Consider the following 72,089-nt stretch of genomic DNA (forward strand, 5'->3'; position numbering starts at 1 on the left):
TTTCCATGACTCACCAGCCTCACAATGTGATTTGAATCAGCCTAGCATAATTATTTTTTTAAAACACTCATTTTTCTTTGTTTCCACAGATGTCCTTTCCAAGGCTGCTTTCATTTCTCTCAATTCCTGTTTTTTGCTATTTCATCATGAGTACAATTGCAGGCCTCTTTCTAGGATATCCAAAGGTATCTGCATCAGAATATGTCTCCTTTTCTGAAGAGGCTCTATAATTTTCATTGTAAATAATGAAAGCCCAAGATTGTTTTCAGTGAAAATTAGATTTTTTTCTTTTAATCGAAAATTACCTCAGCCTATAAAAATTACTTTAATCAAAATCACAGTGTTTCACTGAAAATGTCTTGATGTAACCTATTTGAAAAGTAAACATAGGCATGAAGACAATGCTTTTTCTTTTAACAGCACTGGTTTACCATTTATAGCCTCTTGAAATTCTTTACACTCCAAATTTACTCAATGTGAAATTAGTGTCAATTATGCTAATCTTTTTAATCCACATTCTTAATATTGACAATACTCTAATCTTTCAGACACTCAATTGTTTTCACATTTTATCTTCCTCCCAGCTTGATAAGCAGTGAATCTCTTTCCACACTTTCTTTACTTTTGGTCTTTCCCCTATAAAGCACATACTCTTAACACAATTTCATTCTAGTCCTCCTTCTGTCTAATAAATGCATTTCTACTGTAGCCAGCTCTTGTTATCCCTTTGCTTTACTCTCATCTGATTCTCAGAGGAAAATGGAAAGTCTTCCTACAGGTTTTCAAAGCAAAACCAGACAACTTTCCCAGTTATTCCATATTCTGGTAGAATTCCATATTTCTGATACCAAAATAAGGTTAGGAATCTACCATAACATATTACTGGAACAAGGAAAAACAAAAATGCCACAGAAAGATAGTTCATAATTTTTAATTTTAAAAAGTAATTTTAGATGTTTTAGAAAGTTTTGCCATTTGCTTTTGAGAACTTGGAAAGGTTTCAGAAGTCTTAGTAAAAAAAGCTGGTTTTCACTTCCTCAGAAGTTTTCTCTTGTCAGTGGCACTTTCTGCTCAGCCCCAGCCCCTGGCTGTTTGCTTTTTTACCTCCCCTGATGCTTCTGTGTACCTGTCACAGGCTGTATCCGTGTCCTTTAGTCCTTCTGAAGCTGCAGTCACAGATCTGTGCAAGAAATTTGTCTTTCAATGGATTTACAATCTGCCATTTTAATCAGTTCTTCCTAGACATTATATGCCTTTAATCCAGTTTCATTCATAGCTACTGGTAGCTTTGATATTTTAATCAAATGTTTTTGTCCATTGCATTTTGCTTTTATTATCTGAGACTGAAGAATGCTGTTCTCTCTGTTAATAGTGGACTTCTTCAACACCTCTTTGGGCAACCTTAGCAGATCCTGGGACAGCATTTTGAAACTGTGTGCTCTCATATAATCAATGATAAAAAATTAAAATTAAATCTTGCAAAAATTTCTAATTAAAAATAAGTGTAAATGAATACAACTTTGTTTCTGGAGATGCACCATTTAAATAAGTGTTTTTCCTATCAGAAGCATATAGCATATTGTTTACTGCTTTGGAGAAATGGTACCAGTATGTGGCAGATAATAAACATTTACCTTAATGGCAAAACATTTACCTTAATGGCAAAATCTCTTTTGCATAAGTTTCATACATTTATTTTTCTCTTTTGCCAGGACACCCTGACAAAATTTAACCTTTGTCAAGCTTTGAAGAGGATGTGTCTAATTTCTGTCTCACAATACTTCCTAGCTCACTATAAATACAATGTCATTATGAGCAGCATTGTGTACTGAATCTGTAATGTCTTGCAGGATAATTGTTTCAACTCATTGAATAAATGAAAATCACATGGGATCCATTCCAAACCTGATTTTTTTTTCATCATTTAACTTGCTCAGTGTCTTGATTTTTTGCCCTTTTCCATGCACAGATATTTGATTATTTACTCCATAAAACCTTAAAAAAAAAAGGAAGGAAAGCTCCCCATCATGCCAGATCAAACATTTGTAAATATTGAATAAGTGGATAACAAAGCATGCTAGACAAGACCATGATCATATAATGTGACAGTACTGTTTAATAAATCCTTTCAAGAAGTGTTTGCTTCATTGTCTTTGATTGTTGCTGACTGGTTACTTCAAGTTTCTTACTGTTTCTGAGAACAGAAAGTCCATGGGGAGCCACACTGACTTCTGTATCGTTGGAATTGATTTGTCCTTTTGTGCTGCTGCAGAAGATGGTGACTGTTTTCATTCTTCCACAGAAATATTTTGCTAAGCATCTCTAACAGAAGGAAAGCATCTCTAATGCACTTCATGGGGTTTTTTACTCATTACAGGCAGGACTACAGGTAGGCAGGGAGCCCTGTGTGACTTCCAACCTAGCAGTGCTGGAGTCTTTATCACAGGTAACAGATCTTCCAGACACTGGGCAGAGAAATCAGAAATTCAATATGAACTATGCCCATAACACCAAGCCAGACCATCCCCACACTGATTAAGGTGTGTGTCAGTGCCCTTTATCCAGTGCTTAGGAAAGGCAGCTCTCTCCTCTCTCACTGTTGTCTTCTTCTGCTCCTTTTTTGCTCAAATATATGTGGCACTGGAATATTTCAGATAATTTTCCTAGTCTGGTTCAATACACACTGTCAAAGAAGGATTGGAGGGCCTGAGGTACAAACTGTGCTTCTGTGTGCTTTTGAAACAGTTTGGCTGTGCTCTGCTCTTGAATCATGATAAACTGTAAAATTTCAGGTCAGTCCTTAAAGAATTAGTAAATGAGAGAACAAGTGCTACGTGCAGGAGGAGTGAAAGAGGCTCCTCATGAAATATGAGGACAGAGATTGCACATCTGTACTGTATATTGTGCTAGTTGTTAGTATATTTATATATCTTTTAAAAAACAACCCAGATTTCTGAGAATAGTCAGCTTTAGAGAAACTGATGACTGAAGCAGAGAAAGCATTAGCTTTCTCATTAAATGCTAGTTACTGATAACACTTGACTGACCTATATACCTCCTAAACAAGAAAAATGCATTTCTAGAGCACCTGGGGAAATGACACATGGCTAAATTTTCTTTAGATTTTAGAAATTATGTTAATCATTTTATGCCTACAAGTTTCATAATGTGGTTTGAGCTGAGCAGCTGTTGCTGACGCTGCTTGTCTCATGCAATGCAGCAGAGTTGCATGAGTATGAGAAAGAGAATGAGAGCTTCAGGATCCAGCCACAGCACAGCAGAATATTAATGAGCTAGCTAGCATCCTGTTTGGTGCGCATGGGAAGTGAATAAACCCCCAAAAAGATCTGAAATATTGAAGGAGCCCATGGTGTGATACGGAGCCCGTGGTGTGGTACAGAGCCCAGCGCTGAGGGAGAAGGAGCCTTAATCTGTACGGCCTTCCCACAGCTGCTGCACTCCCAACTCCCATGTGCACTCCATGGGGAGACTTCAGAAGGGATGGATGGATGGATGGATGGATGGATGGATGGATGGATGGATGGATGGATGGATGGATGGGCGGATGAATGGGTGGATGGATGGATGGGTGGGTGGGTGGATGGATGGATGGATGGATGGATGGATGGATGGATGGATGGATGGATGCAGGGTTCTGTGCTCACCAGAAGCTCTTTTGGCACCTTCCCTCCTGCTCTTTGAGCCGACTCTGGCCAGGAATACCTGCTGCTTTCCTTCCCAGAGCATGGACTCAGAGCCAGGCAGGGAACTGCAGGGCAATGGGGCACAGCTCTGTTCCCCATTGTGGGAAGGAGGGTAAAACCTGCAAGAAGAAGGCAGAAAGGAATTTTACCAGATCACATCTGAAACCGGAATTCTACCTGTATTGCAAAGAAACCCCGAGTCAGTTCTGGCTGCACACCTGACAGCAGCATTTTGAAGTCTTCTGTAACCTACAGTAAGGGTTCTGTGCATTTGTGTCTATACCTCAAGTGCTGGAATAGACATGTTTATGCAATTCAATAGTCAAAAATATTTTTTAACAACCACCAGGGAATTTGGACAGGCAGCAACTTTAAATACTTGCCTTTGTCACGGAATCACAGAATATTCTGAGATGGAAGAGACCCATAAGGATCATTGATTCCAACTCCTGGCCCTGCACAGGACACCCCAAGAGTCACATCCTGTGCCTGAGAGCATTGTCCAAAAGCTTCTTGAACTCTGCCAGGCTTGGTGCTGTGACCACTGCCCTGGGGAGCTGTTCCAGTGCCCAACAACCCTATGGGAGAATAACCTTTCCCTATATCCAACCTAACCAGCTTATGCTGTTTTTTGGGTTAAATATGGTTAGATGCCACAAAGTAGGTGGCAGTGCCTTAACTGTATGCATTTTGTACAGGCCACAAGGGCCTCTTCCATCCTTTTCAAGGGGAGTGCTGATCTTCTTTGCTTTCATACAACACTCAAAAAAGGTCATAATTCAGAATTACCAAACATCCATAATTCATAAGACCAGACATCCAAGTGAATAAACCTTGTCCTGCTTCTACCACCTACTTCAAACCTGCCATATGACTGACTCCTTGAGGTTTGAGTGGATGAGCACACATCCTATGCCTTCACTTCTGCAATCAAAAGTCCTACTGAAAGGCACAGAGAAACCTGGATTATGAAAAATGGCATATAATCAGTAGCATGTAACATCAGTCTGACTGACATGTGCCCACTGTCACTGCTCTTCCTGATCTTCCTTGTCTTCTGGGGATGCAGAAGACAAGTTCTGTTTTCAGCCATCTCTTGATGTCAGCCCAACACCCTTCAAAAGCACCACAAGCATATTCACAGCAACACTACTAAATACAGACAGCAGAGGAATGATTTGGAAGCAGCAGTATTTCCCTGTTAGATTCTTGTGTCTCAGATAATGAGATGCATGATGCCTGCCTCATGCTGATAGCTGGGCTATTGCTTGCTTTTTATAAGAAATGATTTGCTGGTGAAAAGCCAATCAGCAAAATGCTGAATGTATTACTATGTAATTTCATGTGAAAAGAGATAGAAACAGCCTGTATCCTTGGATAATAACTAAATATTGATTTTCTAGTAGTTGTTTTATCTTCCCCCAAATCATCATTTATTAATGGAGACAGTTCAGCCTCTGGTTTAAATAGGATTTGCTGAAGTTTAAGTCTCTGTTTCTCTTACACTGCAGCTCTAGGTAAGCAAATGGTTAGTAGATCTTTTCATCAGTGGGCACAAGGCAAAGGCATTCCAGACTCTTATGGTGAAGGTCATAAGCTCTGTTTTTTGAGAGAGACAGCAAAAAATAATGACAAGATTCAGATGCAAAGAAACCCAAGAAACACTAGTCCTTCATGCAATGTACATTTAAACCTTGAAATCTTTGCCCATGGAGTATTAAGTGCTTGAATAAGCATAAAAAGCAAGACAGGTTTGCTTGGACAAGTTGGCATTGAAATACAAGAATTTTGTAGCATTTAAGGATTTATTTAATATAAATTACCAATGTGCAGTGTGTGTAGCTCTGTAGAAAACGATATACTGGGGTGAGTTGTCATGATATGCCTGCTCTGTCACTATTCTCTCCCCATCAATTATTCACTTCTTCTGGCCCTCTGGGGTTAGACAGACCTTTGATTCAATCTTGTCTACTCATTTTGATGCTCTAAAAAATAAACTCCTACATTCTGTAAGTAATTTTCAGTTTGACCTTCTATACACAAAAGGTACAACCTCTGATACAGGAAAGACAATTGATGAAGAAAGAGCTTGTCTTATTACCTTGCTTGTGTCCCAGCTGGTGAATAAAAATAAGTTACATTGAGTCCACATTCAGAGTTCACATTTCTGAGTCAGCTATGAGGGAAAGTGAATGAATTTGAGCATAGGGCACCAAGAAGAAAAGAATAGTAAAGCAGAGAATCTAGGTTCATCTGTCTCCTACAAATCAATCAACCAATAAGTAAATTTCTTTTTTTTAACTCTCTTGGCTGTTTCAAACTGAAATTGGAGATTTTTGTCTCCCACATTTTAAGGAGAGGCAGGATGCACTATTATTTCACTTCTTAGAACATTTAAAATTGCTGCCTTCCATGGCAAAGAAGAAAATCATGAAAGAAAATTAAGTGCTCTTGTTAGTACAATACACTTAAATTAAAATCCTAAAATGTTCCTTACTAATGAAAAACATCAAGAAATCTCTCCTAGCTACATTAAAATGTAAAAATTTTATTGGGAACAGGTTTTTCTCATAAGAACAGACAAGAGGCTTTGGTTTTCTGTATCCATTTTACTACTTTGACAATCTTAACATTAACCCTGCTCAGCTTACTTTCTCATCTGATGCAGTAGAAGAACCTCAGGGCTGCCAAGGCTTGAAGACTACAGAAATTAGCATCTGCATATACAAGATTATAAGTTATCATGAAAACTCAACAAAAATGTTGTGAAATCATGTCACAATATGGAAACTAGCTCCCAGAATGATGCTTTTCATTGTGGTAACTTTTGCAATGGACACCTCTCCAGCTTCTTCCCAAATCTGTCTGGAGAATGGCTTTAAGTGGATGTCCAGCCAATTACGCAGGAGTTTTGCCTTGTTCCAGTTATATGTTATGGTAGTCTCCTAACTCCTGACTCTCTCTTAGTGCCTCACTAAGAGAACCAAAAAATGTTAACCTTTGGGCATGATGGATGTTTGCGATGATTCTGTGACTAGTCTGAATCAGACAGATGGAGCACTGTCATTCCTATGTGATTTGTCTCTCTGGAAGATCACAGGGTCACGGAATGGGGAAGGTTGGAAGGGGCCACAGTGGGCAGGGCCATCCCAGAGCACAAGGCACAGGATTGTGTCCAGAGGGTTCCTGTGTATCTCCAGTCAGGGAGACTCCACAACCTCTCTGGGCAACCTGTTACAGAGCACGATCACCTGCACAGTGAAGAAGTTCTTCCTCATGTTCTGGTAGAACTTCCTGTGCATCAGGCTCTGCCCAGTGTGCCTTGTCCTGCTGTTCAGCACCACTGAGCAGAGCCTGGATCTCTGATATTCTCCCTTCAGATACTGATAGACAAGATGAGGTCCTCTCTTAGTCTTCTCGACACTGAACAGGCCCAGCTCCCTCAGCCCTTCCTCACAAAAGAGGAAGGTGATGCTCCAGTCCCTTCATCATCTTTGTTCCCCTCTAATGGACCCACTCCAGGGCTTTACTGTCTCCCTGGAACTAGACACCACTCCAGATATGCCTCACCAGGGCTGAGCAGAGGGGCAGGATCACCTCCTTTGCCGTGCTGGCAATGACTTTCCAAATTCCTTTCCAGGACACCACTGACCTTCTTGCCCACAAGGGCACATTGCTGCTCCATTGTCCCCAGAGCTGCTGCCCAGAGGCTGGCCCCCAGCCCGTACTGATGCAGGGGATTACCCTTGCCCAGGTGAAGGACCCTGCATGTGTCCTGGTTGTACTTCAGATGTTTCTTCTCTCCCCATCTCTCCACACTCTCAAGGTCCTTCTGAAGGGCCGCATGGCACTCACAGTAGTGATAAACCCCACAAATGTTGAGGCAGAAGGGATGCCATCCTGGAAGACATGCTTTCTTCTCCTTTTTGGCACATTTAAATGCCAAGCCTTATTTTTATTTGTCTTATTTTTACAGGAATGTGTAGTGTAAAACACACTCATTGGGCTAACTTCTGCTCCTCTGCACCATTACAGAGCCAGAATAATCTCAGGAGAATTAAATGAAAGCACTATATTTCCCAAAAGAAGCGTGTGCACAAGCACTCACAAATCAACCAGGCTATAGTTTTACAGAAAATGGTTACAACAAAAGGAAGAATTCAATTTCAGCAAATGTTTTGATCATGTCTGCACATGGAATAATGAAGGAAACCCAAACAATACAGTCTGCTTCTTACTAGAGTCAATAATGCTATTAAATTACAAAGAGAAGAATTCACACCTACAGGTGTTTTTTCATGCTTTTTTGTTTACTGGTAAACTCTGGTTTTCATCTGGTAAACTCTTACTGATCTTGTACTGCTGTTGACTCATAGTCAATATGCTTGTCTGAAAAAATATCTCCATGTCTCTATTTCACTTGAGCCTGTACCTCTTGTAGTTTCCACAGGATCCTATGGTTCTGAAGCTGGCTGCTTACTTTCTGCCAGTTCCACTGATGAAGTGCCCCAGGTCATGGAAAACAAGCAGCACTTCATGAACATCTTTGCTGCTGTTCTTTCTTTCAGAGAAAGAAGGAAAAAAAAATCCAAGAAAAAAAGCTTTACCTAAGTTTGACTATTTTCTCTCTGTTTCTATGGGAACAAGAACAGATGAAGGAGCAACTGCCGGCCATCAGCTGGATTGCTGAAACTCAAGCCAAAGGAAACTGGCTGCTGATGAGGAGCTTCAGGCTTCATTTGGACTGTCCACTGGGTTGCTAAATTTGCAATTTTGCAGTGTGGAGAAACAGGGAACTGCATCAGGTTTAAAACCAGTGAAAACAGTTTTTCCCTGGGATCTCTTCAAATCTTGTGACTTCTAGGACAAACTCAGAATAAAATATTTATTTTTACTAAAAGAAAGAACACAAAGACTAGTAAACCTTCTTGCTCAATTAAATGCCCTTTAATTAAATGGTTAAATGCCCTTGAATGTTTTTTTTAAATTTTCATAACACTACTTAAAAAGGATGGAGATCAATAGATATCATCATTATCACAGATTGTCAACTCAAACACTTAACTGAGTGAAAAGGGTACTAAGAGATATGGGGTTAACAGGCCTGAGAAAAGGCTCTTTTCATTACCCATCCCTGACCACAGCTCTAATCCCTGACTCTGTTACCATTTCACACAGCTGTTCTTTTATAAAATCTGATCTCCTGGCTCTAAGACCTCAACTTCTCTTTTCTATCCCCATACCACGTCATTTCGATCTCGCTTGCAATAAAATCCCCCATCTTCCCGTTATCCCATTTTCAGGCATCTCTGTTTCAATCTCCTACCCAAGAGCTTCCAGCCACGGGTTACTCACCAGCCTCTCTTCCCCTGTGCCCATTGCTGCTGGCAACAGCTGTGGCCACAGCCCTGGCTGCTCTCACTTGCAGAGCCCCTTTCTCCTGTGCCCTCCCTCCTGCCTCAGGAGGGGTTTCAGATGGAGAACACAAGTTCCATTTACCAATAATCCATCCAAACAAAGCTCTAAAGAGATAAAAGTAGGGCATATGAAAAAATTCGTCATAGTGCTAACGTAGTGCTTTTCCTTTAATTGCCTCTATCAGAAATTGAGCGTGTGGAAGGGAGAGTTCTTCAGGCTGGTGCCACGATGGGATATAAATGGTCTGAGTACTGCTATGTGCAGTGGAGCTACACTGACCTAATTTATGGCAGCTGAGAATCTGGTCACCAGCTTACATGCCTACTGTTCTGTTTATGCTTTGCTTTGGAAAACACTGGATGGAAGCATTTAGCTACATTTTGTGGTGGCAAAAAAAAAGTGCATAATGCAAATTTCTGCATGAAAAAGACTTTTCCTTCTTTTCCAGTGGCTCACTCCATCATTTTCAGTTATATTTGCCAACATCTGACTTTTTCTTCTCCTTTTAAAATATTGTTCTACTCCAATCAAGCATTGCTCGCGGGAGGGAAAAAGGAGAAGAAAAAGGATGGACAAGTCTCAGTGTTAGGCAGCTAATAACTTTGTATTCAACATAGCAAGTAACTGAGGGTAAAATAACATAAGACATCAGGCTCGTCTTTAGGTTTTTTCCCCATTAAAAAGAATATTTTGGTCTGGTATAATTTTACAGAGTTCAGTAGAGCTCCTAAGTATGGATTTACAAAGCAACCATGACCTCAAGTAGCACGCTGCTCGTCTGAATAAAATGCCTGCCAGTGTACACTAGGACTGAAGCACTCCTGAGTTGCTAGGTGCCACAGTGTTCAGATCCTGCAGGGTCTGTATTAAGTGCTTCCAAGATTATAAACAATGAGAACACATCTGTGCCTTAATAGCCTACATCTCCCTTTAGCCATTCTGCAGCCACATTATAAAAAGTATACTAGGAACACTGCCTAGGACCATACTTTTGTAATGAACTGTTTCAAAAATCAATTAAGCTGTGTGTGTTAATGGAAAATGAAAATCCAGTGAATTGTTGAACTCTAATAGGCAATTCTCCCTGTGTAGATTTTGTCCTTCTCTAAAGCTGGATGCAGAAACTAGGCTGCTTTTTTGTGTTCAGGGTTGGCTTTCACCTCTTTCCATCTGAAAAGTGCCTAGTGAGAAACTGAAATCTGCATCAGGCAAAGGTTCTCAGCAGACTCTGAGAGGATAAGACTCTAAATATGGGTGTATATTACTTTCAGACATAAAAAACTCATAAACTTCAATTTCAAATGCTGAGGTAGGTAGGTAGGTAGGTAGGTAGGTAGGTAGGTCGGTAGGTAGGTAGGTAGGTAGGTAGGTAGGTCGGTAGGTAGGTAGGTAGGTAGGTAGGTAGGTAGGTAGGATGAGAGTGGTCCTGGTTACACACTCAAGCCACCAAAATTATTGCTGAATGTTAAAACCTGACCTCCTGATGGCCAGGAGGGAGGTATCCAGCAGTGATCAGTGAAGTGCCCCAGGAAATGGAGCAGACCAAAAAACCTGGCTACATGAGGGGCCCTCCCACCTTTTCAGGAGGCTTATTGTGGTAAGATTCCAAATAGGGACTATAGACAAATACATGGTTTCTAAAACTCCCATGGAGATAGAGAAAGTAGCACCCATTTTTTTCCAAGTAAAACTGGTAAAAGCCACTCTACATTGACATCCTAAGGTGTAGGCTGCAATGTAAGGAAAGAAGTGTGGCAAGATGTGCAAAGTACATCCTTTCCCCTGGCTTTGCTAGGTGTTAGTCTTAGGGAGACCTGCAGATGGACAAAGCTGTGAGTGAGCCAGGGCTTCACCAAGGACAGTAGAGTGTCTGCAAGCTTTCCACCCTGAGAGTGTCCCAGCCTGTGTCTGAGAGAATGTATGCTTAATTAGGGCTGCAAATTACCCAGGTCAAATGAAGGCCTCCTACTTGGCCACCTCCAGTCAGAGTGGTAGGACAGGTCCAATGAAATTTCAGTCGGGTGCTGCCAAGCATTCTCGGCAGGTTCTGTGATTTAGGGGCATGTACATCTAAAGGCATGACATGGTTTCTTGGGAGATTTTCAAAGGAATAAAATGGAGTTGGAAGCATAAATTCAAAAGCAACTGTCACCAAAATCTGCTTTTCTCTGTCTTTCAGCTCTTTTTGTAACACAAAGTTGAACAGTAAGCACATCAGCTGGCAGGAGTTCAGCTATAGACACCAACACCAAGAATCACTACAGTACAAAGATTAGAAGTGCACTTCAGTCTGGTAAAAGCAGTCTTAATAGTTAACCTCTTTCATCTGTTTTTCATCTCAGCAGCTGTGATCCTGGTTAGGTTTAACTTCTGTAGAAAACCATTCATGCAGTTTCTAATCTGAAATCACGAGCGGAGAAACAAAAAATGTCATCAGTGCTCTGACATTCCTCATTTTACTTGTTCTTCTTTGATGAGTCAGCATTTCCTTTGTTTCAAACAGGAAGGCTTGCTGTGATAGAGCTGTAGTTCTATTTGCACTATTGGCTCTTTCCCACTGTTTGAATGTCACTTGTTTAGGATTTCTGAAGACATAAGGCTGTAAACAGACCATGAAGGATTGTCACTTTTAGATCCCAAGAGGAAAATCTCTTCTGTAGCAAACTGGGTGGGAAGATGGGCAAGCAAATGTGAAAGGGGAGATATTCAGGGATGCTGTACAGTTGTGCCAGAATCACACAATGGCCTGTGTATTTTGTTTACCAGGATCCTCCCTTTTCAGCAGCAGAACCTGCACTATGAGCACCTGTTTCCAGCAGAAGAGACAAGGACAAAATGAGTAAGTAAAATGTCTTCTTGAGCCAAAGTTCAGTATTTTTCAAGTCACATGAGTGCCTCATCCCGCCATCTTGTCCTGTCAAGCAGCCACGCAGGATTTTCTGCTGCTTTACTAATGCTAAATTACTGGGCTTTGCATAGTTATTTGATGAATCATTAGTTTGGAGCTTTATTCAGAAATCAAGATTTAAGCATTATGCAGCCACATACTCTAATTTCCTTCATAACAGTTCCAAGCTTTCCATATATATACAATCTCACAGAGAGAGAGAGAGAGAAATTTTCTGGTATCACCCGTATTATGTCTCAGAGAAGTAGCAAACTGAGCAACAAAAATGATGAATTGGATTTTTTTTATGGACTGGAACAGCTATATTCTACCACAGGAAAGTCAGAGAAGCTAGAAATTAGCTGTATCATACATATGCAACAGATGCTTCTGACATTATGAAGTGTTCCAGGACTTTGTCAAGAACAGATAAATAATAAACACAAAGTAGAAGTTGCTACATGCTCTTATAGCCCAAGATGGAAGAAGAGATCAGGAGAGATACTACATAGTAGTTTATCAAGAGTAAGACAAAATACCATTGGGGTTTACAGCTAACTTAAGAGTCAGAAAGGCAGCTTCTTCTGAGGTTTAAAATCAGAATTCATGGCACAGGCACAAGTACTAAGGGGGGAAGCATGATGAATGGCATAGATAAATCAGAAAGCATACTTTCAGGGAATATTGCAAGCTTAGGCTTTTGAAGAGCAATTATGGAGAGCATGATTTTTCATTTCAATTTATGTCCTGGTAATCAGTTATACACTGAGCTGGATATAAGCCCTTTTGCTGCCCCATTAGAAGAAAACAAGCAAATAAAATAAGGATTCTGAATGCAATGAGTCCTCTTCCTCTCTTTTCTCTACCTTTGATTCCAGTTATCTGAGATAACCATGGAATTTTAACTTGGAAGAAAGCAAACTTGCTATGCACAGTGAGAATGACTTTATTATAGCTTCACCCTTGCATAATTTTTAGTTCTACTTGTCCTTGCAATCATTCCTCTGGCTTAATATGCCTCGTGAGAGATCTCAGCACTGAAAACCATAGTGTATCCCTAATGCTAAATTTTCACCTGTCACCTACAGAAGCAGGAATTAAACTGGAAGAGGTGTCTTGATTCCTGCACATCATACTGGCCTGAACAAGTTCTGTGTGGTTCTGTGCATCTTCCTCATGCTGTGGTGACAGAGGAGAGGTTTGCTGCTGCACACCCCCATCCCACCACGGCTGCACCACCCACCTCTGTCTTAAAGTATTTATATTTTGCAAAACCACCCATCAGCCAGTGTTAGTGTCAGTACAAGAACATTAACACTTCTTATCTGTAAAACATTTTTCCCCATGGATCTCCCTGCCAGTTCAGTTCTGGAATGAGTACTACAGCCGATGGAGGCACAGAGAAGAAATGCACTACCAAAGTGCCAGTCTACCACCACTAACTCCACATATTAATGTGAAGTGGCCATCAGCTTTTGGTGCCTCAGGCCACGTCAATGTTCCAGAGAGTGGGAGGTACAAGAGCAAGTTTGAATCAGGGCTAAGGATGAGCTCCCTGAGGGGAATTGCCACAGCAACCCTGTCATCACTCACTGCCCTCAGTCTCCCTGTGACAGGGAGAGTTCCCTGTGCTCAGTCCAAGGGCACCTGTGAAACACTTTCTGTCAGCTCTGTTTGAGAGCTTCTCTGGAAGCTGGGCTATGCTGAACTGGAGAGGCAGCAGACATGTGGCACTTGCACACTTACAACCTGTGGAGCTGTCTACTTTACAGTGCAGCCAGGATGAAGGATGCTGCCAAATGCAATGTGCTGCTTTGTCCTCACAGCAGCATAAACCGAGATTCAAAGTACTGAAAAACTGAAAAATATTTTCCCAGCTCAGCTCAGGATTCTGGGAGCAATCCTCAGAATCCCCTGAGAAAGGGTGTCTCAGCTGCAGCTCCAGGCCTCAGGTTTGATTTGGGGAGCAGCTGTAGCCATGCCCTGCTGAGATGGGCTTGCTCCAAGCCAGAGTGCAACAAGAGCAAGGCTGGCTGTTTCACCAGCTTGGCTACCTTAAATAGATTTCTAAGTCACAGTACTGCCAACAAACTTTAAAATCCAGCTGGCTACAAATAGCTGATTTTGAAGGATGCTAATAAATAGGAGAATTGTCCTAAATTTCTCTTTTGCTGTGCAAACTTGAAGGGATAGAAATTTTTTGACCTAATAAATTTTTAAGCATAGATTCTGCTGTCGAAGATATCATCCATAGCAGAGTTAGTAGATTATGAGGGTTGTGAAACATGCAAATAGAAGTCTGTTTCATATAAACTCCAGTTTATATGTGCAATTCAGCTGCAGGTCCAAGAGGCAAACTACAGCCTTTTCTGCTATGCAGATCAGCAAAACAAAAATTATAATCATGTTTTAGAGCTACACTGTGCCTCCATCCATCCATCAGATACCTAATTCCACTGACTTCAAGTTTTAGAGTTTGAAGCTCTCTTCCTTCCACAGGAGCTCAATGAAGTCTGAGAGGGAAAGATTTTAATGCAAGCACCAATTTTTTCATATATCCCATCTGAAATGAGCTTATGAGGAGCTTGTATGCATTATTCATCCCATATCCTGGCTAGAATTAATAAAACATCCATTGCTCCTGATACCTTATCAGTACAGAGCTGTTCAGCTGTATGGCATTTAGGTGGAGTAATGTACACATCCGGGTTTACTGGCTCAAGAACATGATGTGAGTTCTAAGGCTCAAACAATCACAGGAATTTCTTCTGAAAGTTCCTCAGTTTCCCTGGGCAACGCTGTCCCTCGTACATATGTCTTCATTTGGCCTGGTTTCATTTCTACACGTTTCTCTCACTGCCCTGACTAAAGGAAGAACAAAAGTCTATAAATCAATGACATCTTCACCAGCCTCATTTTTGCTCTCTCTTTCTTTCTTCTTGAAGCAGCAGCTCATCCAGTAAATTTCTTACCATCCTGTGACTTTCTTACTTCTCCAGCTTTACCAGCCTCAAAGTTCTTCACTACACTTGTACTAATGTCCTTTAAAATGACAGCCAATTGGAAATTTGAAAATCACTACTGATTGCATAAATAAGCATTTGTAGTGCAGTATACCGGTCTTTAGCAAAACCAATCTTGCATGGATTTACATACATCTCGTAGCTTTTCAGGGCAAAGAACCTGTAATTAGGCACAAAGTAGTTTCCCCTATTGTGGAGTGGCATTTATAATGACAGTATTAGGTAAATAACTCAGGTATCCAAAGGCAAAATTCATCCCTTAAGGTCATGATCTGGATTAAAGTAAGAAAATCCTGGAGAGAGTTTAGAAACTATGAAGCAAGGAAATGGATTATACTAATCAGTGAATTCAGTGAATTTTTTGTGATCTGACTGATGAAATGCAGGTAGTATTTTCCATTCTGTTATTTCTCTTAGTGTCATCTAACTTATTGGTATGTTGACAAGGTATGTATATCCACTGCACATTGTACAGAAGCAGGGTTATACAGACAGACAACTACTTTCTACAGTATTCTACAGAATAACTTTTGCACAGCTCTCTTGTACAATTTATATATAAATAGATATGCATATAAAACCTATTTTCTGTCAGGGTTTACTCCTGCTTATGGCCTCAAATCTATTTTTTTATCAGATTAACAATCTGAGAAAATCTTTCTGTTCAGTCATAGGCAGCAGCCCTGAGTGGAGATCACAATTCTCAGTGAAGGCTATTTACTCACAGGGCCCAGTGAGAGGGTTCAGCACTGTCCCCAAAACAGTGAGGTTTACCAAAACCTCATCTTCACTGGCTTCCCATAAAACCCTAGCAAGCTCACTCGGGATTGCTTCTCCACTTGTAGCCCCTGGCTGTGCCCTGTGCAGGCAATGTGACTTTAGCAATGTCCAGAAGCAGCAGAGCGCGGTGCTCCCCTCCGAGGCAAACGCACGACAGCCTCAGCAAAGTGCACGAGTGCAGCTCTTCTGCCTCCAGGCTGGGGCTGCCTGGTGTCCAGCCGGAGCTGGGAGAGTACAGAGCTGCAGCTGCACCTATGGAATAACGTGATGCTGTTGAGTCAGGGGGGGAAAGAAAGACTCCAGTCTTCAGGTGGGTCAGAAGGAAAGGCATTTAATGAAAGCAGCAGGTCTTTTATAATGTGACTCGCTAAGGTGATACTGGATTGGTCTCAAAGTAGAAACATCTCACTCTGTTGGTGAGCTGTGAATAGCAGACTCTGGAGAACCATATCTATAACAGCCACAGAGAGAGAGATAATAATGATTTTAATTCTTCCTCTAAGATTCCCAGACTCAGCCTGGGAGAAATTATCTCTGTTCTTTCTTCAGCTGAACTGAGAATATCCACAATGAGGGACCATTCAGGACTGCGCTGCTGCCAGAGACTGGAGACAGATTTCTGCCAGTAAAACTTGCAAGGCATCAAAACATCTTCTTCCACGGAGGCCAAGAGAAAATTGATGACCAGCTAGGATCCTACATCACATCTGATGGCATCTATGTGGTGGATAGGTCTCATTTCTGTAATATCAAAGATCAGCATGGCGCTAGTTGCAGTGAGCTCATCCTGCCTGTGCTGCAGTAATTTATAGTAGATGTACTCATGGAGAATAAGGGAGGAGGCCCGGCCTAAATTGTCTGTATCTGTTCTGATATCCTTGTCCCTGAACCTGAGCCATGCAAAGGTCATAAGTTCCTGCCCATAAAACCATGATATTCAATGTTTAATTGAACAATAGAACAGCTCTAAAAAGAAATACTTTGCTGCAGTGTGCTGGCTAGGTCACACTGATGAGAACTGAGTTACGTTAGTTCAAATTCTTGCTCTGAACCAATGGTGACATTTCCTTTTGGATGGGATGCCCTGCTGCCCACTAGCAAATTATGCAATGGGTGAATGCCGCTGTTATTCTTTGGCTTTGTATGAAACCTGTACCTAAGCAACAGGAAAAGAATATAATGCCTTAAAAATATCATTAAAGCACTAATAGGTGAATGGGGAGACCTGGATCCTGGTTCCTATTTCAGGCAAAACAGAGTGTCCCCTGCAGACTTCTCCGTCTAGTGGTCAGATACTGCTTACAGGTTCACTTTCCCTTACAGGGAAATGGGGATGAACCCTGAATTTCCAGATCCTTCTGACAGCTGGGATTTGGGGCAATCCCGAGGGATATTGCTACATCATTGCTTTTGATGATAAAATGCTGTGTTTTCCTAGGAACATCCCTGGTGATGGGTACTAAAGTGTGCAGCTGTGCTCGTGCAGGAGCCAGGTCCCAGGAGGGATTAAGCCATGCAAGAGGCACAAGTCAGCGCTGGCTCTTCCACATCCCTTCTTCAAGTGCCAGTGGGAAAATCCACACCTTGAGTGGGACACTGAGCATGGGTTTGTTGCCCTAAAGCAGGCACGGACCAAGGCAGAGAGGAAAGCCATGCAGTAAATTAGTGCACCAGTTCTGGCTCAGCACGATGGCTGCAGAGAAAGCTCAGGAAGCCATAAAATAAAGATGCCATGAAATAAATGGAAAGATTATTTGTAATTAATTGCTCTTATACAGGATGATGTAAAGCAGACTTAAAATTACAGAGAATTAGTCGGGCAATTGTAGATTTTGCACACACTGTCATGGTTACTTCAAAACTGTCTATACACCACACTCTAACAGGCTTAAAGGAGTTGAAAACAGAACTTTTAAATCATTTGCATTTTAAATAAAGGAGGCTATTTGTAGTAATAATACTTTTGATGAAGGGTTCAGAGTCAAGTGATACATGTGATTGATGTCCATAATAATTGCACACTTCTATAATCCTTCCTCACCCATAAGAGTTTTATATTTTGGATATTATTAATATTCAGATAAAAATAACTTGTAGGCAATATCATGTCCTGAACATGGTGGAGAATTAATCTATTTTTGTACAACTGTTTAAGAATGATGGATACTTTTTTCTGCTCGAGTAAACACTAGCTAATTCTCTAGACCTCTCTTTTCTGCTCATGAAAATCCAAGTCCAAATGATTTCATGGGTATTTAAAGGATGGTGCCAAATACTGAATACATAAAGACGAATTTCTCCACTTGATAACGACCTGATACCATTCATTACATTGCAAACATTTCAGCACTTGAGTTTTATTGGGTTTTAATTTGTAAGAGAGAACATAATGAATTTAGGAACAACAAAAAATGCAAGGAAAAAATGAGGCTGCTGAAATGTAGCCATCAAACTAGACTTCAAGTGAAAATATCACACTTGTTTTTATTCTAGATAAGCAAGAGGGCAGCTGGGAATAAACATGGATTGAAATTTTCTTCATCTCTTTAATGAGTTCAAAGAGGCTTAACAAAGACACAGAAGAGTTGAACATTGCTGTGTACAACACGGTAAACAGATTAAAATTTTATACCTGAGCAAAAAAGGAATTTAACTATTAACTACAGCATGCAGAATAACTGATAAGTTATCACATAAACATAGCATACTGTTATTAGGTTACAGTCATTCAGATGTTCTTAATTTTCACAAAGGCTAAAGATGGAAAAAGCTCCGAGACGAGATGAGTATGTGACATAAAACCACAATAAGGAAAAGCACTTTACCATCTAGCAGCCTTTCCAGAGGATCAGAATTATCTGCTGTTTTATTATCCAGGCAGAAGCAGCCACAATTCAAAGCCTGTGGAGTTAATAACACATTAGACATTTAAGCAGGTCCTGAAAATGAAAATATTAGCAGTTTATGAAGTGCTCACAGAAGACCTGAGCCTGCATTCCCTGCCCTCAAACGCCACTTTGAAGCACTGCATTTGTGAGCTGTTCCCAGAGCAGAATGAAAGGCAGGAATCTGCAGGGAATGACTGATCAAGTCACAGGCTCGTGATTTTCTCACCAGCATAAACTCCAATTCTTAAGGGATGACTTTTTACCCCATTCCATTGGCCAAAACCCACATTCCATTTTATGTAGAAACTTGACCTTTCCTCTGACTGAATCCAGTATTTGGGTGAGTTTTGTTTCTCTTTTCTCATCTGTTTTCACCACCTAATCTATTTCAAATGCTCTGGCTTGAAATAGTCTATCACAAGTCAAAAAGAAGTAACATATTTCTCTTCTTAATCCCCTTGTCTTTGCAAAACATGCCTGTAGGAGAGAAGGGGCCTGAAAAGTTTGAGGTTTAACCAACACAGATTCTCCCACCAGACATGTTTCTTTCTCCTGGCAGACTTCTGCACTCCTTGATTTTCATATCAAATATAAAAACTACCCACTCCCATCACCAATATTCCTATGCTACAAATCAGCCATTTGCCTTCCTCCATCAAAACCAGAAAACCCTGCACTTGTCATTTAGACTTGACAAGAAGATATGGGAGGGATGGAAGAGTTTTATATTTACCCTGTTAGAGACAGCCATAAACTAAGCCTCTCCCTTTTACTTCCTTGCAGTTGTATATTTACATACTCTTGGCATCAATCAACTCCCCTCAAATCATAATACCTGCCTTGACTTTCATGCTACTGTTCTTTCACCATTTATGAATAAAACTATGCATTGAAAATGCATGTACCAAAATGGGTTCATCCCTTTGTCCACAACATACTCATTTCTTCTTTACAGTCAGACATCTTAGACATTGGTAGGTTGCGTGAAAGAGTCCCCAGGGAACTGAATCCTCTTAGCTTCTAGCTTCTTCCTGGCTTTGAAAGCTGCCGATACTTCGGGGTGGATGGAGTCCAGCCGCTGCTCACACTGGAAGGCCGTGAGGAAGGCCGTCCTGTAGTTGTTGTTCATCCAGCCATAGAGGAGGGGGTTAGCAAACGTGGAGCACATGGCAATGACATGGAACACCGTGTAGATCAGTTTGTACTCTTTCAGGTCTAACACCTGACTGTCAATGTCACTGACCAGCTGGAAGGTGTGAAAGGGCAGCCAGCTGACAGCGAACACCACAACCACGCACACCAGCATCTTGGTGGTTTTCCGGCGCCGGTGGTGATAGTGGTCGTTCCCCGCCCCGGGGCTAACGTGGTTCTTGAGCTTGGTCCAAATACAGATGTAGGCATAGGAGATGACTGCCAGAGGCAGAACATACTGGATCAGGAGCATGGAGATGCTGTAGATGGTGCCATAGTTGAGCTGCCCCTCCCCTGGCCACTTCTCAGAGCAGACCACAATCTTGAAGTCAGGAATGATCTCAATCAACGAATACTCACGGAAGATGGCCAGAGGACTTGCCAACAGGGCACTGACTGCCCAGGCAACTCCTATAATCAGGAAGCTGATCCGCTTAGAGATTCTGCTTTCCAAGTGGTAGACGATGCAGCGGTGACGATCCAGAGCGATCACAGTCAAAGTGACAGTGGACACGTGGACAGCAAGGGCCTGGGCATAGGGCACCAGGTGGCACAACACCGGGCCCAGCTTCCATTCGCCCAGGAGCGTATAAACCAGAGTGAAGGGCAGGCACAGCGTGTTCACCAGCAGGTCAGCCACTGCCAGGTTGGCAATGAAGAAGTTAGTCACTGTGCGCATGCTCTTGAACTTGATGATCACGTGGATCACGAGGGAGTTTCCAATCACTCCCAGCAGGATGATGGAGCAGTAGGCAAAGATGAGAATTATCTGTACTTCAACAAGTGTTGTGCTGTCCTTCAGTTCTGGTTTAGGGTCCAGAGCCAATTCGTTGAGTGGTGTGGTGTATCTTGTCAAGTACAGCTTAGTGAACAGCTCCATTTTCATTTCATCTGTCTGGTTGTCCTCACCTACTGCTTCCAGGGGCCCCATCCTCGCAGCAGCCTGGTCTGAGCCACAGAGCTGCCCCTGAAAACAAAACAGTGCAAGAACAAGTGGAGAAACTGGTCCACGTGGGCTAAGACAAGAAGCAGAGAGCTAAAGCTACATCTCTTTCCTAACCCACATGCTACATTGCAGGATTAAGAGATCTGTCTTAATACATTTGAATTCTCTTGCCCTTACATTTTGAAGGCTGATCCAGTAATATTATTTAGGCATGACTCCTGCTGAAAATTGGAACAGATTTCAAAAGCATTCCAAAGACAAAGTTTGCCTAAGTAAATGCAGAAGGATTAAGATCCTGCTGGGTAGCATATCATTTTTTTTACAATCCACTACATAAAACTAGTGCTTATTTAGCACAAATCTTCCAGTAAAATCTATGGGAATTCTACATGGAACAGCACCATCCAGACTGTTATTAGCATAATAATCTTCCAGCTTTTCCTTAATGAAAAGTGTTTCCTTTAAATAGTTACTAAATTCTTACAGGTTTATGCCCTTCCTTAACATCAGTGAACTAATTGCTGGGATCTTTCTTTAAGAAACTTTGTTTTACAATAGTTGGTACCATGAGGCAAATAAAAAATACCACGGAAACAGAACGGAAATAATAGCATTTCTTTGAAATGACTGCATAACTTATTCATGCTGAAATCAATTCAAGAAACAATTGAAACACAGTTATACATGATATTTCCTTTCTGTGTGATGTTTCAGAAAACAGAGCTCCTTGGAGGCTGCCAATCAGGCATTCATTTCTGACTGCAGTCATAGCGAAGAGCAAATCATTCCCCTGCTGAACTCAGTAAGAATTTCACCACTGGCATAAAAATCACTATTTTTTTCCTTCCTTACACAGGCTGAGCCAAATTCTGTGCTACCCTAAGACTTTGGTAGGGACAATATATGAATGGTTTATAATCAGTTGCTGACTTGGACTTCAGTCCAATGTGAAAAAGTACATGTCCCCATGAAAACTGCCCAAAGCATGGGGGGCATGCTAACCAAGAACCGAGAACCTGGCCTTTCCTTGGCCTAGGAAAATAATAAGAAATTACCAGTGCCAAGCAAACTTACCAATAAAACACCCCTGTTTGCCACCAAGGGGAAAGGCAGCCCTGAGTTACTCACTCGACTTCCCCGTTCATTACCTTCCCTAAGGAAAGCAAGCATAGAGAAGAAATGTCACTTTCTTGCCATCGAGTGTTACACATTGCTTAGCCCTTCCCAAATTCAAGTCTGCCTAAAGAAACAGTTATTGATGTGTTTGGGTGAACATGGCTCTTAAAAAATTCTTTTCTTTTTTGATCAGCTCCATTCAATTCCTTCCATCTTCAGAGAAACACTTCACAGAGGAAATGAGGTCCCTTCAGAGGAACAGAGGTCCATTTTCATCCCTACCTCTGTTCCCATCAGTGAGTGACATCCTTCAGTATGGTTTCCAAACTGAGAAAGGAGTGTTGGCTACCAGCAGGAGACTGAACCCTTTTTGCTCGCTTCTATTCCGCACAACATTCCAAAGAATTTCTCAGGGCAAGCTATTTTGCAAAAGGAGCAGATCGACTGCATGAGTGGAAAGGCATTTTCCTCCCAGCTAAACAGGTCAGAACTGTTTAGTCTACATTTATTCAACAATTAACAGTGTAAGCCTGAGAGGTGAAGCACTACAAGACACGTGGCTGAGATGTGCCAGCTGCTCATACTAGTGTACATCACTGATTTTAGCAGCATAATCAGTGCTCAGCTACTAGCCTAAGCCTAAGGGATTCCTTATCAATACACCTTTAGTCCACCAGGTTAGAGGTGTGAGAGACCACAATTTCCACAGTCAAGGCTTTGCAGAAGTTGAGAACTGTGATGAGCACTTTCCTTTGACCCATTCCTACACCTATGAATTACTCTTCCATACATTATTACAATAGCGATTTGGTAAGTTCCCAGGACTGTCAGATGCTTCAAAATCTCATAATTTTTTTCAGTGCAGATAATGTCTACACGTCAGTAGAAAGGTGGGAGGGCTGACAAATATAAATTCTTTCCCTTCTTCGCCCTAATTCCAATCTCGGCCAAAAAACATAGCTTCCCTTTCTTCCCAAAAGTAGTTTCACCCATTTCTCTAGTCCCTGACTTTCTGTTGATTCCTTCTTGCAACTCCTTCTTTTTAGCAAAGCGTTCTCTTGCTCTGACACTTTTATTTTATTTGTTACTGCCCTATTCAGGCTGATGGAAGATGCTTTGGTCTTGTCAATAAGACAAAGCTGAGGGAGAAAGAAAGGACAACCACGGTTTAAAACAGAAATGAGCTTGTGTGTCATCAAGTGATGAAATAAACTGGACAAGTTTGACGTGGTTGGTGGGACAGTTATGTGGGCAAAATATCAATTGCTTTCAAAAAATGGGGATAAAACTGAGGTGACATTTCAGGTAGTGTTTGACAGGACCCTTTCTGCTCTTTTTTTGGGATAAACTCTCCAGGTGGTAGCAGTTACTGGCACACCTTGCATACTGCACCACACCGGGGCTTTTTTCCCATTTCCCCCCCGCAGCAGTCAGATCCTCATGGTCAGGCACCAAATTGCGTCTAACTTTCGGCCGAGAAAGGCCCAAAGAGGATTTACACGGCTTCTGAGAGCAAGTAAGCAAAAAGGGCAGAATACGTGATTACATTAGCAAGCAGCATTCCCATCAGGACCGCAGTGCCTGCGCTGGGGAAGGGGCTGGGGTTGCCGGAGGCGCAGCTGGCAGCAAACGCGCCTCTGGGATGCGGCGCCGCTTCCCTCCCGCCCCTCGGTGCGCTGTTCCCGGGGGCAGACACCCATCCCGGGGGCAGACACCCATCCCGGGCGGGGAGACACCTATCCCGGGGGCAGACACCCATCCCGGGGGCAGACACCCATCCCGGGCGGGGAGACGCCTATCCCGGGGGCAGACACCCATCCCGGGGGCAGACACCCATCCCGGGCGCTGCGGGGATCCCGCCGCCGCGCCGAGCCGGGAGCGCCGCTCCGTCCCCCTTCCCGCTCTTACCTTCCTCTGGCCCCGAGCCGGCGAGCGCGGCACGGCCGCTGCTGCCCCGGGAGCCGCGGTGCCAGGGCAGGGCAGGGCGGGGAGCGGAGCCCTCGCTCCGCGGCGGGGCGGCTGCCCCGGTTCCGCCGCCCGGCTCGGCTCCCGCCGCTCTCCCCTCCCGGGCGGCGGGGCCGCAGCGCCGCTCGCCCCGTACAAAGTTTGGAGGCGGCGGCGGCGGCCCCCGCACGCCGGGAGGGCGGCACGGGCGGGGCGGCCCCGCCGCCGGGGAAGGGCTCGGGCGGGGCGCGGCGCCGGCTCCGCCCGCCGGGCTCGGGGAGCGGGGAGCGGAGAAGGCGCGGGCAGCGCTCGGGATGTGCCGCGTTCGGGATGTGCGGGCTGCTCCGCGCCCGGGATGTGCCGGCCGGCCCCCGCTCGGGATGTGCCGGCCGCCCCGCGTTCGGGAGCCAGCGGCGGCAGCGCTGCCGGCCTCAAGCAGGGATTTGGAGAAAGAGGGAGTCGTGCCAGACCCGAGCCGGTGTACGTGCCGCACACCCGAGCCTGCTCCCTAGCTTTCCCAGTGCCCGAGATGCCTTCTGGGGCAGCGTAAAGAGGATGCCTTTGCTCCGAACAGCTGCTGAAATCCTTGCTTACAAGCACCGCAGCTTGCACAGATTTTCTGATCTTCAGATGTGGTTGTTGCCAGAGCAGGTGTAAGGATGAATAAAGCATTTACATATTCTGTCAAGAACAAAATAAAATATTTCATATTTATTTACAAGGCTGGAAAGGTAAAGACAACAGCTGCTGCTTTTATTTTGTTCTATACCAATGACCTTTCAAAACAGGTCTCCTGCCAGCCAGCTTGACAGAGAACTAGTGCCAGTCAGCATTGCTGCGCCTCTGGTAGGGTCCAGCTGACATTCAAGGGACTGTCTCCTCAGTGCCCTAAATCTGGGAGACCCGATTTACCAAAACGTGCTTCAGCCCTGGTTGTGTTTCCCTAGAATAGGAACTAGGAGACTTTGCTTTCTCTATGGCTGCTAGCACTGATACTCAAACAATTTTCTTCCCAAACTTTGCAGAAGCTGTTCTCCCGAATTGGAATGCTCCTTTACTTCCTGTCACTTCGGTATATTTGCACTCATACTCAAGGTAGTTTTAGGGATCAGCAACATTTTCTTCCCTTTTCTGCCCTCTTTTTCTTCAAAAGGAGACTCGGTACAAAAGCACTTCCCTTGTCAAAGGTAACGCTCAATAAATAATATGCCCTTATCTACAGCAGAGAATGTTAAGGGAGCACCAAGGAGTAACTCCAGTGATTTAGAGTTGTTTTTGAAATTCAAAACATGTCCTGTGAACCCCCTTGGATCTTTACTAATTCAGGCTATCTCTCCAGGAATGGCCTTGCTCTTAGTCCTTCAGCACTTCTGAGGCTGTTAATGGAATGCCCCTAGCTTATTGCAAAATAGATTTCTTTGATGACTAAATAAAGAGCCAGGAGTTTCAATTCTCCTACCCCTGTTTATTCATTTCCCAAGTCAATCCAATTGTAGGATTTATTTTTTGATCTCTCAACAGACATAAATGCATGCCATGACTTTTAGTAATTACAGCGCTTGTATAATACATGTCTGTGACAGCCTGAAATCCTTTCCTTTCCTTCTCTGACAAGTAGTCAGCAGTGGCTTTCCACTGATCTCAGGGTATTGCTGTTTTGCCCTACTCTGCACATTCCTTCTAACTTAACATTTCTAACTTTGACTACTTCGAATGTCTTGGAGGGTATAGTGAAATGCTAAAACTTTTTATAATCTGCCCAGCTCAGGATTCCATAGCTAAGGGAAGGCTGTTCCTTACTTACTTCCAGATTCCTGGAAGAAGCCAAGAAGTGCAATTTCCTAGAGGTTGTTTTGCTGGTAAAGGCTGGCTTCCCATGCTGGAGAAAGAAGGTGTTATTCCCTGTTACAAGGCAATTCTGTGCTCAGCCACAACTGAAATGTTTAATGGATATGCATTTCTAATAAAAACCAGCGTTTTTTATTGCTTGTAGAAGAGTGGGATTTAATGGCCCCATAAACACCGCCTTGAACGAAAAGCCATGAAAGCACTAACATCAAGGGCAGAAAGAGTCAAGTAGCAAATGGGCTGTTCAATATGAAATGAGCTGCTGGGTGATCACCTCCAAAGCTATTGTGGATACTTTGTGTGCACTCAAATTTCCATACCAAAAAACCATGATAAGCCATGAGTCATTGGATCACGGAACAATGTGTTGGATGGAACTTCCAAAAATCTTCACATCCAGCCTTATCAAATCAAGTCTAGATGCAGCAGGTTGTGCCAGGTTGTGCCTCCTCTCCAGGAAAGTTTTGAGTATCTCTGAGTGAGAGATACTGCCCTCAGTGGGGAGGCCATCCTACCAACAATTCTCAAAGTAAGGCAATTTTTTTTTTTTAAATCAAATCAAAGACTTTCCCATGTTTCAGCTTGTTCTAAGTGCATCTTGTCCTAGCCCTGTGCTCCTCCTGGTAGCTGTGAACAGTAGTTAGATTTCCATTCAGTCTTGGCTTCTTTGAGGCTGAACAAAACTCGGTTCCCTCAACACCGCTTGTTATGTAATTCAGACTCAATCATCTTGCTGTCTCTTTGTTGCACCTAATCCAGCCTACCAATGTCTTTCCAGCACTACGAGACCCAAACTGAACCCAGCTGTGACCACAGATGTGGTCTCACAACTGATAAATGGAGGGGAATAGTCACTTCCCAACCTGTTGGCTACGCTCTTGTGATGTCTTGACATAGACTGTGAAGCGAGACTGCGCAAACTGACTTGCATTAAATAAATGAGCCACATGAACTTTAAATCTCAGCTTCCTATTTAAGGCAAGTCTATAAATGAGCTTTTGCTGTGAATATGTATATGTACTAAGATGAAATTAGATAACATATCTTAACAGCTTGGGAAAAAAGGCTGTTGGGTTTATGTTGTTTCTGCTGTAAATCCCACTTAGGGAGGTCTGGCAGGGTGTAAGAGATCCGATTTACGTAGCTTGCCTCTGGCACTCTCTGTTCAACTCTCTTTACTGTTAGACAATTGTCTTGTCAAATTCTGTCCAACATGCAGGTTTTTTTCCGATGGAACAATGAACATTTATGTCAGCTCCTCCTAAGTTTACCAGGTCTCAGGAGCAAAATAAAGGTCTGTATGTAGTGGCCAGGTTTGAAGCAGTAATGACTTTTTTTTGAAGCACAGAACTAGGAAAGAGTTGCCAGTCCCTTGTCCAATTAAGTTGTCCAACATCAGATTTGCTGAAATGGCAAATAAGACAAATATTCTTCCTGTTGATGAATATCAACAAGGAAAGGCAGCAGCTGTCCCATCTCATGTCCCCAGACAGAATTTCCCTTATATTATTTACTGTGAGGGTTGAATTTAAAAAAACCACTGCCCCTTGATCACTGACCTTTAAAAGCAGTGCTGTGCTGCCTGCCACTCAATCAACCCAAACTCTGCCAGTCCTCACTCACACAGATTTTCCTGGAGTGAGTCAGATTTCAGGGATTTAAGTGTTCTACATAGCATGGAAAATCCCTTAAAAATAAAATGGGAAAAAAACCCTGGAAAATGACCTTGAGAAAAAATATCTGTGATGAATCTGTTATGTGGTACCCACACAGAGATCATATGGTGTAAAATTATATAGAAAAAAGACTTTTCTTACTCAAAAGGTCAGAACAAAAGTGTTTCAATAGCTAAGGAGTGAATTTTCTACTTATAGAGATCCGCAAACGTTTTGCCATACAGTCATAAACTGTTGTTCCCTTTTCTCACTGGTTCAATTCTACTCATTTCTCTTTTTCAAACGCAGTAATGTAACTGTATGCACAAAACCACACCATCAATCTGCTTTAGGGGTAAATACAAGTCAGCAGGTAATGAGAGGTATTGGTGGGCATGTACAAATACAACTTGGAGCTGCCAACAGCAGTGCTTCCCAGCCAGGGCTGGTTAAACAAACAGTTGGGTGCATCTCGTGCAAAAACGAGAGCACCAAGGCTCAGTTCAACTGGCTGTTTGCTCACAGGCTGTGACTGGGCTCAGAATGTTTCCACACAAGGCAAGGCTGCAGAGCTGAGCACTGCATTTCAAACCCAGCTTCCCAAATCACCGAGTGCATGGCATGCGCTTGTTTCATTCAAAGTCAGCACTGTAAAATCAAGCAGTTCATCCAAGAAGTGACAGGTTTAAAGTCGCCCATTTAACACTAGCACATATCTATTTGTATTTACATACCTGTGACACAGTCTGTGACTAACTAGACACGCTGTTTTTCTCTAGGGTTCACAGCTTCATTCCCTGTTCCCAGCTAGCAAAACTTACACAATGAGCATGTCCTTGATATTTCTTTATATTCTCAGTATGTATTTTACCATCTTATTCTTTCTTTACTGACATGCTATCCTTTCTCTGCAGAGAATATAGAAATTGTCTTTTCTTCACAGGGTTTCCTGTGCTGTTTTAGTTACTAGATCTCAATCTGAATACTCAGCCTTTATTATAATCTATTTTCTGTCATTTGAATTCAAAGAGGCTGGCCAAAATTTAATAGGATTTTAAAATACCATGAATAAACAATTTTACTTTTTTTTTTTGTTGCTTGCATTTTAGACATTTTTTGCTTGCTATATTTCCTTAATTCAGCTTCTTTTGAAGTACAAAAATTTTTGAAAACTCAAAAATGTAATGTGGAAAACGACACTTCATTATCTTATTGAAATCTTGGTGGACAACTAGTTGTTGCCATTTCTAAAGTGGTTTTTAAATGTTCTTGAGGCAAGCATGCTCTGTTTATTTTAGAGTACTCATCACAGAGAATAGATTCTCACTTACGGCTTACAGCTCGAATATCACACACACTTCAGTCCTCAGTTTCTGGTAGCTGGGAAAGCAATGAATCTCTAGATGCTTTCCAAAAGTGAGTCAACTGTATCTGCTTGTTGTATGCTTGTTTGCATGCCAGTCGCTTCTAATTCTAGAGATCCTTGGCTGTTGCAAGCAACAATACCACTCATCCTTTGCTTTGTCTAAAAATTAGTCTTGTAGCAATTTTTAAAGGTTGTGTATGTTCTTAAAACTGAATCAGATGCTTTTCAGGCTTGGTTTTTGCCTTGCTGATGATATCTGCGCAGTGTTGAATGTTGGTGTGGTTGGCATCTAGGTCCTGAAGAGATGCTCCAAAGAATCAATATGGATAGAGTAACCTATCAGAAATTTAATTATTTTGATGAATAATGGAATCCATAAATGAAGACAGCCTTTTTGATCAAGCTGTCTGATATATAATGCCATGTAAAACACATCATATTTGTTGTGAGCATAAATAGAAGATGCAATTAAAAACAGTTTCCAGTGAAATTTTATTAAAATGTCATCTTATATAAATAAATGGTTTTTTTCACTCATTAAGACACAAAGTGAATATCTTTCTCCCATGTTGCTGAAAGTAAATTAATTCTTATAAGTTTCTGCACACTATTTCAGTAAACTTTCCTACATTTACACAGAATTTGCAGGCTGTTCTGAACCCCTCAATGGCTTCATCCAGGTTCTTTCTGTACCTCTGTGTGGCATTTTTTGCAGTAATATCTTTTGGGAAAAATACATAGCACTAAATTAATGGATTTCCTTTGTAAGTATTTTTTATCCTTGAGAAATTACTTTAATTGCTAAAGAAGTGGAAAAGGAGTACTGTCCATACCTTTTATGACTCATTTTTAAAAGTGAAGTAGTTACTGTCTCATTTATGCACTCTGTCACAATTTTGGAACTTCTGAACGACTAAATTCTAGGCTAAATGCAGCAAACCTGTACAGCCCCTTTCTCGAACTGCAATTCTATGACTCAAATGCTAACACACAGAAATGCTGGGAAGTTTCAGCTGTTTCCTCTTCTTCATTGCTGATACTTTCTATTACAGGTGTCACACCTTCTAGTGTAGTGAAACTTCACTGCCTCATTTTTGACTGACAGCATTGTTTGTGAGCAAGTTAAGCTTGTCAGCCTATCTTCTTCATAAGGTTGAAAAGTGCTCTGATCCAAAAAGTCTGCCTCCCACTCAGAACTGAGCCGGCGCTTTTCTACATGAACTCCGTTTGCCTTTGTTAATTGCCTGTGATTCCCACCCACATTTTCCAGAGAGTGATGGCATCTGAATTGCTAGAGGTATTTCAGGATGGAGGAGAGGGAATGGGAAGAGGCTTGGGGAAAAAAGTGGGTAGGGGTTTGGCATGTTTGTAAGGCTGTGTTCTGCGATTGCACACAGCCAGGAGACCAGCAGCAGCCAGAGCACCCTCTGTGCACACAGCTTATCCATCCTGCCCAGCTTCAGCACAAAGCCATGTGCCAGCTCCTGCTTTTCCAGAGCAGCTGAAAGCCTCCTTCATGCTCCACTGAAATTTTGCTGTCATTCCCTGAAGATCTATTCCCTTCACACTGCACCTCTGGCTGGCACAGCCTTCCTTCAGCAAGAAGCTCTTTCTGCAGTGCTGGTTTTGCAGGTTGGAGTAGGAAAGATTCAACTGCTCTTCAGCATCACCTCCCTGTCCTGCAAGCTGCAGCATGATCATCTCAGGGTCCTGGGGAATGGTAAGACACATATATCCCCCCCAGAAATGCAAAAACATCTCAAGAGGCTGTGTGTGGCTGGCTGTGGTGGAGGTGTTTGCATCTGAGATTGTTATCTTAGACTTCTTTTAATGTCAAGAGAGACCTACTTATTCTAACCAGTGGAGTTTAAAACTTTATTATGTTGGTTTGGATGCGTGGCACCCTGAACACCATCAGCTGTTTACAAGACCTTCTTCAACCCTAGTGGAAACCTCAGCTAGCTCTCTGTACTCTGTGGGTACCCTAAACTCAGTGAAAGGAATTCCACCTGTCACTAGTGATACCACAAGAATGTGCAAGTATATTTTCTCCCCATCAGTATCTGGATTGAAATCTAGTATATGGGTAGTTGTTCCCCAGATCCTCAGGGAAGTTTAAACACCATGTCCATTGATTTCAGGTACAAGAACTATGCAGTGTTGGAGCCTTAATGCTTTGCAGATTGTGTCAAATTTGTCCTTATAGACAGTCTGTATGATATTCTCTATCTTGTTCACAAATACTTGGGGGGGCTTCCCTGAATGCAGAAACTATCCAAAATACTTCTCCCAAACAAGTTCCACATATGAACTCCCTTTTTTGTAAATATCCTTCACTGTGTTACAGGCAAAAATTCTTATATGGCAAGTCCTAGATTGCCAAAAATAGAAAGGAAAAAAAAAAACCCAAAACAGCAATTGTTTTAATCTGTAAACCCATTCTGATGCCCATAAAAGTTTTTGTCATATTGGTAATCTTACACATTTTCACAGTGCACTAATTCTTCACCTAACAGGTGAAGATGATGGCAAGTTTAGATGGATCTGTCATTACCGGAAATTAATACCACACCTTCCAATCAGTGCCTTCCAGTGAAGACCACAGAAATCAAATTTCTCTACAGATTCTGTAGTAGAGTTTTGTTGAATGACTGGAGACCACCCTGTTCTGTCTATCTGCACACAATCTATCTTACCCTGGCTTCTCTATTATGTACAAAAAATCCAGTTTGTGGCTCTCACCAACTCACCCCCCCTCTCTATTCTGAAGTTTTCCCTGTGATTCTGGCTTTCCTCCAGCATTGATTCCTGCCAGTCATACGGGACACTCCCGTACATTTCTGTCTTCTTTTATTCCTATTACCTTCCTCCCAGCATGGTCTCACCAGCAAACATTTGTACATAGATGTTTTGGCTGTTAACCTCTCCTCCTGAGAGGATTGGATGCACTCTTGTCTCTCCTAATAGCAGCTTTTGTTCACAGCCAAAATTGAAGAAAATGCTCTTAGTGTCTGTGTGTGAGAAGAGAGATCTTCTTTATCAGTGTTATTACTTTTGTCTCTCTCACAAATTTGAGAGCAAAATTTAGGACATTGCTTCTTTATCACCTCATTTCTTCCCTCAGCAAAGATTAATTACCAAGTAGTTTTGTATGATTTGAATGTTATGGTTTTGTTCTTCACAGTGCAAATGTATCTGGCCTACATAGTGGGAAAGTAGTGAATATAATAACTGAAGAATTATAATGAATTCTTGTGTAAATTTTGTTAGATTTTCTACCACCTTATGCCATTTTAAAGAAATCATACCTATGAAAAATTCAATGGTTTAACTGATTTGCCATTTCAGAGACAAAAGGCAGAAGCATTGCACAAATATTTTCTCCATGGCATTGTATCTTTTGCTGTCCAGCTAAGTATTAACATGACCAACCATGAACCTGCCCCTTGTAGAAATCCTGAAATTTCTCTAGCCTAAAAAAAACCCCTTGTATGTCTCCTATTTACCTTCATTGCAGTGAAAATGTTACTTTTGTAAAGAAACCCAAGTAACAAATATTTTGCAGACATACTTTACAATAGAAGGCAGTAAATCCATGAGCTTGAAGACAGAAGGGCTTCACCACAATTAAATTTCTCTTTAAGCAAAGTAGTTCAAGGCTTCAGCCCCTTGCTACAGCAGTGGCTCAGAGCAGCCACAAGCCTGCACCTCTCACCTTGCTGCAGGCACATGCATCTCCAGCAACACCTTTATTTGGAGGTGTAAAATTTAGTTTGACTCCTAAAGAAACCTAAAATAGTTTTACTATTGCAACATTGTTTTAAATTACTAGTATTTGTTAGTGAGAAATATTTCCTTTTTGTTTATGCTTCTTTGTGAATTTTTACACAATAAAAGAAACAGAACATTCCTAGTTCCAAAATAATAAAAATTACAGACTCAGTTCTCTGACTTTTTTCTGGTAAACGCAGTAGAACAGTGCAGTAATGCTATCACACATTCATAAATATGATAGCAGAGGTATAGTGCACTATAATATTAAATATTATTTCAAAATAATAGCTTTGTTAAATATAATCATTCATTTATGAATATAAATAAAACAATTATCTGTCTTTCCATAAAAGATATCAATTTATACTGAAGAGGATTCATATTAGTAAAACTTTAATGTACCCAGAAGTTAATAAATAATACCAAGCTTAGTGAAGGGGAGAGAAAAACCTGTGTACTTGAAAATCAGGTTTATGTGATTATGCAGCAGTCTTTAGGTTATTACTATTTTTCTAATCCCAGGTAAATTTAATTCTGCTTGAGCACCAACTTCTGATGCTGTACAAGTGAATCTGCCAGTCCTACACTGGTGAACTATTGATTGATTCCAAATCTAATCCACATTTTTACCCAAAATTTTATACCATATCCATGTCTTGTAGTTTAGAAAGCATTGGAATAGTGATGCAAAAAAAGGCCAATTTCAAATCAGGGCTTGGATTCTGCTACCCACGTTTGTTTCAAGGAAAGAGGGCTTGACTTTGGTGTCAAGCAGTGCTTCACTGCACTCCCCACAGCTTAGAAAAGGCCCTGGGTCTGAGGGAAAAGTGTCAACATGCAGACTCCCCTTGGAGCTGCCTGGCCTTCTGCTTTTCATGAACAGCCTCTTCCTCTGCAGAACACTAGTCCAAAAGGGACCAGTGAAAGTAAATGTGTGAGGATCTGGGGCTGCAGGAACAGCTCCAGAGGGGACAGCCCAGAAGCTGTTCATGGGAAGCCTTTAAGTTTTCTGCTTTTCAGATATTCAGGGTCAGGGAACAGAGTCATCCACTCCAAACTTCTCTACTATTTTGGAGACTCTGACATTGATCCTGTGGCTGTTGTTGGAAGCTGGAGCTCTTTACTAGCCAGCTGGCCTGGAGCTTATACCAGATGAGGTTTCCACACTGAGAAGGCTCCAGCAGGCCCTGGACCTTGTTTTGGTCAATCCAAAGCAGATCTTTTTTAATTTATTGCAAATATTGTAGCATCTCTTCCCTCAAGCAGTTTTGGTCTAAGCTTTTCCACCCTAGGTAGACATTCAAAGGATCGAGTCAATATAAAAAGAAGCCACCCCTCTCATCTTCTCACTGCTCAAAAACAGCTTCTGGCAGCCAACACTTGGATTAGTGCAGGATTTAATAGCATTTCTGTAAACAAGTTGTGGCTTTCACTGCACTAAGTAAATCCTGTAAAGGGAAATCCTGTTTTGGAGCTTTCTGAAGTTCTACAAGTTACCTACATATCAAAAAATATATTTTGTTTGGATTTTCAGCAAACCCATTATAAGATGCCTGGCAGAAAGCTACTAAAGAATTCAAGTTGCTGTAGGACTGGTACTTATAAGGTTTGAAATCTGCCTACAGAGTGTTTGCCACTTTTCAGGATAAAGAGTAGGCAGGAGAGTATCATTGGGAATTAGTTTTATTTAAGATTTTCATCAATGACCTGCAGAAGGAAGGCATGCAGGAGTATGTCTCAGTTCACAGATGATAGTGAACTCCTGCAGGGAGTCAGACAACACTCACACACAGAAATGAGCTCTGGAGAGATGATACACAGCTGAGAGAGTGCAGAAAAAAAGTGGCAGCTGATCCTGTCTAGATATATATAGTGAGTGCATCTAGGGAGAATAAATAAGCTAAGCCATGCTGAACACAGGGCTGAACTGGAAGCTGGCAGCTGGAGCTCAGGAAGGAGACCTGAGGGTCTTTGAACTCATCTACTCAACATGCAACAGGAGCCAAAAAATGTCAACAAAATTTTGGGTGTTCTCAGAAAAGATGGTAAGAGCAAACCAAAAACTTTTAAAATGCCTGTGCATCCACATCTTGAACATTCTGCACAATCCTATTTACATGTTTTAAGAAGGACATAAAGAAATTCAAGATGATGCAGGGAAAAGCAACTAAGATGATTAAAGGGATGGAGCAGCTGCCTTCACAGGGAATCAGAGAAGGCTGGGACTTTTTATGATCTTATTCCTCCCCCAAGCTGAGTGGGATATGGTTAAGGTTTATAAAATCACAGAGGCAGAGTGTAAAGAACATACAGAACCGTTGTTTCCCAAGTCCTGTGATGTCCTCTGGGCGTTCACTGAAACTTTTGGAGAGCAGTTCAAAACCTGAAAATGAAATTCCTACTTTGAATACCACTTCTGCTCTCCCTCCTGAAATCTGCTGGCACAGAAGGCTGTGGAGGTGCACCTTACCAGACAGTTAAAAAAGGAGAAAGCAGACAAATTCCAGAGCAGCAAATCCATAAAGGGACACTAAAATGAAGAGGGTGGAACATACTTTCTGGCATCTCTGATGCAGTGGAGGGTAGTGGAGAAATATGAGGGGGATGGACAGCAGAGAGACAGGATCATGAGTTGTCTCCAAACAGCATTTCCAATTGCCACTGCTGGAGATGAAATGGATTATTAGTTTGACCCAGAAGGCAATTTTCTATGTTGTCATGAAAATAAGACCCTGTGCTTCTTTGCTAGAGCTTAAACCTGCCAGTTCAGAGTTATTTCCACCCATTTAATTTTGATTGCATCTCAGTAGGCAGTCAATGGTGCAGAATTTGTCAACTGGAACAACTGTGTGGTAATTATCAATGGCAGGAATATTTTTTTGTAGTTTTGACCATGGCATTTTTTTGCAGTAGAATTAAGGAAAATATGGGCTTTTGCAAAAGGAAAGGAGGTGAACAAATGTTTTAAAATAGCTGTGGATCTTTTGTATAAATGTAGAGAACTTAAAAATTATGTAAATTCAGTTAAATAGGAAATATGTTGATTGAAGAGAATGAATTAGGCAAGCACAAAAATAATTCTTTTTAATGAACACATTTTTAGGGCTTTGTTCTGCTGCAATCATTAAAATTTCTGGATCGGAGTCCAGTTTCTAGAGTTGAACATTGTTCCCAGGTTTTCTGATGGTGTTACTGTTGTGCTTTGCATGATGAGCAAACAATTTTTCTCAGGAATGAGGAGCTGCTTGAATAAAAGTAATAAGCTGGGCCTAAATAATTAAAGAAAGACCAGAAGTCCTGGAGACTACAATCCCCTTTGTCCCCTCATCCCTTTTGGTAGAGATTCCCTCTCACTTTTAGATTTTCATCAGTATCGAACACTGCCTTCTCCTCACTCAACCTCTTCTGCTGCACCTTCTTGTCTTTCCCTGCCCACCTTGTTCCAAATACCCCTCACAGCAGAGTGTTTCTTCACTTTTCCTAATTTCTTGTCATACCTTCTCCCAGCTCACAGAAAAGGCTGAAAATGCCAAAGACCTCTCCACACCCCCAGACTAGAGGGCGGTTTTGTGTTGGAGGAAATACTGAAAAAATATTGATTTTGTGTGTTGCTAACTGCTTCAAGGGAGGCTTAAATACTTATTTATATTCATCAGTTATCTCAACCTCTGGAGGCAATTATCAGTTGCAGTTTTGCTACCACTTCACTGTATCACAATGCTGAGAGAAGACAGGCAAATCACATCCCCTGGAAATGTGCTGCGTTTGAGAAAGAGGCTGGAATAGGGTAGCTGTCTATTTTTTATTCTTTTCTTTTTTTTTTACCCCTGGAAAGTAGGAGAGTAAATAGATAATCAGACAGGGGAAAATCTCACAGACTAATTAACTGAAGTTTGAACTAATGGATGACAATTTGCTCTTCATATGATTTATATTCTGTATGTCCCTACATATAACAGCAAGAATAAAGACCAAAATCAGTTATTATCAGTTATTATTGTTATTATTACTGCTTTTAAGTTTAATCTTCTCTTTCTTGCAGCAGCCTTAACTTGGTCTGTTGTAGCCACACACAGGAGAAGAAAACCCAAAAAAATTTGCTGTAATTTTTTTTTTTTTGCTGTAAGGATGAGATTTTTTTCTATTTAAATAGGCTTAAAATTCCACTGCATATTTCAAACACTGTGAAATTTAGTAGGTGTTTAGAGGGTACACTAGGATGTGTTAGTTGAAATGTGGAAGCAAATGAGCTGGAGATTGGTGAGGAACAATCCATCAAGTATGAACTTCTTTGTTTTCTTGTTTGATGGGTTCATATAATACATTGCTGACATTGTTCCTGGACAATCAAACCATAATGCTGATCACTGATCTCAGCTGCTTAACATTTCCCACTGCTAGCACAGAGGGATCACTACCCAGCATGTAATAAGGAATCAAAATTTGAAAGCCAGGATTCTCTAAAGCAGGGAAAAGACCTCTTCCCCTCCCACAGCACTCCCTACATATCACAGTGAATTCAGCTGGAGGAACTGCAGCTGTTCTCTGTGCCTGTTTTCAGTTTCAAGAGGGACTGACTAAAGGCTGCTGAGATGCACAGCTCTACTCCTCCGATCTGTTTTTAGTGGTTTTTCTGCACTGGATGTTCCGGAAATATAACCATAAATCTTCCTCTGTCACAATTACAAATAAATCATGACATTGCCATGAAACATGAGAGAGAATACAGTTAAGCTGTCCAGGAGCAAATCCGGAGGCAGAATAGCAGCACCTCTACTGCTGTAGGAGCCAAAATGCTTATCCTTCACATTCTTTGCTTACAGATACCCCTGGGATCAGCACTGACAAATGCCCATTTTGTTATACCCCAGAGGAAATTCAACAGTATTTAAATAACCTTTGAAGGCTCACTAACCTTCAGATTCTTGGGTGTGACTGGCAGTATCCATCACACAGGCTGCATCCCTGCAACCATCATTGCAGACACCTGAGCTAGCTTACTGAAGTCAGCTGGGGAACATCTGCCCCTCACACACTTCCTGAGCTTTCTCCAGCTTTAATATCTGCACCAGTAACTGGCAGAGTGCCTTAGGAAGCTGCCAAGGGCATGTGCTTTTACATCCTTGACAGCACTACACAAGGGACGTGGCTGGCTCTTGGGCTGCAGCTACTCACAGATCCAGTAGGTTGGACAAGACATCAGCAAGTTTCTTCCATCTCTCTGTTCCCTATCTAATCTTGATTCAGCCCAGACTGGAAATCACACGTTGAATCCTAAGGAAAAATCAGTAGAACTCTATTATTCTTACAATCAGATGGATTCCCCTGTCCTTTTCTCTCTGTGTGAATCCTGAGCTCAAGTTTTCTATCAATATACATCCATTGTAGAGTCAACCTTGTGTTCTTTCCTTTGATTTTTCTTTGTCTTCTCCTCTACTACAACTCTTTTTTATCATTCTTGCTTTTACTTCAGATGACTGAAGAAATATACAGGCTTTTTCAAACAGCATAGTATTTTTTACATGAGCCACAACATGATGTACCTCTTTTCAGCTGATCTACTTCTCTCATAAGGTAAGATCATCTATGCATCTTGGAAAAAGAAAGAAAGGAAAGATACATCTAAAATAGCTTTTGTGGATCTGGGGAGGGAAATAAATAATTCTGTTCCATTAGCCAAGCCAGCTGTGGTTGCTAGGAGTGTTCAGAAGCAAATTCTATGACATAAATTGAACACATCCACACTCATGAAATGGTTATATCTCTTTTTTTCCAGTTATTTTTGATTTCAGCATAAAAACATTGAAATATGGAAAGTTGAAATTTAAACAGAGGCAGAGGCAGGTTTGGCAATTCTTGTTACTGCAAGTATTACAACTGTTAATGCTTTCTCTTCAAGTCCCAAATGCTATCAGCAAGACATTGCAAAGGAGCTTCCATTTCTGAGTACATTCTGAGTCATTCTGATCTCAAAGAAAGGCTTGAAGCTGCTTCAGAAATGTAGCCTAAAGAATAAAATATTAAGTAAATAAAAAATGCAAGGCCTAAAGTCTTGCAACTTTTAAACAAGTGTGATGATTTTCCAAATGTGTGGATTTTGAAGATGGGATTGGCAATACTGTGCACAATAGCCTTAATCCAGTTGAAGAAAATAGACCTGTTTGTTGTACTACCTAGAACACAGGAAAACACTGTCCTGACTACAAATTACTTTAATCTTTTACTTCCAGGTGCTCTCCTGATTCAAGAGCCTTCCATGTTTGCAAGCTGAACAGTGTCAGAACCCATTGCATTCCTCTGACTGCCCTGGAGGACTCGAGACCCTGGAAGAGGGCTCAGAGACCTTGGCACAAAGACACCTGTGCCTTCGATTCTAACCCTTGGAAACAATTACCAACTTTGTGTGAGGAGTTACAAGCCACAAGAATTTTAATAGAATGATAGTGAATTTATCCCAGGGTGAAAATGTAGAATTTTGGGGTCTTTAGAATGGGGGTTCAAGAGGCAAGATAGAAGAATCTGGACATGTTCTGTCCTTCCTCCTGCTTCTTCTTTGCCTCCATCTTCTGCTGTGATGGTGGCACTTTTGGATTGGTTTAGAGTAGGGACAAACTGTCTAACATAGGTGATAGGTATTGGAAAATAATTGTAAATAATGAACATGTAGTTTTAAGTATAAAAAGGTAACACTGCCCTGAGGGCAGTCAGTGTGCCTCAACCCAACCTGCCTGACAGACCTCAGCAGGTCAGAAGGACAATGATAAGAGCAAATAAACAACCTTGAGAACTAGAGCCAAAGAATCCCATCTTCTTCTTCGGTCTCAGAGCTAGGAAAAAGAGACTTTTTAACACCTCAGAGTCATCTCAACACCAAAGACCTCGTCCAACAGGACACCAAAATTTATTTACCTTGCGCAAATGAGCAATACCTGAGGAAAGCTGCCAATCAACTACTGCGACCCTCAGCTGCTTCTGGGCAGGAGTTCCCCTATCTGCAGCTGCCGAGGCATTAACATTTTAGCTGGGCTATATCCCAGACGCTTCCTTCAGGATGCCTTTGGCATCAGCTGTGAAATAAACTGCCATGGAGGGCACTGGTCCTGCTTTGAAGGACTCCTGACTGCTCCTCAGGCTATCAGTGGAGGTGAAATCTCCTTTATTCCTGGACACTGAGCACCTGTAAGCCACAGCTTAGAGATGACACCTTGCTCCCCTTCTCTCACAAGGGTCATCCTCCCAATTGCCGGGTTTCCCTTTGGAGACAGGAGTACCTGTAGTGTGTGTCAGCTGTGGCGATGCCTTCTAACGGAGACAGACACTCAGGTAAACACTGCTGGCAGAGGTTTTCTTCTTTTCTGCAGCAGGCCTGCCCCAAACTTGCATCTCAAGAAGTTTCTGTGAACATGGACATTTGAAACAGGCTCAGACTCATGTTCAGCTCAAGCTACCAGCAGTGGAACAGGCCACGCGTGTTAATTCCCAGTGAGCCTGTCAAACATCTATATAAGATGGAGACAGGAGCGATTCCCCCAGCCTGGGGGAACATGTCAGTGGTGTTTATTGCACTTCATGCAAGAAGAAAAATGGTTCAGATCAAGATCAAAATTAATCTCAGAAAAATTGAAATAGTTTCATCGATTTTTGCACAAGAAAAAAGCAAATCAAATAAATACTCACTGTTAAGGGTAACATTGTAATTGCCTCCATACTAATCTATATTGGGGGTGGAGTGTCTCTAGTTTAACTTTGTCAAATAAATGATTTGCAAATCATTTATTAGGTCTTTCATCACAAAAATGCTTTCTATACCAGGGAAGACAAGTTAGGAAACAGTGATGCCCTTTTAAAAACAAGTTTGTACAAAGATGTGATAAAACTCCAAAAGAAACAAGTCATTCCAAGGAAAATAAAGAATGAAATTTGTCTGACAGTAGAATTAATTCTAAATAAAGTGGAATGCAAACCACATAAATGAACTCAGATTTCCTAATGTAGAACAGGAAGAGTTTGTTACATACAGAATCACAGCGTGTTTATTCTGCATGCACTTGGATATTAAAGGCATAGTGTAGCTGGAAAATAATAGAACTGCTGCTTGAATAATATGTCTCCTCTATTATTCTTTATAAAGGGCTGTGTTTTTTTCAAGTCGCCATTCAAGTCACACTTTTTTAAACATTTTATAGCTATGAAGCAAACTTTGAAACACTGATATTTCTAATTTATTGAACAGGCACTAAAGTAAAAATCTTGATATTGCAGTAGATTGTGTGGAGCACTCTAAAGAACAGTTTGTTTGGGCCATATCTCAAAGGAAATTAAAATTCATGGAGTTTCTGCTCAATGTTATCCCTTTTATTGCAGCCCTATAACAGTAAGGACTGCCCCTTAATGTGTCACTGATCACTGCTTCCAGAGGACCTTTACATCCCAGTTAGAGATGTTAACTGCTTTAAGGGATATAATGTCACAATGTCACAGTGCATTTTTATGAAATAGGTCCACCTATATAGGCATAATATGCAGAGAATAAAAAATTTCTAACTGATACAAAAACTCGGGTTCCATGAGATCAAATGCAGTTAGATAGCTCAATTCAGCCATGGTGTTCTGCAAAGGTTTCCAGAGCCCTGTTTCTCATCTAGACAGACCTCAGGCTTCTACCTTGACCAGTGAAACAAAAAGCCATTCATCCAACTACAGAGCCAGAGGTCTGGTTTTTCTGACCCAAAAGAGAGAAGGGACATCTGTGGGGTTTTTGTCTTGAAGCAAATGTGTGCCCAGCCTGTGGCACATGGCACTGAATGCTGCCTGAGGAGAGCACTGCAATCCCTACATTTTTATCACAGTCAGTGCTTCTCACAGGGACTATGGTCAGTTTCTTTTCCAGCAAAGTGCACTGAGCCACAGGTCAAAAGGTTTGATTGTCCCTCCTTAAAGACTGAGTGATCTGTCTGTCTTCAGCAGTCTGCAATACAGAAAAAACCCTGTACAATACAGAAAAACCCCTGTACAATACAGAAAAAACACTTGCAGTTACTCTGCATGGCAGAGAATTTGTGTTTAGGGACTCAGATTTATAGGCTTCCCAAATGCGTGCTGGAGCTGTTTGAAAGGTTATCCTTCCCAGCTGCCCATCCTTTCCCTCTGCAGAGGTTATTCCTCCTGCAGCAGAGACAATCTAATGGCTGACAGGTTTTGTGCCCTGTTCATGACCTGGGGCATTGATTTCAGCTCACATTATTGACTGGCTGGGCTATGAGCTTAAGGAGCAGAATGCCTTGACTTATCACACCTGCTGGACACAGTTGCAGCAGTTAAAACATTCATCAGTTCCCATAGGCCATAGGCAAATCCCACAAATACTGAAAAGGAAACCCTAAATCCTGCCCTGGCAGGATGCTGAGGGTTGTTACAATGCATTGTTTCCCACACTGAGTGCCTCACCCTTTGGAAGGAGTTAGGAGAAAGAGGCAAGTGGCTTCCAGTGTCTCTGTCTCAGGATTGCCAGATAACCCTGGTAATCAGGAGAGGGCCAGGCATGGCACAAGAAGTGGGTCTGGGAGAAATTAGGCTGAGAAACTTTCCAGTTGGGAGTTAAGGAAGCCGAAGTGCTGAAGTGGCCACTTGGGAAAATGCCTGGAAGGGATTTGAAAAACTCAGTAATGTGCACTGCAAAGCCTAATCTTTAAACAGTGCAGTGACCTGTAGGAACCACACTGTGCACCCAGAAGAAAATCCCAGGAGGCACCAAGTCAACCAAAAATCAGGAAGAAATTGCAGTGACAGACAGTTGTTTTCTTAGCATCACCATGGAGCCAAAGAACACCACAGAATGGAAAACAGTTTGTGCATTCACTTGAGTGAAGAGGAGTGCAGCTTCAGCATCTGTTCCAGTTCTGCAGGGGAAGGGACTGAACAGTTGTGTCCTATGTGCCACAGGGACTAGTTCACCTCAGAAGTGTGCTGTTGTGGAAGGTGCAATCCCTTCTCTTTTGCCTGAGTAATGTGCAGTCTGAGAACAAATAATCTAAGAGATATTTTGTGTATTTAGTTGGTAAATAAGTCTGGATGTCCTTGGCACACACAGAGTTTTGCAAATGCCAGATAGAACGAGGCATGGAGGGGCTGTTTTGGATGCAAATCAGCAGAATTTAAGCACCTTGGGGGTAAGGAAGCAGTTACTTAGAATTTTTGAAATTTCTAATAGTAATTTATTTTTGAAAGTACACATTTTAATTTGCAAGTAGGATCTAGGTTCCTTGGTGGATTTAGTCTTTTTGATCTGGAGGTATTTAAAAATGTATCAGTGAATCAGTGGGAGTTTTGGGCTTTGATGTCTTATGTTCCAGTTTCCATCTCTAAGTGTCTGAATACCTAAGTCTGGGCCACAATAAGTTCTTTGAACCATGCTGAAGTGTGAGGTTTTTCCACAGCCAGAAATGACCTTGCTTGAGCAGAGAGATTTTAGCATGGAACATCAAAAAGTCCCTTTGGGTTGGGCATTCCTACACAGAAAATAAAATTGTAGAAGACACCCAGGAATTGTTAATTATATTCAACCCATTATGCACAGAAATCATGCAGAGAAAAATAATCTAGGTTTTACAGGTTTTTGTATTGCTATTCTTACACTTACCCCACATTTAGAGTAACTCCCACTGATTTCTGTGGACATTAATGGATCAGGAGTGGCTGGATTCAGACTGCTCTTTGCCTATGCCAAACATTCTGCTTGCAAAGCTCTGGCACTGGCTGCTGCTGCTGCTAAAGCAGGGGCCAGAGAGTGGGGCGGCAGCATCAGCTGCACCAGGACTAGCCCTTCCCTGCAGAAGTAGGTGTCACTGTCTCAGGTTTCCTCTGGGGATGACAGCAGCAGAAAGATGTTCTCCAGGCTCCATCCAGCAGACCAGCCCTGCTCCATCCTTTCCCCCCAGCCCAGAGGGTGCAGCAGATCAAGAAGGGCCCAGATGCAGGGAGCAGCAGGACTCTTGCATCTTGCAGGGCTGGAGGGTGGCTGTCTGAGGTGCTGGGATGGGGATGAGTGAGGAGTGGGCCTTCTGACTCTGGGGAAGAGTAGGGATCCTGAGACAAGAGGCATGGTGGAATATGTGGGTGAAGAGGGCAGAAAAAAGTGACCATGAGGTCTTCCTGCCCTGCCAGGCTTCCACAGCTCCCTGATACATTGCTTTCATCCAGTCAGAGCTCTTCAGGCTTCACTGACCCTTGCTTACTGATCATTCCCTTTCTCCAGGAGGCTGAAATCTCCACTGGCTCCTCCCAGTCCTGCTCACTCACCTCTGAGGTCACGAGTGATCCTTTTTCAACTACTCAGACCCATCCCTCCTCTCCCCACCTCCCCTGCTCCATCTCCACCACCACCCTACAGTCCTCATGCAGAGCCTCCCCAGTCCCTCCCACAGAACTTTATGGGCAAAGATAATTACTCCAGTATTTCAGTCTTAAAAAACTTCACTGCTACCCTTCTTTTCCACTGCAGTCTCACAGAGAAGACACCCATAATAACGACATCCTCTAAAGTTTTTTATAAGACAAGTGTTTTTTCTGTGTCCTGCCTTTGTGATATTCTTCTATCCAATAGCAGGCTTCAAAGTTAAAATGCAATGTTCTACTCAGTGGTCAGCATGAGTAGGGTTAACTATAATCTTGTAATAACCAGAAGTTCTTTGAAATTACTCACCCTATTTTGATAAAAGTCATGATCAACAAAGGGCCCAAAGAAAAGAAATTTGATTTCTAATTCCTAACTTTAGAAATTAATCTATTCAGTTTTTAATACCTATCTTATTCTGATAAAAGTTAACTTTCCTTTGATTCATTGTAGTTTTTGAGGCAGTGAAGAGGTTTGGCACATGTTCAAGTGCCATCTGATACCCAAGTCAAGATACAGCATTGCATGTGTAAATGATACTGACACAGAATAAATAACAAGTGAATAAGTCAGTGGGAATTAAAATAAGAAGAGAGAAAAATAGAAAATATACAGAAATAAAGGAGAAAGTAGAACTTTATTGCTGCTTTCCATTGTAGTAGCCTTGCTAGAAATGCGTAAATAGATTTCATTTATAAACTCTTAAATCCCCTACTACAGATTAGAAAGAGTAACAATGTAAAATTCATGGTATTTGTGACTGCCCTTTATCAACAAAGAGCAAACAGCCACAACTTCTAATAGAGCTTCTGCTGCTGGTTTGACACCTCCATGAGAGGCTCATTCTAGAGATTCAAACTGCACAATAAAAGTGTCACAGAAACTTAAACATCTCTTAACATAAAGTGATCATTATATATTCTCATCTTATTGGTCTCCCAGCTATTCACATTCAGGCTTTGAAGTGTCTGCCTTTATTTCAGCCCCACCATTCCTTTCTTACTCTTCTGAAGTTGCATACAAGTTGCTCAGGAGATCAGCACCAGCATCTCTGTGACTGATATGTAAATCAAAAGTGGGAAAATTGTAACAAGCCTTGAGGGAGACAGAGTGCTTCTTTATGGTACTTGCTTGATGCTCAAATTATTTCTGGTCTTCAAGCTATTTCTAAGGCTATCAATTAGGAAGGAATGAATAACTGAGATTATTAGCATTGAAGTAATTCAGAATGCTATTCCAGCTCTCATTTAAACTGGTGGTTACTGAAACTTGTTAGTGGAAAAACAGAGCTCTCCTCCTCTCAGTCTGTTTCTGTTGAATTATCAGACAACACTACTAGAGTGAGCTGAGTGTCATGTCAAAGAGGTGTCTTGTAAAAATTAAAGAGCTTAATGTGTAAAGAGCTCTAGATGTCAGCTGAATATCTCCTAAATGTGTCCTCAGACATGCTGAGCTTGGTTTGTGGGTGAGCACAAGCAAGAGCTCTGTTGCAGAGAGTGCCGTACACCTTATTTGTGCTCACCTACAAAGAGTTCTCCCAGATGCTGAGATTAATTTACTCTGTTTGGCTAACAAAGTAGCCATGGCAAAAGTTTTGTTGGGGAAATAATGAACTGGAAAAAAAAAATCAATAATGATTACACTAATGAACAGTTATATAAAATCCATTCATTAAAAAGCAGGAAATGAAAGGGATTATCACTCTGAAAGAATTTTACACATGGGAAAGGTAATACAGTGGATAGTGGATATTAGATCACAAACAATGCTCTAGTTCAGAGGGAAATCAAAGAAATAAAATTTTCCTCCTAAAGATGGACCTACAGCAGAATGAACATTAATTTGGGGCTTAATAAAAGAGGTTTTACTAGTGCCTTTTCTTCCCTAAAAAACTGCCAAAAAAATAAGGGCTGACAGTTTTCCCACCCAGCCCTTAATGTGAAAAAATTCCAGATGTTCTGTACATATTGCCAAAAGTACAAGGGAAGGTCTAAGTGGGAGTCCAAGCCAGTGTTAAGCAGCAAAGAAGAAAATAATAAAATATTTTATTTGAACCATTTAAAGAAGTCAAGCTACAGTCCCAGGTTTATATTTATATATAGAAATAAGTTTAATATAAGTTACTTAAAACCAGGAAAATACTTAATTAAAAGAACAAAAAAAGTGGAAGAAAGATAAAAATTGAAAATTCCCTGCTTTACAAGTGTCTGATATTTTTTCATCCCAATTTTTTTTCTTCTTCTCTAGAAAGAGCCAAACTAACGGAAACCTAACCCAGAACTGAAAAAACTAAAAAGGTAATTTGAATCTGCCATGAGTTCAGTGTCTGATTGAAATTCAAACAAAAAGAAATTAAAAAGCTTGATCTATTTTGAAGGATTATTTCCAACCGCATAACCTCTCTGTCAGGTACACATTCACCTCAATAGCAGCCAAGCACCATGTACATAACTTACCAATTTAATACAAAAAATTGGAAGCAGTTAAATGCATAAAGTTGAAATTGAATATTTGTTTGCCCCATATTTTCCTGGGTTTGCAATATAGTTACCCATTACTGCAGACAAACCTGACTTTCCTGTGGTCACAGGTTCACCATTACTTCCATGCTTTCAGTCAGTAATTACAGCAAATCCCTATAAACTTTCAAATCATCATTATTACATTCATGAAAAGTATTTGAAAGCAAAAATATGTCAACAGCACCGTTGTGCTGAGATTACTTTTCTAAACCAGCTTTGAAGTTGGTTCCTGTCTGAAGCCCTGTGTCCAATTAAGTTAGATCATTAAAAAGCAAATTATCTTGACATTTTACTGTAATAGCCTAACTTTGCTTTGGCCAAACATGAAACACTGAACTTCCAGGGTATGAACTTCCCCCACCAGTGTATGTTTTGGGAACACTGGGCTGAAGAATGAAAGAAAGGGAAAGAAACTGTTGAATCAGTACCAGAGTAATAGCCTCTTACTGAATGAATCAATGCTTTCTTAGATGCAAGGAGGGAAGAAAAATCTTGCCCTGATCAATATTCTGACATTTGTAAGCCTATAAATTATTCATGGATTAATCTGAGTCTCCTTCTTATTCAGACAATAAACTTAACAATCCTGTCTTCAGAATGCTCATGCTTTGTGAACTCAGTTGTGCAAAAGCCTAAGCCATATAAGAGAATACATTTAGTTTGACAGAAGAAAACACTGCACATGCAATTTTACTAAAATACTAGAGCTATTTGCATGCTAACTCCTCATAGCCTGGAGAACATTAATGTGTCTTTTCCTGTGGGTCCAATTAGAAATAACACAGAAGAGAGAGTTGAGGGGGATCCAACAAGTAAGAAATTGTGCTTCAAAGGGAGTTTGAAGGAAACAACATCTTTTGCCAAATGGAAAAATTGAAGATGGGCATTTGGCCAGGTGACATCTTAAGCATGAGAGATTATCACAATATTAGTCCGGGAGGCTGTGGGTGCCCCAGGGGAATGAGCAGGGTCTCTCCATCCTGCTCATCTCGTAGTGGCCACAAGACATTTGGCCATTGGATACCACCAAGGAAAAGAGGGAATCTTGTGTTCTTAGGGGAGACAGTGCAGCTTTCCCTTGCACAACATGCCTGTTTTTGTTTTTAACTTTGCAATCCACAGATTAGGAAGTATTTTAGAAACCCTGTTCATTGGAGGAAGAATTGATGTATCAGGAAGGCTGAGAGAACAGAGAGTGGTTTTATATCAGCACTGTTGGCAGGACAAGGAAAACAATAAGATTATAGACTAAAGGCTTGTGGTTTGTATTATACATCTGAGACTTGGAGACAAAGCAGAGGCTGTTATCCATAAATTTGTGAGACCTCTCTTTCTAGACAGCTGGATCATGCTTTTTTCTCTTGGGCTATTTGAGCTAGAGTTTTGAAACATGCTCCATCTGGGCATTTTGTGGGGAGACACAAGAAGTATCCCGTGTAGTAGGATCCATATTAACTTTACAAATAATCAAATACTTTCTGAATTAATTTTGACTAATGAAAGGAAGAATATTTCTAGGGTTTTTTGGTCCGTATACATGTATGAGGAAAGAGGATGTCTAAGAGATCAAAATTTTGCAAAAACTCTAGCTTCCCCTGGAAGCATGGGTTTTCACCAAAGCAGCCTGAAAGCTATAAACAATATGTTCTGTACTTTTAGAACAGATTTTTCAACTGAAATATAGTATAACAGGAATAAAATAGAAATAATAGTATATATTAGGAAACAAGTGAAGAATAATATTTACCTCTTTGTAGACCAACACAGGAAGGTCTAGTGTAATGGATAAAATGCTAAATGTCAATACTATAAAAATACAGACATACATTTAGCACATGTGCTGAGCCCACTCAAATCAAGGATGTTGTATGAAATCCTGCTCTTACAATGCATGGGCAAGTGGAGTCAGGAAATCTTCCTAGGATGTGTTTCCTCAGAGAGGCAGTGAGACAGCACAGTGTTCTGAGACAAGAGGCAGCAGGCTCTGTGCTTCCAGTGTGCTGCTCTGTGGGAAATGAAAAAACTGTGCTTTAAAATGAAGAAATAAATTAAAGACCAAGGAATTTTATCCCCTTAGCCAAGCTGCCAAAAATACTTATTCATCTAAAAATCTCAAGAGCATAAAACAATTCTTACTATGTTGATGTTTATACTGGGAACTTTCCATTAGTAAATATATGACAGGGAATAACCATATCCATCCATCTGCTTAGTGGCTGCCTCAGAAGCTGCTACATGTCAATTATTAATCCTCCTGGGGATAGAAAGCCATTTTTCTTCTGGAGGCCTAGTTTTGTGTTAATTTTTTTTTTTTCTCTGATATTAAAAATAATCTTTTTTCCTACATATTTCTCACAAATATTGACTGATATATTTTCTTCTCAGCAATGTGTTCCCTTTTCACACATCTTTATAACTTCCTAATAGAATTACCAGGATGAATAAAACAAATCTTTTTCAACTTATTCAAGTTCTTTCGAGACTCTTTGCCTTTGTTGCAAAGATGGCTGTTCCACCAATAGTTGTTGAGACATTTAAACAGCTGTGCTGTTTCTATTTTTATTGATGAGGTAGTGATCTTTCTCATTTCTGGCATAGCAACAGCCAGGAATGCAACAAAGCTATTTATAAAATAAAAATCAGAAGTGTCTAATTTAGATTTTAAAAAAAAGAAGACAAAGCAGTGATAGGGGATCATGGTTGCTGGTACTGTTACTTAAAAGCTAATCAAGCAAGTGATGTTTAACATCAAAGGGAAATTAACTTCAATGAAGAGGGGTTATATATTGATGCTAGCCACATTAGGAAATTGTTGATTTTAGCTGGAATCAAGAAAGGTCACTTTGTTGTTTTGTTGCCTCGTGATACTGCTTTTTACAGGATGGTTTCTGCCAGGATTGTCTTCATTACTAAAGCCACTGTCATGGCATGGGAGAGCAGGTACACAGCATCAAAGTAAATCTTTGCAATAAACACAGGTACTAATTAAACCTACTCATCAGAACCTTCTTTGAGGAGAAGCTAATTTAATTATGCCAATCACTGAATATGACTCATTATGAGCAACTAACCTTTGCGAAAAAGTGCAGAAACAGACAAAAGTATGAGCTTTGGAAAGTACAGTTACAAAACAATTTGCTTAAGTTATTTCAGAAGAAATGAGGAAAATATCAATAATAAGATTACAAATTTTCATTTCAGGTTAGCTGTTGAGTCATTTTCATAGGTTAGATAGATAGCATCATATGAAAGGCAGCCTGGACCAAACCTTTGCCTATTCTGTGTGTCAGTGCGTGACTCTTGGTGCAATTCCATTATCTACAAGTACTCAGATAGCCAAGTGGAGGAGAATCCTGCCACGCTGGGCAGTGCCAGGCAAAGGCACCTGCAGCTGGAGGCAGTCTCTGTCTCAGAGGCACCCTGCTCTCAATAGATCCTGGCTTGCTAACAACACAGAACTCAGACCCGAGGGGCCTGGGAGCATCCACAAGGAGTTCCTGTTCCCACCCTGCCCCAGCCCGGGGGATCCTGGCTGCAGCTCAGTCTCTGTTTTAGAACACAGAGAGGGAACATCCTTGCTGAATCCTAAACACAGAGAAACTAATGAACCGGCAAAGGTTGAAGTGTTAACTTTGTGCTGTGTTTTAACAGTTCTTCATGTGTAACATACATCATTAAAGAAATGTATAAATGGCAGTCTGTTGCTGCTTTCTTATTTAAAGGCAATCAGCACATTTTATTTAAGTAGACAGAATAGATATATTTTATAGACATATTTCTTTCAGTAGTATGTGGTATTTTTAATTCTATTATAGTGTACTTTTGTCCTTTCCAGATGCTAGATTTCTGCTGAAGAAAAGGAAAACTACGCATATGTCTTGGCTTATCAAAAATCACAATTATTTCAAAGTCATTTGAATATTAACAAATTCTTGTTTTTAGGGAAAATATAAATTTGAAGCACCAGAAAATCCCACAAAATAGAATATGTTATGTAACCATTGTGTTATATCATATTTCCAGTGGTTTAAATATTCTCAAAAACTTATGCAACTTCTGGTCTGTATTTCTTTCAGGTTCAAAACCCACAGAACCTCTGAATAGAATCCAGGTAAAACCACAAGGCTCACCTGCTTCCATGTCAAAAACTAAGAAAGAGAATGCAAGTGCATGTCAGTTTCAAAGCACAATCACAAATCAGTTCCTTTGTTATCAGTTTCCATTGAAAGCTTGGCAAAGGGTTGAGAATCTCTCCTGATACAATCTACATGTCGAGTCTCAAATGGAAATCAAAGCCTTAGAGATTTTGCCAAGGTTTGGAGGGGCTGCATGCATATTGCTTTGGTGGCTGCTTGCATCTGACATCTTCCTGAATGAAAGGAACCCCTGCCTCTCACCCTCTCCCTCTGCTCTCTCTGGAGGTAGGGAAACTGCTGTTTCTGCTTTTGCTCCTGCTTTTCTTTTCAATATTTCATTTCAGTGAGCAGGCACAGTAAAACAGGGATCCTAATGCTAATTAAAATTTTTCCCAAGTTATGAAGTTTTGGATCTATCTTTGTCCTTCCAAAGGCTCTGATACATCAGCTAAGTGTTTGCTTAAAAGTAAATGCCCCGGAACACGTCACGCTCTGAGGGCTTGCGCTGAAAGCAGCTCACTGCCTCGTGCACAGCGCCTGCAGCTCCTCATCTCTCATGAGGAAAACCAAGATAACAGTGTTTGTGAACCTGTTCAAATACCTTTATGCCTTTATTACAATTTGTGTGTTTATTAAAAGATAATTCTGTTTTATGACTTAGAACTTCAAAGCTGTTTTACAGTTCTAAGTTTGAAAGATTTACCAAGCAGAAAACCTGAGGAAATAACTGGGAAAGTTTTATGCAGCCTGGTGGATAAGTGTCTGAAAAACTTGGAATTTTTTCACAATGAAAAGCTGTTTTTCTGTCTATAGCTTTTCAAGAGTCTGTCTGTCTACCTGGTGGAGAGCTGTAGAATGGTGCTTTCATTATATAACACTGAAAAAACCTTCTAGTCTAAAGTAAATTGATTTCCTGCTGTATCTATCTAAAAGTTATTCGGAGAGGTATTTGATAGGCACCTTTTGATGCTGTATGCCTCACATAACTCATCTTTGACTCTAGCATATTTCAATTCCATGTCTAGAAATTAAATAAGCAGAACACTGTCCTGTCCTGCTAGGAGTAGAGCTTTTATTTGCCATTGCAAAGTCAAAAGAACAAATTTTCAAAATAAAAACCATGGCAAAAAGTTTTATACTGCATAACATGTTTTGTCTCCAGCGAGTGAAAGTAAGTTGTTTATAAACAACTTAGGAGGAAGTGGTGTGATGAAGAAAAGCAAGGGCTGTGGATGTGAAGTGGAATTTAAATCCCTGCTTACCATTAACATCACAAGGGAAGTGTTCTCATTGTTCATTCCCAGGTCCATCACTTATGATCTATCATCCCAGATAGGATATAAAATTGTGGAATGCTAAATTTGAGACAGAATTAGCTGTTTCCTAAAATATCCCTTGCTATGCTGGCACTTGAATCCTGTATTGTGCTGCAGAATAGATCAAAGTGCTTCAGCATGCAGCAAGGTAAAGCAGGTCAGGAACTGTGGTTGGAGCATACAGGCATATCCAAGTTTCCACTGCTGAAAAGTTAAGGTGTACAGTAACATCTGACTTAGTCACCAACTGATGAAGCTTTTTTTTTTTTTCTTTTTCTTTTTTTTTTTTCTTTATTTTGTGGATTTTTTTAAGCCTGTGGAATAAATTTTGAGTTCATGTTTTGAGCCCTGGAAAATTATACTTAATCTATATAGTTCTGAACACACATTGTTTAAATTTACAAACTTTGTCTTCATGTGAGCTAATGTCACTCCAGAAAATAGCATTTTTCTCCTCTGCTGCTTTCTATTATTTATGTCTTTAGACCAGCTTAACCTAGCTGTGGATAAATATTAGTTAATGACAGCAGATTAATTATTATCACACACAGGTAGATGCAATAGAAGCATGCAATAACCAGTAGAAAAATATCCTTTCTCTGTGACTCCCACCTGAAATCCTGTTTCTTCTACTGTCAATAGCAGCCTTCCTTGAAGCTCCTGAACTGCTGCTGCTCAGAGTAAGATATTCCAACAAATCATTTCCATTACTCATTTCTCCAAAGTAATCACCATGTTGTCAGGAACTGAAGCAGTCTAATTATTTATTGTGATAAATCAACAGGATTGCCCAATGTAAGAAAGGCAGGAGAAAGGGCCAGCATTAAATCACCCCCACCTGTGGAAGTGAGGTCCCTGTTTCTGTAGCTTGTCTATTGGAGAATCTCAGAGCAGAAATATCCCCCAACCTGCTTCTGCCTTTCAGTAGAAAGACCATTCAGCATAAATTTGTGTCTGTGGATCATGTATAAATTATTTCATATTTACTGTTTAATAGTGATCCTTCCCCAAGCAAATGAATGATGCAGCAATAAGGGAATAATTTTTTTTTTAATTCCTTTCTATTCTTCTAGAAAGTGTGAGGCCAGAAGTGTTCTTGCCCTCATAATGTTTCTTCTAAGTCAACTCTTCTCAGAGTGACAGCTCTACAGTTCAGTTTCTGCTGCTGTGAATGCAGTTTATTTTATCTGTGGGAAGCTCTAGGCATTCACATGAGGAGGTACCTGACCAGACTTTCAATCCCCTGCAAGTAACTATTGCACATTAAACCAAGAGCCTGAGACTCCCCCAGAATTCTCAGACCTGGTGAGCTTTAACAGCATTTCTGTTCACCATCACAGGATGGCCATGCCATCTAAACATAAGTAATGAAAAGCAAAATTCTGTAGGAGGAACAGTCTCAGGAGCCTTACTTGCCTGATATTTTCATGTTGTGACTGCATAAAGCAGCGAGAAGAATAAAAGATCGGGAACCAAGGCAAGACACTTTGAACAGGCATGAAAAAAGCTCCTTCTCCAAACTTCTTTCTTCTGAAAGCAAGCTCCTAGACCACAGTGTTTCTTCCCCTCTCTGCAGCTGCCCTCAGCATGATGTGCCCTGTCACACCGTGGCTCTTCCGTGCCACCAGGATTTCAAGGGGCATCACAGCCCAGAGGCCTGATGTGCAGGTGCATGGTGAGTCACATTTTTACAGCACCTGTGGATATTTGGGCTCAACCACCACCTCTGCTTTTAACACAAGGAGCGCTTCACAAAAGTTTCCAGCAGACAAAGTTCTCAGCAGAGAGCAGCCAGCCAGCACTGACACCTGGCCACAGCACTGTGGCTGCCCAGGGCTGGCACCCTGGGACCAGCCCTGCACACTGTGCTGGACAGAGCTGGCCTGCCCCATTCCGCACAGAGCACCCCACACCGCTCCTTCTAAGAGCAGGTGTTTGTGCATGCTATGGAAAAACATTGCAAAGAGAACACATGAAAAGCTGTTTTTCTGTGCAGTGCTGCTGTCTTTCAGCAGGACATTTTAGTCTTTCAAAACCTTTCCCCTTGGAGTGCAGGGGAGGAAGTTCAAGTACTGTTGTTTGAGGAGAAGGGCATGGGGGAGTGCAGAGCCCCAATACGACACTCACTCCTGCTCACAGTGGGCACGGTTTCCCTTTCTACATCAGGACTATCAAGTGAAAGGAAAGATGTTCAACTGGTACGGGACGGAAGGGCAGCACCCCATTTCTGTCCATCTGCAACTCTCCTCCAGATTTCCCAACAGCAGAGGACAAGACTAGGCTGAAGAGCCCTCCAAATCCATCTAGTACAGAAATTAGATTGATTTTCCTTTGAGGGCAGAAACTCAGACTGTGTTTGCACATAGCCTCCAATGAATTATTCTTTATTAATTCTGTCTTGAAAAGTTTGAAGTTCTCTGTAATGGTTTCACTGAAAACTGACCTCTCCCATTTAGCCAATTTCTCTGACAAGCTCATTAAACTGATGCCAAAGCAGTAAAGCCTAACATATGATCTTCATGCAACACTGTGGAGGAAGAAGGGCACAGCCTTATTGGACAGGGTGACTACTAGAGAAATTCAAGTAATGAAAGCTATCAAATTAAATGTACTTCTGGCTTGGAAGGAAAAGATTTAGGAGTGAGGGAAAGTCAGGAGAGAGAAACATTACTAAATATAATTAAGCAGAAAAATAAAATATTGATGGCTGTGCCTGTACTGTTTGTTTACCTTACTGACCAAAAACCAAAGAATGCTAACAATGGAAGTAAATATAATAATGACTATAGTGAGAACTGTCTCAGCTTCAAATATAAGGAGGAAAAAATTATAGCAATTTCAAACTGCTTAAGGGAGATCAGCACAAGTACAATTTCTTTTAAAATGTGTTACTGATGATGACAAGAAGAGAGAAACCTAAATGAGTCCATTCACAGATCAATGCACAGAGCTGCAGGAATTCATGTTTATGGAGAGCAGCAAGGGCTGTTTCTTATTTACTGGTTTTTATTCTCAGATTTCCTAGCAGTATTGCCTTCCTGCAGATAACAGAATATTTGGGGACTGGTGTCAGAGTGATGGTGATGCCCTGAATTCTGGGATGAGCTGAGCGCTGGACCCCTCTGGCTGCCTTCCCAGCTACAATGGCTCCACCAAAAGCATGGCCTGACATGGATGGGATGGGATGGGATGGGATGGGATGGGATGGGATGGGATGGGATGGGATGGGATGGTGGTTATCCCTCAGAGGATTCAGGTGGCTGTGTGCAGACTGCCATGGAAAGTGACATTAAGGTCTTCTTGTGAGTTGGCAGGGAGATTGGAATAGCTATTAGCTACGGGTCTTAGTGATACTGGTAGGTGCCCTAGAAAACACAGCATAATTTCAGAACCACATGTGTAGCTGGTGAATGAAAATTAGCTGGCAAAACTAAAGCTGCCTCACAGGTGACAAACAAACAAGTGTGGAAGGATCCTATGCAAGATGGTGTCCCACAACCAGAAATGAATGGGATCACAATATCAGAAGTGTTTTGTCATTGGCAAAAGCTAGTGTCTGCAAATAAAAATTCTTCCCCTTCTTTCTCATGTGTCACCCCACAGTGAGGGTCTACCTGGCCAATGCCAAGATGGGAGAAATGAATCAGGAAGAATGTTGTTTGGCAATGGATCAAGAAATAAAAGGAAGCCTCTGACACCTGCAAAAATGCTTTGATTGACTGTATCTAATTATACACTCCTAGACAGGGAAATCCTTTTGAATTAGAAGCAACAATTCTAGATGATATAGTCTTGCGGGGATCATGGAAAACAACTGAAAAGGTTTAAAAAAATCTGTAGGATTTTAGTGCAAGGCATAACAATGCTTCATTATACATTATATTCTGATGGATAAACAAATTAAAAGTTTGGGCACTGCAAGAACCAGAGGCCAAAATAATGTGACTGTACATCTCCAGTACAAAATACAGTGAGGACTGAAATTCTTCCATATGGCACTTCTTCCAAAATATTAGCCCCAGGGAAAATGGAATGGTTTGCACTGATGGATTTTGTGGTGGGACTGTAACAGCTGTGTGCCAAGGAAAGCTACAGCATTGATTACTGAAGAAACACCTCTGTCTTCAGCATCATAAACCCTTTCCTGAATTGGAAGGCAAGCAGAGCTTCAGCCTGACTCCTTCAACCTGACTGAGGGATCAGCTGGCATGGAGGATGGTAACCAACATCCCCGAAACTGAAGACATGGAATAACAACCTAACAGTAGTGCATGGCTAATTCAAAAGTTTAGTTCACTGGTAAGAAGGGTGGGACACAACTCAGACCATTGTTTGGATGTTTATTCTTTTTTCCACATGCTGCATTAAATGGTCCTTGAGCAAGGCATGGAATGTTGGGAGAAATAGGTTAAATGTAGAGGACAGAAAAGAAAGTTTATAAGTCACTCCAGTGGCCTTGAAGCTGGGAATAACTCTTGATAAGCCTGTGTGAACAGCAGGCCAGGGATTCTCCAGCACAGACCAAGTTTAACAGTGCCCGTGTCTCTGCTTTTGTACTTCTGCCCAGGTGTTGCATCAGGGGTTCTCTAGTTAGCAAGGTAATTGAAATAAATTTACTCTTTGTGTTTTATCCATGAGTTTGTGCTTGTCCCAGATGCCTGCCTGTACCAATGCACACAACCCTTATCTTTTACGTTTTCAAGATGGCATGAAATTGTTTGCTGCGATTTTTCTGTGTCTACTCTCTGTCACCTCTTGGTGCAATCAAACCCACCTAATAACCAAGTTACATCATTCTAAGGTGGAGTAGAAAGCAAGCAATTAATGTTAAACCACTGTCTACAACATGAGGTCTTCCACATCTTTAATTTTAGTGGATTTATTTTTTTATTTAAAACATGCACTCTGACAAGTAAAACAATTTGCTCAATATCCTTTATAATGTATAAGATTTCCCAGCAATTTCTTTCCTGCCATGTTCCAACCCCTTGTAACATGAGAAAATAGAAATATATTTGCAGATGCATGCTCAAAGTGGGCAGTGCACAGTTCAAACAAGGGATTCAGAAGAGGCACTGAAATATATGTGAAGACAGAACAGGTACTTCACTATAAGTTCAACTCAGCATATGCCAACCATCCCCACTGCTGTTCTGCCAATTGAGCTTTGCTGGAGTGAACACTGAAGTCATTTGCTGTTTGGATCCCCCTGAAGTCAACCTGAATTCCTCCCCTGACTTTGTGAGACTCAGGTTTTTACCTCCTATATCTGATGAAGTCACAGGATCATACAGCATGGTAGGGATTTCACCTGCCATGATTTCACCTACAATTCTACAGATTTCTCCGGCAATAAAAGAAAAGGCCTTCTGACAGTAAATTATGATATGGCATGAGGAAGAGTGACAGAGCACTCAGTATATTCAGATGGAAAGAATACTAATGGCTCAGAAAAATGAAAGGTCAAAAGTCTTTATTCAAATAGGAACTGTCATTCCATTAGTTAGTCTTGACATTTTATATTTGTTTAGCACATGCTTTTTATCTCATAGCTTTAATAAAGCATAATGTTGTATTAGTGCTCCTGCAGTGGCATATGCATGTGCCACTGTTGAAGTAATCTCAGCAAATAAATGCTCAAAGCAGCTTTCCAATACAGCTTCATGACTTATTCATGATTCATGCTGTTTGCAAATGAGACCACAAATACACACCAAAGGAACTTTCTTCTGAATCACTACCAGTGGTGCCTAATAACTTAGACACAAAGCTGCCTATAAACATATGTTTTACATCATAACTGCTTTTGTACCAAACTATTTCTAGGTGAGTCAGATAATGAGCAGTAGCAAAAATACTTGCCCCAAGCTTTACATTTTGCTACTGTGTTTACATTACTTTATATTTTTGCTCCTGGGGATATATTGGCCATGTTTTTGGTCTAAGGATCTGTTTTTTCTTCAGAGTCAGACTGTAACTGTGATGTTTTTATGGGAAAGATATTCTTCAAGTTTACATCCTTCTTCCAAACTCCCATCTAAATTATTTACAGAATAAAGTCTGACCATGCTTGGGCTTCTTTAATGAATGAAACATATTTTTTTTACATTTATCTGTCAAATACAGAAGTACAAATGTAATGGAAAGCAATGCTAAAGATTTGCTGTCAACTGCTTCTGTATAAACCAAGGCATTTCTATTATGGTGACAACTGAGAATTTCTTCTTACAACAACTTTTTAGAAAGTCATCTTTCTTCAACCATATGTCCATAACTGCAGTCTTTCAGGCAGCATCTGTGTTTCAACTGCGTTAAAAGATAAGCTTCATAAAGAAAGGAAAGACTAGATAAGGGTTATTCTTTTAAAGAACCTAGTAATTCCTTACATATGAAATGGCAAAACTCCTCCTTTGTATAAATTACTCCTTAGCTTCCAGTTCTAGGTTGTAAATAACAGTGAGTATTGACGTTCCCAACTACCCCAGAAGGCAAGAGGAATGCAAGTTCTTGTTAATAGATCCATTGGGGTGGATTAGAGTGAAGTGACACTGAATGATCAGTGTTTATAAATACATATGTGTGTGTGTGTGTGTGTGTGTGTGTGTGTGTGTGTGTGTGTATTTTTATATCTAAATATATATAAATATAAATGGATTTCTTTAGAACAGTTTTGTTGGAATGGAAAGCAGGTATGTAGCCATTTTGGTTATTATTACCTGTAGTAATACAGCAAAATAAAAGCATAAAAATAACGCTTGAGAAAATGTTTAAGGAACAGAAAGAAAAAGAAAGAAAGCAGAAGAGTAGAAAGTTCATAACTTGAACTCCTTGGGCTTATTAGACCTGGAGACATGGAAGCCATGGAAGTTCAGTTGGGCTTTAGTAACATAAGGAGAGATAAGCATTTCGTGAGGATTCTTGGCCATCTTGGCATAGAGGCATGAAAAAACATGATTAAGAAAATTTGAGACACTAATTAATACATTTTTCAGAGATGGAAGGCCACACTGCTTAAATTTACCTCAAGACGAGCCATTGGCCCTCCAAGTGCCAAGAGAACATCTTTATTCACCTTATTCTTTTGGGACAGTTAGAGTAAATGCTTTTCCTGTTATTTTTATTGTGCTTGTTTACTTTGAGCAAATAATTGGAGATTCATTCAGTCAGAGGCTTGAACATAACTCGCTGGTCAACAAACTCAACATTTTCCTTGCACATTTCAAATCTGGCTCAGTGCATATCCAGTCACTAGCAGAAAGTTAACCATCTCCAGCAGAAAAGACTGTCATTATCTCCTCTTAGTACAACAGTTAGTTCCTAGTGATTACAGAATTTTGCTCATTTCTAAGGAAACTGCATCTAGCTCTTTATTTTAAATAATACAAGATGAAGTTATAAACCATGATTTTTCACCTCCTGAGTCATATAACCACTGAGTCATAGTAAAAAACACAGTACCTGCATGAAGGCCTGGCCTCTGATACCTTTTGTGTGAATCTCAGCATAGCCTGAGAACATCTGTCTACCCTGACCACTAGAAGTGAGATAGATCTAAGGTGCTTGAACTAAGTAACTCAAATATACAGTTTTGATCTGTCAGCTTTTCAAAGCATACATCCAGTACCTGCTGCTGAAGGGAAACTCTCTGTTCTTGAAGAAAGTTAGTATGGAATGATCTCCCCAGCCCTCATCACCCAATAAATGTCATCACCAGGGACAAGCTGGAATAAAGGATAATGATGAAAATGTTGGTTTAAAGTCTATGGGAAAAGAATTTAGTATAATATAGCAGAAACAGATGTGAACCATCATAAACACACAACTTGAATTTTTTACATCTTACACTTGTTATTAAATGAAAACCAGTCTTTTAGGCCAAGGCATGGAAAAAAATCTCAGTTTGAACAATTTTAGCATAATTGGGTTATTGTTTTTCAACATTCTCAAGCATTTTCAGTGTTTACTTTCTGCTGTTCCTATTTTACTTGGCTCTGTGTGTTCTTGTTCCCTCTTAAGCTGAGAGGTCAGTGCAATTTATTATTATGATTATTTATGCTTCCACCAAACTAAATCCATGCCTTATGTAAAACCTGCCACTCTAGGCTTATATACTGAGTGACTTGGGGTACAGAAGTGATTCATTTTAAAGTACTATCATGTGATAAAGTCATCCCAAAAAAGCAATACTTATTCATGTTTAGGAACAGGAAAGGAGGACACCTTCCCAGCATCACATGAATTTACTTAGATTGAAGGAACTCACTTCACCTCTGCCTCTGTGAAATATAATTTCCTCTGTCAACACTGTGACTGCTTTGGTGCTGCAGATCAACACTGGATAAGCTTTATCTTGCACAAGAGCCTCCAACAGTAACAGCTCAGCAGCATGAATCCAGTTATACACAGAAATGTAGTGCAGTTGTAATAGAACATAAAAAAAGCAGTTTCTTGACAGGCATTTCAGTATATGCCAAGTTAGAGATCAAATATACATAAACTGTTTCTTTTGGTAAAGTCAGGGTTTTGCTGTCAGAAACTGTAACTCTGCTGAGTTGCTTGTTACAGCTTATAGGCTGATTTTCTGCACAAATCCAGATGCCTCTTTTAACAGAAATTTAATTAATTCAGCATGACAGAAACAAAGGGCAAATATTTTTTTTTGCAATTAAATCAACAGGAGAAAATATTCAGAATATAAATATTCATAATATAGATATTTTAAATGACATTTTAAATAACAGCCTTTTGGATTTTGATGTCATTACAGGGCTATCTTTAGAAATAGAGAGCAAGGTGGTGCTGCACAGAGCTGCCCTGGCAACATAGCACATGGCTGATTCCTGTCAGCAGCTGAACACCTTTCAGTGCATAAACGGGGATTGCTAGTCAGGGAAATGGAGACTAAACAGGAATGTGATTGAAAGAGACACAAAATATGAGATTTTTTTCCTCATTCTACTCTATCTAAATGAGTAATAAAAAGTGTACATAGCAAAAATTAATAACCTAAAGCGGGAAATTGAGAGAGAACAATTACCTATTTTATTACTAAGCTTTTTCTTCCTTGGTAAAGCATTTGTTGCACAATCCCTGCAACACAACCTTCTGGGGTATCAGTACAATATACTCAAGGAAGAATTATATTATATCTGATGGTATAAAACACTTCTGCAAGGAAATACATGCATTCCAAATAAGCAGCTGGTCCTGTGCAGTGGTGAGGCTCATGTTTTCATGGGTTTGCATAAAATCTGTTCTTCTCCTTATTATTATGCAAATATCTATGGTTTTGTCAATCTATGACTGGTTCAAATATCAAATAGGAACTACAGTGGCTCTTAAGGGCATGTCTTGTCTTTCACACCCAAATTAGACTGATGGAATTGCAGTCATTACTTGCAAGATAAATTGTTTTTCTATCAATCAGAAACATCTCTTAGGTTCATTTGAATAGAAAATTTTATTAAAATAGGTCAGTGAAAATAAGACATTTTAAAAACAATTTACATTCATGGTTGAAAAATAATGAAAATACTGCAACTCATGACAGAAGTTATCTATTGAAGGCTATGCAAGAAAAGTCACACAAACTGGCATCAATCAATCACCCCATTTTTCCTTTTCCTCCAAAATTAAAACACATTCAGTTTAAACTTTTCCCTCCTTCAGAGTGTATGAAGTAAGATGAGGTAAAGAACAAAATTGATCTTTACCTCATCTTACTTCATACACTCTGAAGGAGGGAAAATATCCCAAAACTCTCCATGATGAAAAAATGTTTTTGTAACTGGGATTTACATCACCAAAGAAGGAATAGAGGTGTGTCTGCTAATGTTGCATGAAGCTAACCATGATAATGGCCTCCAGCAACTTACAGAGCAAGAGGAAAGACACCAATCTCTAGCCCTAATGCCAGAGTTTGAGTGCATGGTGACTGAAAGGTGCAAGAATCTTGTTCATGCACTCATAAGTAGCTGGTGGTGAGGGGTAGGCTTGGCTCAATACATGGGCTACATTTAAATTTATTCTGATGTACCTGTGCTAGCTTCTGGAGGTAAATGTAATTTTAATTTGAAAGATACTTCACATAACTTGTAACTTGGCTCTTTCCTGTACACTAAGTCAAAGAAGATCTTTTCAGAAACAGGAAATACATAGTAGATGGTGGCTCCATGAGCAGTTACATTATTATTGAATAATTTTATTAAGGGTCAGGAACATTAGCCCTTGCAAAAAGTAAGGATTAGCCACATCTAATTCATCACCTCAAAAACAATCAAGGAAATTATGTTAGCAATTAAAAATTAAAGCTGTCTACAGATAAAATTAAAAGCTAAAATTAATGAGTGGGGACTGCACCCTCAGGTGATTTTTTTCAATATTCTCTCCCTGCAGTAAGTAAGACTTCACTAATGGTCCTCACCCGAGAATAAAGGCTGTGAAACACACTGTTTTCCAGGTCTATTATGTAGATAAGCTATCATTTGCTTTTGTTACCCACATCTAATTTTAATAACCCCAGCTAGGTTGAAAGGCATCACAGCCCCTGACAGAGGATAATGCATGTGAATAAACACACACGTTTACTATCTCCGGCATGGCCATTGATTTGCTAGCTGATCATGGGCAGAGGGACCTTATCTTCCTCTGTATGGATTTTTTGAGCTGTCTTGTGAATAATAAAATAGTTGGGAGCTGTGAATGAAATATTACTCTATGCATTTTATTACCTACTATAGGCAGCAGGTCAGTCAAACACTACAGGGCATTTAAATGCAAGAGAAGTTGTTGTTTTGCTGGCTCCTCTAAATGAAGAAGGGATCACGGCAGTAGCTGCATATGGGCTTGGGATTTTCTCCCAAGCCTGCTCCAACAGATGTCCAGAACCACTTCTTCATCTCTCTTGTGTAGCCCTGGGTTCTGGATGCAGGATATTACATCCTCAGTTGTCTGCCAAGCATGGAGTGTTTCCTCTCATAGCTGATTCTTCAGGGGTTTCATAAGACTACTGGGTACCTGGTTTGGAGCACAATGAAATTATTTCCCATCACATACAACTCAGAGTAAAAGAGCATAACTTTCTTTGCAGTGAAATTCAGTGAAACATCTGAGTCAGAGTCACCTCAAACCTCAAGCCAGCATGATTCATTTCAGTGCTTGTGTTTAGCTGCTGAAATCCAGGAGTAGTTTAATATTAGTTCCAAATTTCTGTAGCTGCAACCCCACTGTCTCTGCCCTCAAGCTGAGTTTTAGGTTTAGTTTACAGATAGCCAGTTCTGGGGACACATGAGTCAAGCATAGTCACAGCTTGAGACCTCCAGAAATTCAGTTCCAAACACCTTCTTCTATACAAACAACATCAAACAGCGACTGAACAAGGGGTATCTGTAGTATGAGGCACAGAGAACATTGCCGGTCTCAAAGGGAGAGGATGTCAGCTGGAGATGTGGATGTGATTAAGGGAAATATGCAAATGTACTAGAGATTTTAGGTCCATGTGGAAGAAGAGTCATGGCTAGCTGTATCTCCAGGCTGCAGTGTCACTTGCAGCTGCTCTGGAGAGCATCAGTTCAGCAACCTAATTAGTTTTTCCCTGATGTATGATAAGGGAACAGCAGACAAATTTTGCCTTGCTTTTTTTTTTTCCAGGGCAGAAAGCTGTGCATCCTGCTGCCCCTTGCTTTTGAAAAGAAAAAAAAATAGCCAAAAAAACCCAAACAATTGGGGAATGAGGCTGATTTAATGCACTGAGGTGTTGGGGAAGCTTTCAGAAAGCAGTAGGTACACGTGGCAACTGTGTTGGACTGGTGTGCAGGCAAGGAACAAGTGTTTATTACTGCAAGTGTTTATGGGGGCAGGAGGGAGTGCTCCTGCTTTAACCAAAGCTCCAATTCTCAAGGAATTTCCAATCCTGTGTGAGACTGGACCAGTTACTTCATTGATTTTGATCAAGAGATTATTTTAAAAACTATAAGACAGACCAAGTAACATGCTGGTTTTAATGCTGGCTTTCTGATGTTGTGAGGGGAGCCCCTGCTGCCTCTTCTCATTATTGAGGAGGACAGAACATCCTGTCTTGGTGGATGATGTCCAAGTCCTCTTGGCTTGCCAAGACACCCACAGCAGACAATTCCCAGCAGACTGGGCTGCCAGGGTGCTGGGGCACAGGCGTTGAACAGAGCCTGCAGGGATGCAGATGGAGAAGAAGGCAGATGCAGGAGGTCTGGATGTCATTTTAGTTGTAGGAGATATACCAAACACAGATATCTGGGAGTGGTGTGCTCCTGAATCCACTGTGAATAGCTCATGATTAAACTTTTTCAGCAATCTCACAGTATCGTGGTTTTTCCTGTAATTTATTCAGAGCCTGTAAAGAACTTGAGGCTTAATCAGAGCTATGCAGTGCCCCTTCTCTCTTGATTGACACTGGAGTCAAAGCAACAACTCTTCTGTCTCCAGCAAAAATGAGCTTTCATTTTTGAGTGAAAAAAAGAGAGAACTTTCATTCTCCTCTCTGAAGTCCATTCCAGGAGTATAGAAGGAATAGCATATTCTGTTCATGATTCTGTTAGCTTTCTTTTAGGGCAGACTAAGTGTCACCTCACTGGTGGTTGGGGGCAGTCAGTAGCACCCAGAACACAGAGGGAACAGAGCCTTGTTCTGGATTTCTGGTGTATCTTCATAGAAACCAGCTTTGCATCCTTAAAATCCTTTTTTCTTTTATTTTCCAATCTTTACTTTGCCAGAAAAATGGCAGTTAAACCATAAAGATGTTCAGATTTTGGAGTTATTGTACAGTGAAACAAAATGTCAGTCTGTATAGTTTCAAAACACTACGTGTAAGATTTAAAACAATTACATGAATTCAGATAGATTTGAAAACTAACAGAACACTATGAAAAGGAGCGAGAAATTCTGAGGAGTTTAGCATCAAAATCTAGTTGATGGCTAGAAAGTGTAATACTTGTAAATATTAAATTAGAATGGTACTTTTTCCATTTCTGTGGGATTTTTCTGATATCAAAGTTAAATGAGTGGCTGAGCTGAAGTATCCAGAGATATTTGAGATTCCCTTGAGTTCCTAAGACATCTGCTAGGAGCTGGCAGGTATGACACAAATATATGGGAGACCTGTGCCCTTCTGCAGTGGCAGCTGTACAGCAGGTAGGATACCCCAGGAATTTAAAGTGGCCTTGGATGCCTACTGGGGAAGCTAAGTCCTTTTCTTTAAATCCTGCATTTTTCCATCAATTCATTTCCCATTAGCTGTGAGTCAGAGGTGTTAGAAAGGAGAGTAATTAGCTGAGAGTTATTGTTTGTCCTTCAGAAGTGGGAGATAACTCAAGCTCAGGTTCATTGTCTGTGGAAGTCTGACAGACACCTAATTTAATTCAGCCTTTGAAAAGTGACACCAAATGTTATCAACAAAGATGAAGTGTTACATAGTTGGCTATGCTAGAGCTGTGAAATCTTGTTACTGGGTGTATGCACTGGGTGTGCATGTTACACATGGGATGACCAAGGTAAACTACTACAGCTTTTTGAGGAGAGAGGGCAAATAAATTCAATTTCTCACTGGACTGGACTGTTTGTGGGCTAGATCTCAAGGCTTATTTGCCACAGGGGATTTTGACAAGACTGAGAGGTTAGGCTGTACCAACAGAACTGCTTAAATGAACTTGATGTAAAAGTTATATAAATGGTTATTTAGCCAAGTAAAATGTAGAACAATATTTGCAAAGTAAACAAAGGGGACGTATGGAACAACATGCTTGAGGGGTTGATTCTTTGGTTTTACTTTCCTTGGACTTGTGTTCTTTAGCAGCTATTCATTAGAAAATAATAGTTATCGGTTTAATACTTTTTGCTTGCTAGTGTTCCTTTGACTGTATGGATATTAATTTTATGCTTCATTTTTTGCGGAGTTTCTTCTGTCCCAGTTGTACAAAGTCACAGTAATAGTTTTCAGGTAGGTGTCCAGATATGCAAAATTAATAGCTGCAATTTCCCCTGGTTCAATACTCTTATTATATTCCCTATTTAAAAGAAGCTTCAATTTGGTAGAACAGAACACTAATTTAAAAACTGGTTAATGTTCATATATAGGAGAGGGCTCTTCTAACTAATTTAAGCTTGCAATCTATTTAGCTCACTGATATTTTCTAGTCATGATACAAGCACAGAATCAGAATGGTTTGAGTTGGAAGGAACCTTAGAGGTCATATGGTTGTGATTTTTCTCTTCCTGACATGGGAAGGGATGTCACTCACTACATCAGGTTGCTCAAAGCCCCATCTATCCAGGCCTGGAACACTTCCAGGGATGGAGTATCCACAGCTTCTCTGGACAACCTGTTCCAGTTCTCAACAATCTCACAGTAAGAAATTTCTTCCCATTTCCTAACCTAAACCTGCCCTCTTTCAGTACAAAGCCATTCCCCCTTGTCCTGTCACTATGTGCCCTTGTAAAATGCCCTCCTATCCCTCTCTTATAGGCCCCCTTTAGGTTTTGGAAGGCTTCTATAATTTCTGTGTGTTGCCTTCTCCTCTCTAGGCTGAACAAGCCCAGCTTTCTGAGTCTGTCTGCATAGAAGACAGCTCTTTGCTCCAGCTCTCTGGCCATCTTTGTGGCCCTCCTCTGGACTTGATCCAACAGGTCCAAGCTCTTATGCTGGGGGCCCCAGAGCTGGATGCAGTATTCCAGGTGGGGTCTCTTGAGAGAAGAGAGGAAGAATCACCTTTCTTGGCTGCCTGGTCGCACTTCTGATACAGGACATGATTGGCTTTCTGGTCTACAAGAGCCCATTGCCGGATCTTGTAAAGCTTCTCCTCCACCAACAGCCCAATTCTTACTCCTTAGGGCTCCTTCACTCTCTGACCACCTTGGAATTTCCCTTAACCAGGTACAGGACTTTATATCTGGCCTTGTTGTGCTTCACAGGGCTCACATGGGGCCACCTCCCAAGCCTGTCCAGGTCCCTCTGGATGGCATGCCTTTCATCCAGTGTGCTAGCTGTGCCACACAGCTGGGTGTTGTCAGCAGGCTTGCTGAGGCTGCGCTTGATCCCTCTGTCTGTGTCCCCAACAAGGATGCTGAGCTGCCCTGGTGCCGAGCTCTGAGAAATGCCACCCCTCACCCATCTCCACTTGGACATTGAGCTGTTGACCACAACTCTTTGAGCGTGAGCACCCAGCCAATTCCTTATCCACCACGGGGTCCAACCATCAAATCCAATAATATGTCTCATATTATTTATATAACTATTAGATTGTTGAATAAGATTCTGACCCAGAGGCTGTGAAAGTCAGTAAAGTCTCTGACATTGCTTCAGAAGGCAGTAAAACATATTGTGATTTACTCAGCACCTAGCAGGGCTAACACATGTTACCTGATCTATTGGATATGACAGATTTTGGCAGTGATGATGTAGGAATGTATGTGTTTTCCTTTCACTTCTGAGCTGACTCCATCATGTATGAGAGTTTAAAACTGACCACATAAAATGAGCTTCAGCAACTGTTTTTCAAAGGTATAAAGACATTCCATAATAACCCTAAAGACCACTTGAATTAAGAAGATTAAAAGATGAATTCCTAGGTATTATCAGTTTTCTTGTGACAGACCTGCAATAATGAAATATAGTGACTCTAGCTAAGAAAAACTTCTCTAGGACTCTTAACTTCTTCCAGGTTTCTCAATCTTTTTTCAAACAGTGCTACAACAATCACCCAATTCTGAATCTGTAGATTTACTAAATTTTTTATTTTGAAAGAGGGCCAGCTTCATTGCATTACTCTTTTGAGCTGTTTATCAAAATCCAAGCCAGAACAAACCTTCAACTATAGCAATTTCACTTATTCTTGCAAACTCGCACTCTCCTGCTACAATTTTAAATGAAGCGTGAGGAGTGCTGGGGTGTCATGTCACTTTCACTAAAACAGCTGCTAGCAGAACAGGTTGTAGCTCTTTGAATCATTTTATCTGCAGCACTAATAGCATTAGTTACAGCCAAACAGGTCACAAGTCAGCACCTCCTGTGATTTCTCTAGAGCCACTAGATGGTAATGATAGTCACGACAAGTGAGTTACCAAAGTGAGCTAGTATCTTCAAAGCCATCTCAATTCCATCAGGGATAAGGACAATTTTTTAAGCTTCATAAGTTACAATTCAATTTTTCCAAGTACAAAATGGACTAAGTCTTCCATTACTGACAGTAGAACCTGACAGTGTGTTCTACAAAACAGCTGATGACTTCCAGCCTAAGCAATAGAAGAATTAAGTTTTAGGGATATTCAGATCTTATACAAAAAGTCTGAGACTCTCCTGGAGTTAGAGATAATAAAATTGCTACTACAGACAATTTTGAAAATAGCATTATTTAAAGCACTAACTGCATTCTCCATGACAGTCACATGAAACACAAACTAGGCACAATAAGAAAAATAATGGCAGAGGTCATGAGTAATATCGGTCACCACATACATAACTCAAACGTTTTCAAAATAGTTCCTTCTCTCATATAATTGATTTTGGACACATGTTTAACAGCCATCATTTTTCAATACATGCCAGTATTTAACATTTTTATTTCCCAAGGATTTTAAATATCTGCGCTGGTATGGTCCCTCAGAGAACATTTTATGAACAAATGGAGTAAAAATAATGCTAAATAATGCTAACAAATTGTCTGCTGTCTCTGAAGACTAGCTGCTCTGAGTTCATTGTGCATGTTTTCTACAGTGCTCCTCTGGACCCTGACTTTTCATGCAATATTAAGTGAGTTGCCACTTCTTTTATGGGCAGAAATTCAAGCAAGGATACAAGATAGAATAGAATGCGGGGGTTGTGGACGTTTGAACTAATACCAGCTAGCTAGTAATTTGTTTCCATATCTTCCATCAGCCTTTTTTTGAAGGGACCTTTAGTGACACCAAGCTAAGGCTCATGTCTCTTTCTACTGAAACATTTGCCTGTAACATGGATTAAGCTCAGGTTGCTTTTGTTTCGTTTAACTCCAAACATGAGTGGGCAAGGCCAGCTTCTCTATAAACCAGTTAGGACCTAAACTTTAAAACTTTAAGCTTTTAATGTTCTTTTTAATGGTTATTTTGTCTCATTGATATTGGAAGAGGAGGCAATGAATCCTATCTTTTAAATTGTTAATGTGCAGTAATGGAACAAAGTTTCCAGAGTTCATTCACAGCTAATGGCAGAGAAAGCACGAGGAGAGAGAAATTCGTCTATTAAGATATAATACTGAGAGAATAAGTTATCATTATAGATTATGATATTAAAATAATATATTGTTATCAAACATCCTATCCAAGTTAAGTATCTCATAACTTTACTCCTGCTGGAGCTGTATCCATTCTAATCACAGCAGAAGAGCAGTTATCTGCAATTTGTCAGAGGGAAACAGTTTCACCAGGAAGCAAGTGTAGGAGGAATTTCAGGATGAAGAAACTGCTGATGTATGCCACTGCTATATTTTGCCACAGGCTATATCTTACATAAAGGATTGGGAATACGATTTCTGGGCTCAGGTGCTTGCTTTCAACTCTCCATTGACCCAAAGACCACCATACTCTCCTGTCCTATTTTTAGACTAAACAATTCAGCCAAGGAGACAGCTACAGTGAATGCTGAGAGTTTTCCTGTTGTAGAATCCTGGAATGGTTTGAGTTGTAAGGCACCTCAAAGATCATCTGGTTTCAACCCCCCTGCCATGTGCAGGAATACATTCCATGAGATCAGAATACCTTCCAGGTGCTCTGAGCCCCATCCAGCCCAGCCTTAAACACTCCTAGGGATGGGGCATTCACTTCTCTAAGCAGCCTGCTTCAGAGTCTCACCACTCTGACAGAAAAAAAATTTCTTCCTAATATCTAATCTTGACCTACCTTCTTTCAGTTTAAAGCTATCCCCTCTTGTCCTATTCCTACATGGCCTTGTAAAACTCCCTCTCCAGCTTTTTTGTAGGGTCCCTTCAGGTGCCTCCTTCCTTGAATCACTTTATTCAAACACTTTTAGCTCAAACAAAAAGATTCTGCCAGGACCATATATACAGTTTAAATCCCCATGATAATTATTTATTACCAAACATGAACAAAAGGCAATTGAGATTTCATGAGCTACTATGCTAAGCATTAGAATGTTCACCACCTCCAAGAGGAGTTCCAGGGGTTTTCTGCTGCTCAGGCAGGTGTCAGTCAGGACAATGGCCAGGTACCACTTCTTCTGGAATCTAATCCTTGTCAATGCTGAGCTGCCATCTTCAATCACCTCTGTTTTGTCCCCTTCAGCATTTCATACCTCTCCAATCTACTGTTTTCCTCTCTTGAAATCTTGAGCCACTTAATATAGCCTCCATACCAACCTTACCTGTTTGAAATGTAACCTTTCTTATGGCTCTGCAGAGAGTTTCACAGCTTCCTTCTGTCTGAAGAATATCCTTAGATGTCCAAGCTGAGGTTACACAGCTGAGCTCCACTTGAGTGAGGGCCATAAACCCTTAGATCATTAGGGCGAGTATTGTGAAGGATCTTGCTCAGAGCAGGTTACACGCTACAGCACAGACACAATCAGACCTTTATCTTAATTTTTAGAAGGGTCAGAACTTCACCTGTGGAACAGAGAATTGCACCACCAGATCTTTGTTCTCTCTCCTGATCAAGGGACCTTAACAGCAATAATAATTATTGGTAATGAAAGACAAAACACTTAAACATGTTTGCCTCTGAAAGAACAGAGTATATATTTCTGATCCTGAATGGTGATACATTCTGAGAAATTTTGACTACAAGTAATTTTTTAATATCCAAATTCAATTTTAGTATCCAATATCTTCAGGATGCTTTGTTCAGTTGCACATTTAAATAACCTCTGTTTCTTTCATGTGTTCGTATATTCTGCTGTAGCTAGTGAAAACTGTTTTCTGAAAAGATTAGAAAAACAGTTATTGTAATCTCTATGCCTCAGTTCATGGAACAAAAGAAAGAACATGCAAATTTGGGATGAGGGATAGACCTAAAAGAAATTATGACATTAGACTTTTCTGTGGTATTTAGCAGTAATGCACTATTCATCAGTTCTCAGGCTAGATATGTTTCTGCACTTTTAAAATATGGAGTAATTTACTGAATAGATTATGTATGAAGACATCTGGAAAACTGACATCTTTCTGATGATTTAGGAAAAATGCAGCCTCTGTCTCCATAGGTTCTTCTCCAGAAAACTTAATCAGAAATGCAAGTCACTGCATTTCCTGGAAAAATAAATGGCATGTTTCTATATATCTAAACACAGAGTGAAAGCAACATGCTGGTGATCTAGCACAGGTTAGGTCTATTGTGCAGGCAGAGCTAATACAAGCAGAAATTCATTTATCTGCAAGATTCTTCTCCCTGATACCTAATAGCCTGTTCCTCTGTGTTCCCTTCCCTGCCCACCTACAGTTCTGAATTTGTGAGAGTTATCCAAGCACACAAGCCAAGCCACTACAAGATTTACAATTTTTATTACTATCTTTCAATTCTTGTGTTTATATGCAAGTACATTTTGTGACAGAACGTGAACCTGCAATATACTTGGCTGTAGAATGGAGGAATAGGGGCTCTCATCATTTTTGTTAACCTTCTAAAAAATTAAAATATCAGAACTTATATCAGAACTTTCTTGTAACCTAAAGTATGAGAGAGAAACATCTGTATGCTGTACAGCATGCAATTCAAACATTTCATCAGTAATGTCCTTCTCTTTCAGTGTTAGGTCATGAAACATATTTCAACATGAATTTCTCATTTGCAAGCTTTTGTTGATCTACTTTCTGCAACCCATGCAACAAGGGCCAAGGTAGGGGGAAAGTATTTTCGTCTTTCTTTTCTAAACTGCAGAGAATGTTACTGGTTCTGTAAAAATCTGTTGGAGACACTACATTGCTCTGTGTTCTCTAAACTAGATTACTTTTTTTCACAAACCCATTCTCAAGGAAATACTCCCTTCCAGTGTTCAATAAAAACATGAAATTTTTATTTTCTTCTTTCCTTGTGAATTTTTTTACCTAACCTACTTTCTGCCCGGAATCCTGCCTACCCTACTCTATCATCCTGAAAACACAACACAATGACACACATATCCCCTCAAACAAAGATCTGAGGATGAACCTTGCCATCTGTATTTGTCA

At 40.7% G+C, this 72,089-nt stretch overlaps 1 protein-coding gene and 1 non-coding gene across 5 annotated transcripts; both read right to left on the minus strand.

The window, feature by feature from the left end:
- Nucleotides 1-4,340: 4,340 nt before the first annotated feature.
- Nucleotides 4,341-4,466, minus strand: LOC128950978 (U6atac minor spliceosomal RNA). Its single transcript, XR_008484414.1, has one exon. It is a non-coding gene; the product is annotated as a U6atac minor spliceosomal RNA (small nuclear RNA).
- A 13,687-nt stretch (nt 4,467-18,153) lies between these two features.
- NPY2R (neuropeptide Y receptor Y2) lies at nt 18,154-23,937 on the minus strand. 4 transcript variants are annotated; one of them, XR_008484160.1, is made up of 3 exons: nt 21,912-22,358; nt 19,606-20,858; nt 18,154-18,713 (listed from the first exon to the last, which is right to left on the minus strand). XR_008484160.1 is itself a non-coding variant. In XM_054293597.1 (3 exons), exon 3 carries the CDS (start codon nt 20,820-20,822, stop codon nt 19,665-19,667), a length of 1,158 nt encoding a protein of 385 aa, XP_054149572.1. In that variant the 5' UTR covers nt 20,823-20,858; nt 21,912-21,990; nt 23,862-23,932; the 3' UTR covers nt 18,154-19,664. The 4 variants fall into 4 exon arrangements, 3 of the variants coding, with proteins under 3 accessions (XP_054149572.1, XP_054149571.1, XP_054149569.1); XM_054293597.1 differs by adding an exon at nt 23,862-23,932 and having other exon boundaries at nt 18,154-20,858; nt 21,912-21,990; XM_054293596.1 differs by lacking the exon at nt 21,912-22,358 and adding an exon at nt 23,862-23,937 and having other exon boundaries at nt 18,154-20,858.
- Between the last annotated feature and the right edge of the window lie 48,152 nt (nt 23,938-72,089).

The sequence above is a fragment of the Melozone crissalis genome, unplaced genomic scaffold (assembly GCF_028551555.1).
Source record: "Melozone crissalis strain CALT ecotype California unplaced genomic scaffold, PUWL_Pcris_2 ptg000006l_1, whole genome shotgun sequence".
In the NCBI taxonomy this organism is placed as follows: domain Eukaryota; kingdom Metazoa; phylum Chordata; class Aves; order Passeriformes; family Passerellidae; genus Melozone; species Melozone crissalis.

Bases quoted from the DNA above. Each gene is read 5' to 3' on its own strand.
- NPY2R (XM_054293594.1), bottom strand. From the start codon at position 22,007: ATGCTTGCTTTCCTTAGGGAAGGTAATGAACGGGGAAGTCGAGTGAGT. The intron at 20,859-21,911 runs GTAAGTTTGCTT...TTTTGTTTTCAG, and splicing joins CAAACAGGGGTGTTTTATTG to GGGCAGCTCTGTGGCTCAGA.